Raw genomic sequence first — 72,089 nt, 5'->3', positions numbered from 1 at the left:
CTTTTGGCAAGTGGATCAGTATTTTTTTTTCTAATTTTAAAATTATTTTCCTTTAAGGCGTATGTATCTGAGTATTAATTTTGTGGTACTTCCAAAAATTCTGTGCTCCAGTGGAAAAGGCTAGCTTTAAAACTGACGTATCATGATAATCCTCAATGTCCTTTGGTGATTCCAATCAAATGGTGTATAGGGGAGATCAGAAAACCCCTCAATCCTAACCTAATCAGCAGATTAGGGGATGCAGAGGGAGTAAACTCTATCATAAGGAAGTTTAGAAACAGTCTGTAGAGTGTTTGCAAATTACGTAGTCAAAAGAAACAAAATCAGCAGGTGCCTTCAAAAGCTTTCAATGTATTTCCAGTATGTTTCCTTTAAAAATGAATCTGGCAGGACTCCTTAGGCAGTAGGTGAGACAGCATAGCTAGGTTTTATGTCCTTTTTTCCAAGACATGATTTTAATAGCATCTCTTCTTTAGTAAAGTTACCTTTCCTCTAAACATCTCTTTACTATTGAATTCCAATAATAATGCCCATTTATTCAGTTCTTAATATTCAGCAAACACTATGTCAGGCACAATGTTCGTAGTCCCATGACAACTTCACAAAATAAATTTGGTTCTCATTGCCCTTTTCCTTACGTGGAGACTGAAAATGAGAAAAGTTTAAGAGTTCCCTCAAGCTCATGCAGCCGGTGGTCAGCAGAGCTGTGGCGACTCCCTCAAGCCCTTCTTTCTCACGCTGACTTCTTTTCACCCAGCAGGGACGTGTGGGAGCCACTCTGTCTTCAGAGTGGCTCCACCAGCCTGTCACTGTGCAGGACCCTTCCTGGTCTCTGACTGCAGAACCAAATAACACTTTGACATTTAAAATTCAAAAGCAAAAATCCCTAGAAGGCAAAGAGCGTCTTTGCAATCATTTTTTTCCTCCCAAGGGAAATCCATCAACATGGGAAAGTAAGATTAAAATGTTAAAGGGGGTGTTGAATGCCCAGGCAGGGGTGGAGATAATCAGGAAACACATGGTGACTCTTCCTGGACAGCAGGAATGGGTTCCCTAATGTTGGAGAAAAACGTGCTCAAATCCCCTTTCCCCTCTGAAGTTTGGTTTCTCCACCTGTAAAATACAAGGGTTCAAACAATGATCTGTGTATTATTAGTCAGAATCCCCTGTGTTCACACAACCCACCAAATCAAACGTGAATGATGGAAGACAGACGGGTGGATGAGTGGAAGGTTGGGTGGATGAGTGGAAGGTTGGATGGATGATACATAGAGAGATACAAAGATGGATGGATGGATGGACAGATGGACGGATGAATGGAATGTTAGGTAAATAGATAGATAGATAGATGGATAAGGTAGTTGGACTGAAGATAGTACATAGACAGATAAATAGGTCCATTTAATCATTCCATGGAAAGGTAGGGTTGAAATTCACCTGGGAATCAACTAAATTCAGAAATTCGGAGTCTTCCTGCTGGTGTGCTCACTTTCTCTCCCTTTTCCCCTCCCGACTCTCTTCCGTGGAATGACCCTATTTGATCCATAGTAAGTCATGTTTCCTTCACTGGAGTGAATCGTGCCAGTTCAGGGAATGCATCTCTGAGCAGCAGTGTGACCAGCCCACCAAGCTTTCCGCTTTCACTTGAAGACTACATGCTCTTCTTCATTTTTATCTCCTTGTTTCTTATCCTCCTGGAGTGTGATGTGCAGAAATTTCTATAAAATGTGTATCATTAGAATGTGATGAATTAGAGGAAGATTAGTGGATTCCAGGTGAACAGTTAGAAACTAAGAGCTTACAAACCGGATTAGATTTCTCTTGATAAATTACTGGTGCAATTGATGCTCTGCTTTGTGGCACGTCCATGCACTAGACTGTTACCAGGCAGAATAACGGGCTCCCACAATGCCCAGAGCCTAATCCCCGGAGCCTTTGAGTATGATACATTACATGACAAAGGAATTTCCCAAAGGGAATTAAAGTTACAGAGTTTAAAACAGGGATGTGTTCCTGGATTATCCAGGTGGGCCCCATCTAATCACACGGGCTCTTTAAGTGCAAGAGGGAGGCAGAAGGGTCAGCCAAGAGAGAGGCCACATCTGAGGAGAGACGAGAGGGGTGCGAAGTGGGGGAGGGACCAGGTTGTCACTCCTACTCGCTTTGAAGCTGGAGGAAGGGAGCCATGGGCCAGGCACGTGGTTCTAGAAATTGCGACCCACGCTCCACTGACAGCCAAGAACCCGGGAGAACCGAATCTACCAGCAACCTAGAGAAGCCAGAGTTCCCCTCCAGAGCTTCCAGGAAGGCATGCGGCTCTGCAGACACCTTGGTTTTAGCCCCTGAATCCTGTGTATCCCTCCTGATCTGCAAAACTGTAAGAGAACAAATTTGTTTTGTTTTAAGCTACTAACTTCGCAGTAATTTGTTACAGCTGCAGCAGAAAAATACTACACCCGGGTGAAACTGCTGTTTTTCCTTTTATGGAAAGTATTCAGGAAGTGGATTTCTTAACTGATTAGTTCAGCCCCAGAAAGTAGACGTTTGATGGTCTTGGCAGATCAGGGTCTCCCTGGTCTAGATTCCCTTTTTAAGAATAATTGTAGGGGCTTTTTCTCATTTACAATGTAAAAAGAAATCAAAAGTCTTTTTTTTTTTTCTCCTTTTTTTCATTTTTCAGTTGTATTAGGTAAAATTGATGTAATTTGCACATATTAACTCATTGCATGTTAATACATATATACAAGTTGCTGCACATCTTTTAATTTACATATATGTACTGTTCATTGTTCCCAAGAACAGCTTAGAGCTTTAGTTTTTTAAACATAACATTATTATTTATCAAAGGAATAAAGCCAACCACAAAATAAGAGTCAACAGAATGCAGTAATCCGATCATAAAGGACAGTCAAATGTGCTTACCACACATATTCAAGAAATCAATTATCTAAGTTATAAACAATAAGTAGTTCATTTGTGTCCTTTTTTTTTTTTTAGATTCCACATATGACTGATATCATATGATATTTTTCTTTCTCTTTCTGGCTTATTTCACTAAGAATGATGATCTCCAGGTCCATCCATGTTGCTGCAAATGGTATTATTTTATTCTTTTTTAATGGCTGAGTAGTATTCCATTGTATAAATATACCACATCTTCTTTACCCAGTCATTTGTTGATGGACATTTGGGTTGTTAGCATGTCTTGGCTATTGTAAATAGTGCTGCTGTGAACGTTGTTCTTAAAAGTCTTTGTTAAGAGTAGAGTCCATGCTATATAGAAAATGAGTTTTTGGCCGGGAGAGATTATCTACGCACACAGACAGACTCCCAAACAGCAGTGTTTTACAGGTGAGACTCATTAGCCAGCATGGCCAAGAGAAGCACCTTTCCATGGCCTCACTGCACAGCTTTCTGGCCTGGACACTTCTTTCCTAAATTGCCCATAACCGCCAAGCTCCTGGCTGTTATTTTTATAGCATTCTGCTTTGCACTTCACTGACTTTCTACTAATCTCAAATGCTCCTAGTATTTGTTTATAATTCTGCTCAAGATAAAAATTCTACCGCAAAAGTTATTTCCGTAGAGACATTTCTTACTCAAAGTGACCCTATAAAATGCTGGCTGCCTGTTTTACTTGTTAACATGCAAGACAGCAATGTGAAGTTGTAATTCTGTCCCCAACCTGAATGTCACCTGTACAAATTCTCCTTGACAACTGCATTTTTTCTAACTATGTACTAAGGCAACAGAAAGCTTTTAAACCTGTTTACCTGTTTTAAGAATCCCAGTTCCAATAAGATGGCAGATAATGCAGAAAGGAAAAAAAAAAAAAAAGGAAAGAGTAAGAATCATCTTTTCTCACTAAAATCTTAAGGAAAAATAACAGAAGGATAACATATATCCTTGACTCCTTGAATTAATAAAGGCTTGAAAACTAGAAGTTGAAGCATGTGGACATGTGAGGCAGCCAACCTCGGTGGGTTTGCTAAATCCAGAAACATAGGATCTGGAGTATTAACACTCAGATGAAGCCTGGAGGTGAGATCTGGGGCCCAAATAAGCCAGGAGTTGCAAATGAAACCACCACTAATCTCCCTAGATACCGCACCAGCAGTGAAAGGTGAATCAGAAAATAAACCTCCCCTCTGCCCCATAAGCTAGCAGGAAGGCTTATCTGTCTCTCCCAGCACTTCACACGAGTTTGAATCTAAATTTATATCACCCAAGCCACCAGGCAGAACTAAATATGAATGGCTTTGGAGACACTTCAATGACACAGGCCACGTAGGATTTCCCATGGGACACAGGAGTAGGGAGCTGGGTGGGGCAGAGGCCCTCTCTTGTTGAGCTCACAATCAAAAATTACAAAGTGCGTGAGGAAACCAGTCATCCTAAGTAGAAGGAAACAGACACTCCATGAGGATCGCTAAAGCCTAATGACATTAGTCAATAAAACAAAAATCTGAAAGACAAATGACTAAAGACAAAATGAAAAAAAAATCAACTCGGTAAGAAAAGGAAAGAAAAAGAAAAGATATTTGAAAACAAAACAAAACAAAACAGATTTGACAGAGAGAAGAATAGAACTTTTGGAAATAAAAAGTATTGTCTTTGAAGTTAAAAATTCCCTGGACAGAGGAAACAGACTGGACTCATGGGAATAAGGAATTAGTGTCATGAGAAATCTATTTGATGAACATTTCCAGAAAAAAACAAGGAATAACAAGGACATGGTAAATATAAAGCGTCCTTAAATGAGGATGGAATTAGGTCCAGTGTTCATCTACAACCAGAAGGCAATGGAAAGGATGGCGGGGAAGCAATGTTTGAAGAGCTGACAGCTGGAGACGTTTTCGAAGTGATGAAATAACATGTATTCTTGGACTAAAACAGCACTCAGAAGTGGACATTGAATTAAATCCAGAAGCATGCCCGTATATATAGACACATGTACATAGACACATAGACACACTTAGACATGAGACAGACTCTCCAAATCACCAGAAAGGCAAGGTTATGTGCACTAACATGCATAAGGGCTTGGAGCCGCACCCCGCACACAGCATGGAACGTGTAACTGTTAACTATTATTATTCTTACTGCTGTAATGCTCTGCCACCACTGTTACTATTCACTTTGCTTCTCTGTATCTTAATGAATTCCGTAACAGGTAGTATCAGTGAAGGAAGTGGTTACAGTGTGGTTAAAAAATACGTGGAGTGAGATAATTTGTATGAAATTTAAACTGAGAGGGAGGCCAAGAGCCATATTATTTTCTGAAATGGATGCCTGGCAAATCTGAAGACAGTGGTTACCTGTGAGGACGAGGAAGGGAGGAGGTATGGAATGGGACAGTCAGGCTGCAGCCACACTTCTCAGGTTTGGGCACCAAAGACAAATTCTGGAGCAAACATGGCAACGCGTTAACCTCTGTCTAATTTCAGCGGCGGCCACTTCCAGCCGCAGCTGCGGATGGCGAGCTCGCTCAGCTGGCCAAGGCCGGGCACGACGTGCCAACCCCTGTCCCCTGCTGCAGGGTTGCTTCTGACTGAAAGAAAGCAAGTCTTTTTCTGCTTCACATACAGACGTAAGTTCATGATGACCCTGTGGGTAAACGGGCGCCTGTTATATTATTTTCTGTACTTTCCTATGTTTGAAATATGTCATCACTTTAAAAAGGGACCATGACGGCCTGTGCAGAGCTTCAGGTGAAAACAGAATTCCTGTTGCTCAAAATTGTCACAGTTCCTGTGTAGTGTAGTTTTATCACGTAACAGGCCAGTTTTCTGTCTTCAATCAACATAACACAGGCCAGGGTTTTGGGGTCTCCCTGTCCCTATCTGAAAAATGGTTTAAGAATTACAAGATGATTACCCCAGGAATCAGTGGCAGGAAACAGGGCTTTCAACTTCCCAAACACAACATAACATAGCTTCCAAGTGTCTTAAGAAAACACTGGGAGGACTAGAAACCACCTTTTATGTCCTGCTTTTAAAACATCAAGGAGGCTTACGTCACTCCAGAGCACTGGCTGCCAGAAGTTAGAGACTGGTGGAGGGGATGGTTGGGTGTGAACAGAAAGAGACAGGAGACAGATATTTTGGTGGCGATAGAACAGTTTTGTATCTTGATTGTTGTAATTACAAAAATCTGCATGTGTGATAAATTGGCGTAGAACAGCACCCATGCAGATCAGTTCCTACAACACTGGTGGAACCTGAAAAAGTGACGCATTGATCAACGTCAATTTCCCAACTTTCTGGCTTTGATATCGTTCTGTGTCTTACAAGATGCTGCCACGAGGAGAAACGGAGTGAAAGTCCACTCCATTGCTTTTGCAACTTCCTGTGACTCTATGATTACTTCAAAATTAAAAAGTGAAAAAAATAAGTGAAAAAAAAAAAAAGGAGGAGGGGGAGGAAGGACGAAGAGGGGGAAGAGAAGAAATTGAATTCTTTGGGGTTTTTTTGTTTTTTCTCCTGGCTCTAAGGCTTAAGTCTTTGCTCTGGCTTGGTAATTTTTCATATGAAGCATGCAGGAGAATATAAATTCAAATAGTGATGTTTGTGAAAATGTACATGGTAAATACACACGGTTACATAGATGGGCCTTTTCCTTGGAGGAACTAGGAACTTCTCTAGTGGGCGGGGGGTGTGAAGGAGGGGAGACAGGTGGGAGGGTAGTTTATAGTCTCATGTGTCTTTTGAAAACATCCCTCAGATCATTCTGGCCATCATCTCTCTCCAGCCCACTCACTCCCTCTCCCAGTTGAGAACCATGTCCACTTTATAGGAACATGGAAGATGTTGACTCTAACCTTACATTGGTCTTCAGCTGGAGGAATAATTGGATATTTTTTCCCATGATCAGTGGCTCATTAAAAACATGGGATCCACTTCGAGGTTCACCCACCTAATGACCCCAGAGCCCCCATAACTGTTATTAGGGAAAAAGCTTGAAGTTTCAAGTTGATTTCTTGGCACGACTAACATTTCAGCAGAGGAATAAGGGTCGTTGCTTGGGTCTCATTATTGCCAGCAGGGTAGCATCTAGTGATGTAGAGGCTGATTTTCCCACCCACCCCACTCAGAAAAATACCTAGCAGCCTACAGGTCTTTTAAGATAACAGGGTCAGGTAATTATTTCAAAAGAGACATTATGCTCTCTCATCTCCAGTGTTTGCTGATAAGTGGTGAGATAAATTGGAACAAGTGTAAGAGGCAGGTGCCAGATAAAAGGTCTGCGTGGTGTTCCACGATGTTCTTTCTCATTGCTGAACTGCTGCCCAAAACTGCATAAAATCAGTTCTTTCTGGAATCCAGGGGCTTTCTGAAGATGTATGTTTCCAATTCTAAACCAGAAATATGGAGCCTACTAACTTCTGAAAACTCTGACTTGCTCATTTTTTTAAAATCTGGCCAACACATACAATCAGGAATTCACTCTCTTAGGTTAGAGAAGCATCATTTAACCCCAGATAATTTGTGTTTGTCTCCTACGTTTGCCACATGCTTGCTCTGTGACCTTGGATAAGTTAACTTACTTCTTAACTTTTGTCCCTACATTTGTAAAATACAATTAATGTTCGTTCATACTTACTGTGTATATGTTTGGAGTATTAAAATACACTAATATATGCAAATTCTTGAGCACCATATCAGGGTTATAGGATAAACCTCAAGCTCAGTAAATGATAACCAGTATATCCTTATTAGTGTTTCACCCAAAAAATAAAAGGCACGAAGCCTGAGTCTGGGATTCAGTTTCACTCTGACGTGTAATATGTGATCTTGAAGATTATAACTAGCTGCTAGCTGTCTAAGTGTTTCCAACGATAAAAGGAGGGCAGATGCACGTTCTACTCAAAGACACGAGCACAGCAGGGGGAGACATACATGGAAACGTAAGGCTCTAAACAGTTGTAAGAATGACTTACTGGTCTCTTAAAATCACTCTTTTGAAATAGGAGGAAATGCCCGGGCAGTGTTGACAGTATCATCACACATAGATACAGGAGAGTGACATCACCACGCGGGTCCTCATGGCCTCTGTCCTGTCCTGCATGGTTGTTAGAAGCCCTGGACTTTCCTCCCACCAGATACTGCCTCATCCCCCAATTTAGTACACAACTGAGTCAAGTCCGTAAGAGATGATTCTAAACATATCTCTTCTGTGCTAAAAATATCCAATAGATTTCCATGGTATCAAAATAAAAGACAATATACAACGTGTAAATATTTGACACACATTCAGTTCTCATGACCATGCTTCCAAAACTCCTTTTCCAAACCTTCTTCCACTCTGTCTTCATAGACCTTGTACCTGTAAACGACTCACTGTCACCCCACCCGAGTCCTATGTTTTTCTCTCTGCTCAACCTTTGCATACGCCGTCTGCTCTCCTTTGATCACTTTGCTCCATCTTACATGCATGTGCTCCTGTACAAACGCCCCCCGTCTCCAAAGTAGGGTTCAGATGCTATTTATATATCTTGCTCATCCCCCAGCCCTCTGTATTCATGCCCTGTCGTTGCTGTAATGAATTACTACAAACTTAAAACTTCAGAAATGTATTTCATCACAGTTCTAGAGGCAAGAAGACTGAAATCAAAGTCTCAGCAGAGCTGGACTGTCTCCAGAGCATCTAGGGAAGAGTCCGTTCCTTGCCTCCTCCAGCTTCCGGTGGCTGTCAGTGTTCCCTGTCTTGTTGCCTGTATCAGTAGGGTTTTTCAGAGAAACAGCACCAGTAGGATGGAGTCTTTCAATCTCTCCATTTCTCTCTCTCTCTCTTTCTCTCTCTCTGTCTATCTATCTATATAGATCTATATCTATGTATCTCTGTGTACATATCTATTATTTATATCTGTACATACAGAGAGAAAGAGAGGGATACATGCAAATAGAGAAATTTCTTTTAAGTCATTGGCTCATGTGATTAAGGAGACTGGCAAGTCTAAAATCTGCAGGGAGATATGCAGGCTAGAGACCCGGGAGAGCTAATGTTGCAGCTTGAATCCAAAGGCCATCTGTTGGCAGAATTCCTTCTTGTTCAGGGGAAGTCAGTCCTTGTTCTGTTCAGATGTTCAACTAATTGGATGAAGCCCACCCATATTATGGAGGGCAATCTGTTTTACTTAAACTTCACTGATTTAAATGTTAATCTCATCCCCCCCCCCCAAAAAAAAAAACCACCGTCACAGAAACATCAACAATAATATTTGATCAGAATCCGGAAACTGTGGTCCAGCCAAATTGACACATGAAGTTAGCCACCACCTGGCCTCATTGCTCCAGCCTCTTCCTCTTTCTCTTCTGTGTATCTCTCCCTCTGTGTTTCTATCCTGTAAAAATACAAGTGTTTGGATTCAGAGCCCACCTGGTTAATCCACAATAAGCTCCTCCTTGGAAGATTCTTAACTTAATTACATCTGCAAAGACCCTGCTTCCAAATAAGGTAGCACTTACCCTTTTACTATAGAAGGTAATATTCACAGTGTCCAGAGACTAGAATGCATACATCATTTTGGAGGCCACCATTCAATCCACTATATTCCTCCAGCCAAAAGTAATGTGTTATTCTTCTGAAGTTTTGTATAACTTCTCCATACCCTTAGTGTCCGTGGGTAACCACTTTTTAATTACATCATTTCATAATCATTCAAAAACAGGTATCAATCACCCTGTCCCGTGGCAGACACTGTGCCAGCTGCTGGGCTCACAAAGAAGACTAAAGATGGTCTTGGCTCTCAACAGGCCTACTGCCTAGGAGAAAAGTCCCTGTAAAGAAATAGTCCAAGTCCTATATGGTATGTAAACTCAGAACATGCCAGCTGTCCCTCTGCTTTCAAATCACCCCCCATTCATCTCTGTGATGGCACTTGAAACATCAGTTAAGATCAACTGTCTACATGTCATCTCTCACCGGACTCTAAGCTCCATTTGTGTCTTTTTCTAATGTCCATGTCCTTAGTGCCTCATACGGATGCCTAGCCTAGAGGAAATCTCTGGCAAAGTGTTTTGAATTAATTAAATAATCTAACAAAATTATTAAGCTGCCGCTGAGTGTCAGGTACTCTTCCAGATGCTACAGCTATAGCAGTATACAGCCATTCAAAATGCCTACCCTCGTGAAGACCTGTTAAACTCTAGCGGGTGGAGGGACACACACATGAATTAATTAACAACTCTGTGCTTTGTAAAGACAAACAGACAACTCTTGATGGAGGAATAGAGTAAGGGCTGAGTCAGACTGCTGGAAGGAGTGTAGAGGTGAAGGGAGAGCGGAAAGAGCGCTGGACGTGCTGACCGACATGGTTACTTTTGATTGATCTGTCATAGACTTCATGATCTTTGAGGGAAAAGGATTCTCGTTCACATTTCTATCACTCTTGTGTTAAACTCAATGTCTTGAACAGAGGATATTCTCAAATCTCAGCAACTGCCTAGATTAGTGTGCTGTCTCCTATGGTAGCCACTAATCCCATGTGGCTGTTTTAATTTATCAAAATTAACTATTAAAACTTCAGTTCCTTAGTCACACGAGCTGCATTTCAACTGTTCAAGAGTTGTGTGTGGCTAGTAGCGGCTGTACTGAAGAGCACAGGTATTGAACAGAGCCACTCTTGCAGAAAGTTCTGCTGGATGATACTGGTCTAGAACGAAGAAAGGAACTGGTAACCACATCTCAAAATGTTAAACCAGAAAGATTCCTTACATCTCAGGAATCCAGCTTCCTCTTTTTACATTTGGAGACAGCGAGACCCAGAGAGGCAAACCACCTACCAAATTTCAACGCTGCATTGGTCCCAAGTGCGTTGATTTTCTATGATGGGTTGGAGTCTTTCTTCTGCACCGCATTTATACTGAATCAGACTACACCTGGCTTTTGCTTTAATGGTTTCCAAGAGGAAACATTTTATTGTGAAGTGCTCTCTTGTAGCAAAGTTCACCAAGGTCTTTCTGGTGTCACTCTGGGCAATATAGGTGAGAAGTTTACAAGACCTTTCCTGGGTAGCTGAGTCAACCTTCCCAGTTATCAGATCAATTGGGACAGTTAATCAGATCAAGAGGATGGGTTTAGCCCTGTCACCAGCTGAAAATCAACACCCAAGAGTTGCAGTGACCAATCACCAGAGATGGACACTGGGAAAATGAAGAAGAGGCAGTGAATCACAGCAGAAAGGCTTATGCTCATGCTCACGTTCTGTATTAACACTGTGGCCTTGGGTACATTCCCTTTGTACATTGAGACTGTTCCCTTTTCTACAAAATAGAAATAGTGACACCAATATCATTAAGTGGTTTTGCATATTAAATATTGATTACTGCCTTAGTTCATTCAGGCTGCTAGGACAAATTACCATGGACTGAGTAGCTTATAAACAACAGAAATTTATTGCTCACAGTTGTGGAGGCTGGAAGTCCAAGATCAAGGTGTCAGCATGGTTGCTTTCTAGTGAGGGTGGTCTTCCTGGATTGTGGTTGGTGCCTTTTGCTGGGTCTTCACACGGTGGAAGGGGCTACGGTTCTCTCTGGAACCTCTTTCATAACGTACTAGTCCCATTTGTGTGGGCTTTACCTTCATGATCTAAGCATCTCCTGACGGCCCCACCTTCTAATACCATCATCTTTGAGGGTTAGGATTCAACGTGTGCATTTTGGAGGGACCCAAATTTTCAAGCCATGACATTACATAGCAAGTGACTCAAAGGACATTCTAAAAAGTGGTAGCTTTACAATAATTATGATGTTATTTCTATACTATCATTAGGAGAAGGAGGAGGAGGAGGGAGGAAGGGAGAGGGAGGAGGAAGAGGAGGAAGAAAAAACCATTAGAAAAGCAGATACAGATATGATGATAACAAAAGCAAATCCTTACAGAGAGCTCATTACATACCAAGCATTGATCTAAATGCTTGGCATGCATTAATCCATTTAGTGCTTACAACAAGCTTATGGGAACGGAATTAATATTATTTCTGTTTTACGTGTAGAGAGACTGAGGCGCAGAGTGACGTACCTAAGACCATCACTAGTAAGTGAACAGGTGAAGTCAAACCCAAACACCGGGGCCCCAGAAAGTATGCTGTCAGCCACCCTGATTTCAAATGAGGGAGGCCGTCCCTTCTGCACGGAACACTCCTGCAGCCTCTCCACTCAGCAAGAACTAGGAATGACCCTTTGTTGAGTGAACACGCCAGAACCTAGAATGAAGCTGTGGAGGCTGGGAAAGCTGGGACCAGGAGTGCTCTGGGACCTGGGTTCCAGGCTCACGTGGTGGGATCAGAGCCCCGGGCTCCCCGCGGCTGTGTGCGGATTGCTCTCAGGAGCTGGTCTGCACGTTCCCTTTAGACCGGCCAGTGCAGCACCAATGCTTGGTTGATCTAAAATGCAAACAGCCACGGTTTTGGCTTCTTTCAGTCCCCCTGAGCTGGTTCCTGTTTTCAAAGCTTCACTGGTTGTTGAAACACAAACATCCTACCTAATAATTTTAGCTTTGCAAAAAGCATCTCCGGTGGAAAAGTGTCCATATCCAGTTTGCATTTGTCCGTTTGTGTAATAAATATTTATGGCAGGTGACATCAGTCAAGAACTGTGCACGGGGAAACATTAGAGCCCAGTCCCTTGTGAAGGAAGCTCAGAGTCACAGGAGGACACAGACGCATAAATGGAAAATCAAATCAGGTCTTTTAAATTCTGTGAGAAAAGCCTGGATGGGAAACAGAAGAAACGCAAGACAGAGTGACGCACCCTGGCTGAAAGGACAAGAAAGATTTCACTGGCTTCCCAACTCAGTTGCTTTTTGGGTGACAGCCAGTAACCTCTCTGGAATGTCTGCATAAGGTAGCATTGAGGAAGGTCTGCCGCTGGCCTTCTGAGATGTATGCACTTTTTCTCATGCCTCTGTTTTGAGAAACATTAATGAACATTTGCATTGGTTAAGGTCTGGCCATCTGCCCTCTCTGGCTTAACTGCAATTTTGAAGCAAATTCTGAGGGGTGGGTTATTTTTTCCAACTCCTTAATTAAACAGCTGGAAAGCACCATGAGATTCATTCATCTTTGTATCTTTTCAAATGACTTTCTCTGAAAGGGCCACTCTGTTGAAGTCACCACTTTTCTTTAAATAATATTTCTACTGTGTACTCTGGCTGTTTATTTTTATAGTTCTGTGTATTTGACCTAAAGCTTTTAACCTTGTGTGGGTGCCCTGAAATGACTTTATTGCAAAAGGGTTTGGCTTATAAATCTAAATAATAAATAATATTCAGTCGCAAGAGAAGGAAAAGCAGTATCAGAACTGCCTGTTCCCTCCAGAAACGTAATGGCAAAAATATAAAAATATACGGGAGAAATTGTAAATGAGCAGCCACAGGGTGCAGCACGAGACACGAAAAGCCTTGAATAGGATGGAGAAAAATAGTGCGTACGAAGCGTGTAAAATATGCCAGGACCTACGGTTGGTGCTTTAGGATGTAAATCTCAGCGGAGTAAGCATGGTAAAAGGGAAGCCAGCAGACATTCAGCTGGGAAGTTCCGGTCGGTCGGTAAGGAGACTGGGATGAGAACTGCACCATCTTACTGCGGTAGCTTTTGCTTGCTCCATTATACCTCATGGCTTCATTTTTAAAAGTCCTTTTCATCATGAATCTGGTTAAAATATCTGTTCCTAGGGAACTTGAACTTGGATTAAGGAAGTTAGAGAATGATAAACGATTAACCAGAAAGGCCATTTGAATTCATGTCATTCTTTAACATCCAGTCTGTTCACCACCAGGAATTCCCTTTTACTAGTTTTTTTTTTTTTTTTTTCCCTTTATGAGCCCCCTGTTTAGAAATATATTGTCTCCTGACCTCCACTTCTAGCAGTACTGGAAGTGACAGACCAGCACTCCTACTGTGCAGAACTACAAAAGCCAGATTATAAAATCGTCCAAGAAGAGGCTTGGCAGCTGACATCGGGGCGTGAAGGGAGGCCCCCGGTGCGCCGCGGTGGGCTAGGCATCCCCGAGCCCCGCCCGTCTGATGTTGCTGTGCATCATGGGAATCTCTGTTCCCCTGTCCGCTTAAGGTCACATGCTGTCTCCTGGCCTCTGCTCTTTCTGCATCATCACTCTTGCACAAAAGTGCCCGGCGCCATGTCCGCATCTTCCGCTGACAATCCTTACCTGGAGGGGGTGTCGCCACAGAGCTTCTCATGGATGCTGGTGCCTCCTCCCCCATGATCCTACTCTGTGCCTCCTTGGGGCAGGGCCATAGCCAGGTGCTGAGGTCTCTGGCCCTTGTCAGCTTGGATGGCCGTAACAAAATACTGCAGGCCAGGTGGCTTAAACAGGCTTTTTTTTTTTTTTTTTTTTTTTTTTTTTTTTAACACTTCTGGATGCTGGAAGTTCATGGTCTAGTTGCAAGTTGCAAGCAAATTTGGCTTCTGCTAGGAGCTCTCTTGCTGGTTTGCAAATGGTGACCTTCTCCCTGTGTCCTCTTAAGATCATTCCTCTGTGTATCCAGGAAAGAAAGAACTCCGGTGTCCCCTCCTCTACTTATAAGGACGCCAGTCCTGTTGGATTACGGCCCCATCCTTATGACCTCACTTAACTTTAATTACCTCCATAAAGGCCCTAACTCCAAATACAGTCAAACTGAGAATTCAGGTTTCGTGAATCTGGGCAAGGGGGGCACAACTCAGTCCACAACAGATACAGATGTAATAAATCCATTCCCTTAGCTTTCTTACCTCCTCCTTAATAATACTCTTCCAAGCCGGCTCTAGCATTTCTACTTTATTTAATCTAGTGATTGAATAAATGAATGAACAACTTCAGAGCTACCAAACTTTATCCCATCTGAAAAATAAAGAGGAATGCTTATGGGAAAGTAAAATAAAAATGTTGTCTCTCAAATTGTTAATTATTTTCATTCATTTTCTCAAGTTTTATTAGTCACTCATTTGCTAAAGCCAGTGATTGGCGTAAGATCACTTATTATCACATTTAACTGTTAATTTTCAAAGGGAAAGTGGTAAAAATTGATGACAGTATTATTTACGGAGGCCCTGTCAGGAGGGAGGGACCTGTGCTGTGTGGGTTGTTTCTGTTACTTTTAATTATCAAAACAACCCTAAGAAATAGATACTTGTTTTCTTATTTTACATATCGTGGACAAAGACTCTCAGGATCAGCACCGAGTCGTGTGTCTGAATTCACATAGCAGGTAAATTGCTGGCTGCTGGGATTTGAGCCCAGATCCATTTGATTCCAAAACTAAGGTACTTTCCACATAAGGGAACCTCTAGACACTGTGTAATTCCCGTTGGACTTTATAAAATGTTAAAAGTTGCTGGAAGAACTCTGTGACTATCTTACAAGTGCCCGTGGGACTTAGAGTTCCGTCACAGAAGCTCGTCATGTGCAGCCCTTTTTTTTTTTTTTTGCAAATAAGGAAACCAAGATCCAGCGAAAAGGGCTGTGTTGTGACTTTCTTAGACCCTCAGCGTCTTGATCATCACGGGCCTCTTCGCCTAAAAGAAAATATTAAACTTTATTATTTTATTCTATGTGGATATAAAGACAAAAATGTCAATATTATGTAGCAAAGTATTTGCTTTGACCTAAGAGTTCATTTTGAATTCTGACTTTTTATTAAAAGAAAGTAAAGCGTTTCTGCGGCGCCCCGGAAGCTCAGCGCTGTGCACGCTGTGCCCAGGGGACGTGTCGGCCCGGCCGGAGGGGCTTCGCCGTGTGCGCTCGTCAAATGGCTCCAAGCGAACAAGTCACAGGCGGAGCCCACACCTTCTGTCTCCCCGTCTCTGCCTCTCTGCACGGCCCTGTGCTGCTTTCTGGTCCAGATTTGAGACAGACAAAGCATTGGTTTGAAACGTACCAAAGCGTAGTTATTGGGTTATATTTTTGAACCTATATTAAAGGTACAAATTTCATTTGAAATGTAAAACGATGCGTAAACAAGCAAGGCGACGCCAACTCCATCATCCTGGGGTGGAATCCTGAATCTCGTATGGAATCGGTGAAGGACTGCAGAAGAGGTAGACTTTCACACTCCTGAAGTGGGACGTGAAGGCTTGTTCCCTACGGCTGCGGTTACTTTTACCGTAGAGGGACTTTCCTGAAACACAAGCTGCTCCTCATCCCTGAGCTGACTGCTGGATTTGGATGGATCCTTCAGGAATGGACTCTCGGGAACATTCAACAGAGCCTCATCTTCTATGGTCAGCATGGAGACAGGTGGACAGGAGTCTGACAACCCAACCATTGTATCCATTTCTGCGGCTGACTTAGACAAGGAACTGCCATGGCCAGAGCTTCCGCACCTGTGTGCCTCTGCCTGGCTCAGCCTCCCTTCCCTCCCTGCTTCACTGCACTCTCATTGAAACCCGCCCATTGCTCAAGGCCCAGCTCAGGTCCCAGCTCTTCTCTAGGGCCTTGACCCTGGGCCAGAACTGACCTTGTCTTCCCTTGAATCACTGCTTTTGAATCAAGTTTGTCAAGCTTATAGTTATGTTGATACACAGGTGCACAGCAGCTCTTCATCTTTGTGGGAAAACATCCGGCTACCATATAGGAAGGACTGTGCTGCAGACTCTGTCATAACGAGTCTTTCTGGGACCCACTTTTTATGGCTTTCACACACTCCAGGTTGCTTCTCTTAGCTATGTGTGCTTCTAGGTGTGCAGTCTTTTTCCATAAGAATTTCCGATCTCTTGTTTTGGATCTATTCCGTAGCCCCCATCACTGTTTCACCCCAGAAATTACTGCCAATCATTCTTTTCCTCCATATTTGGTGACTGTGTCCTTACCCCCACTCCCTTCAATGCCCACATAAAGTGAGGCCTACATTAACACAGATGTTTTAATTGTCTTTTTAATCATCACTTTATTCAGAGATGGCACTGTGGCTGACTACCACAGGTTGAAGTATAGTACCCAGCAGTTGGATTTAGGGTTGAGTTGAAGAAACAAAGGTAAATCCTCAAGTCCAGAGGGAGGAGAGAGGGAGTTGTGATAGTTAATTTTATATATCAACTTGGCCGGGTGGATATTTGGTTCAACATTATTCTGGATGTTTCAGTGAGGGTGGGTTTTTGAATATGATTAATATTTAAATCAGTTGACTTTGAGCAAAGCAGATTGTCCTCCACGAGGTGGGTGGGCCTCATTCAACTAGTTGACGGCCAATATAAAACAAAGATGGACCTCTCCCAAGCAAGAAGGAATTCTGCCAGCAGATGGCCTCTGGATTTGAATAAATTCTCTTTCTCTTTCTCTTTGTCAGTCTCCTTACACACACACACACACACACACACACACACACACAATCAGTTCTGTTTCTCTGGAGAACCCTGATTAGTACAAAAGTGGCAATAAAGTCCAGACCTGAGACCTGCAGACACTGAATGTGATCAGGGTGCATCTGGAGTAGACCAAGGCAAGGGGCAGTGGCTGAGAAGAGCCACAACGTCTCCGTGGATGTGCCTGTCTTGTGACTGTGTGGAGGAGGGCAGTGGGAACTGTCAGTAGGGATAAGGCCCAAACAGAGGCAAACGTTTTTCTCTGGCTTAGACATTCTCTCTCTGGACCACAACTTAAGAGCCCGTATTCGTTTCCTATGGTGGTTGTAACAAGTTAACACGTGGTGGCTTGAAACAACAGAAATTTGTTCTCTCATAGTTCTGGAAGCCATAAGTTCAAAATCAGTCTCACTGGGCTGAAATCAAGTTGTCAGTGATGCCAAGATACCTCTGGAGGCTCCAGAAATCTTTCATCCATTATTTACCTCTTCCAGCCGTGGGGGCTGCCAGTGCCCCTTGGCTCATAGCTGCATTACTCCGATTTCTGCACTCATCTCCCATGCCTCTCCTATCTGTGTGTCTGATCTCTCTCTGCCTCTCTCTGTAAAAGGACACTCACTGTAGTGTCTAGGGCCCACCCAGATAATCCAAGATAATCTCTTCATTTTAAAATCTTTAATCACATCTATAAAAGTTTACCAAATAAGATAGCATTGTCCAGTTCCATGGGTTAAGACTTGTCCTAGTTGGGGGCCACCACTGAGCCCACCACAAACCCAATCTCTTTTTTGTACAGCCATTCTCCTCCCTCTATTGGTGTATATTAGAATTAGGACTACTAAGAACATTGAATTCTCCGTCCTTTTCTGGGTTTAAGGAATCTGGACAGAGGTTCTGAGTGACTTCTGTTTCATGCAAAAAATCTAAGCACTCCTGGAAGCATGCTAATCACATGACATATAAATTGCAGGTAACTTGTCTACCCAGCCCAGCCCTCAGGTCTTGAGACAGCCAAGTCCATGCCTTGAAGTCAGCACTCACCTCCTCTCACGAGGCAGTGTATTAGTTACAAACGTGGCTTCTGGCGCAGAGTCCTGGATTTAAATCTGAAATCCGCCATTTACTGCATGAACATGGGAAATGTTTAACTTATCTGTGTTTTGAGTTTGTTTTTGTAAAATGAGGGCAACAGTAGGATCTACTCTGTAAGAGTTAACGTGTACAAAGAAAGCATCAATTCTGGTTCTAACAGTGTTGGCTCAGAAGATGATGATGGTGATGACATTTGGCTACTGCCCAGCCCTCCCCCAGGGCCCATGAGATGAATTACCAGTTGTTCAGTCACCGATGAACCACTGAATCCTTTCAAAATTACCAAACTTTTAAACATGATCTCTGAGCATTGCTTTCCAAGGCTTTTACAGTGATTTTTATTCCACAGTTTTTGACATATGGTATCGTGATTGGAAGCACAAGTGTTGGCATTGTTTAAACCTAACTCACGTGATCACTCAGCCTGGTTTATTCATCTGTAAAGTAGACAAAATACTCCCTATCACCTTGATCCCTGAGGAGGTTAAATAAAGAAAACCTGCAGGTGTGGGGAATCTAGTAAGTGATCTGAAAATGGAAGCTACGTGTATGAGGCAGGGATTTCTGGAGAAACAGAGCCAACAGGATACAGATTGACTTTGACTTTTTGATCACTTACTAGGTTCCCCACATCTATACATTTTATACTCATATATATATAAAATCTAGTTTATGAAACAAGATTTATCCTGATGGATTAGTTCACACAGTAAGTATGGAGGCTGAGAAGTCCCATGATGGGCCATCCGCAAGCTGGACACTCAGGAAACCTGGTGACACAGCTCAAAGTCCTGAGGGTGGGGAAGCCGATGGGGTAGATCCCAGTCCAGGTCTGAAGGCCTGAGAGCCAAGAGCACCGAGGGCAGGAGGAGATCAGTGTCCCAGCTCAGCAGTCAGGCAGAAAGGGGCACACCTTCCTTCACCTTTTTAATTGGACGATGCCCACTGGCACTGGGGAAGGTCTTCCTGACTAAATGCTTATCTTATCCAACAACAGCCTCACAGACACCCCAGGATAACGTCTACCCAGATAGCTGGGCATCGCGTGGCCCGGTGAAGTTGACACCCAAGTCATCCAAGGTGCTGTTACTCAGATACACTTTAGATGGCATGGAAGCCTGCAAATCAGGCAAGACATATTCTTTCTATTTCATATTTTTCTATTATATATTCTCTATATATGTTTATTCTTTTACATACAGATAAAAAAAGTGATGGAAATTAGTAGATTAATGTCTTGCTGTGTGAATCTAAATTGCTTCTTTAAAAAAAAAAAAAGACAGAAGGAAAAATACATGAAGAAGAAAAGGACAAGGACGGGGAGGGGGCAGTAGAGACGGGCGCTGTCCCGCCATGTGCATTCTGCTGTGTATACCATACACCGTCTCCCTCTTACCCTTAGATCCTTTCTCTTTAAGACACAGTTAATTAAAACCATCTGCTAGCCACTCTTGGTTAGCCAAGGCTAATCCCTGTTTACTGTAAATGTCTGAATGTGCAAGGAAAGCTAAGTGTGGAGGGTGGTTGGTGGAAAAAACAGCAAAAATACTTCAAAAAAAAAAAACAAAACTAAGGAAGCTTTATAATCACTAGTGTCCTTCTGGAAGTGAAAAATCAACGTACTTAATCCTGTTAATGCCAGAGGTGTTGATTCATACAAACGGCTGCCTTGTGTCCTACAAGACTGAGGTTGTGTTTCTGCTGTAAATGTGTTACCCGTAAGTCCAGAGAGTTCTACCTGCAACCCCACCGACCCCTTGCGAGGACGCAGGCTCCTGGACCTCTCCGGACCTGCAGGAGGAAGCCACACCCCGTCTCAGCAGGAAAGGGAGCTACTGGGCTGGATTTGCAGCAGGAACCCATCACCCCTCCTCGACCCCTTTCAACGCCAAGCACAAATGTCACCTCGTTGTGGCATTCTGTCCTTTCATTCCTTGTCACACACGTGTGGGGCCCTTTTTTTTTTTACCAGGGATGGCCTAAAACAAATGTTTAGTCAAAATACAACATAAGACTAACAGATTCTGAATCTCAGATGGGCTCAACTGTGTTTGCAGCTGTCTCGGTAAAATTCCACCCCCACCCCAACACCAATAGCTCCCTTCTGTCCCCAACCTTTAAAATTTTACATCCTCCCTTCTAGCTCGAGTAACCCTGTGGGCTGCGACCTCCCTGCCACGCCCTTCACCCCCACCCTCTCGTTAATTCTCCTTTCTTCTACGGCAAAGCTCAGGAAGGGATCAGTTTTTCAAAAGTTCTGCTGTTTCTCTTGAAACCTCCTATTCATCTCCTTTGTCAATAAAAACCTTATTGTGAAAAAAACAAACGAACAAAAAAGACTGGCAGAGGGATATCTGAGTCAGTGAAAAAAAGGCTGTGATTAGAGATCAGATGGGTCCCTGCCACTGGCTATTTATGTGACGCTGGGCACAGAATTCCGTGGAGTCGTGCAGTGCACAACCTGCACCACCCGGATGCTGTGTCTCTGGGTCACAGTTCCACATCCCCCGAAAGGAGCGAACTTACTGATACAGTTATGGTGAAAGATACACCCAGTGTGAAAATGGCCCAGTAATTGTGAAGCAAAGGAGGACATGAATGTCACTGCCAATTTTGTTAGAAAGGTTCATGAAAATTGCAATGAAATAGGTAGCTTTCCTTTGAGAGCGTGCTCTCTTTGGGGTGTTTATATAAAGACGTGAACATGTCATATGGTGCAAAAATGCAAGGATACCGTTCAGTCCAATATCCTAATTGATTATTGGCCCTGGACTAGATTGTTCAGTAAAGGAACTTGATGACTTCCTGAGTACCTTGGTTCAGTGTTTATTTTGTTTGCAATTAATTGGTTGTCTAGGTCCAATCATAATCTCTCCTTCTAGTACCCAAGGCTTGGTTCAGATGCTAAGAGCTGGACTTTATTTGAATGCAGGGAGCCCCTCCCACCCCACTGCTGGCTAACGAGAGTGACGGAAGTCAGGACATGCAAGTGGTGGGGCAGCTGTGCCCTCTGAGCATCCTCTGCAGGACTCCAGGCTCTGCGACACATCTCTAAGGTCGCAGTTGACATGAAGAAATCTGAGTCCCTGAGGACAAGAGGTTGGAAGAAGCAGTGGGCAACATGCAGCTGACACACAGGTGGTTAGGGCTTGAGACACACAGAGACTGACGTCAAGATGCAGCTGCTCTGGGGGTGGGGGAGCGGGGCTGCTCTCTCACCAATCAGATTCGGGGCTGTGATATCAGAATATGGTTGGCCTCTGCCACTGGGCTTTCTGCCGTGGGCACCACCATGTTGGTTGTGATGGGGAAGCATTTCTATGCTTCTCCCTTCTTTCCTCTCCCAGCTGCTGGCTTGTCAATCTGCTTTGCAGACACCAAGGGTTTAGTTTTCCTAATGGTTTCACCCTCCCACTTGTCCTGGCTTGTCTCTTCCTCTGGTCAACTTGGGGTGGGTGTGTTTGGGATGCTCTGCTCTGCCTGGGTGCAGCTCACACACTTCCTGCACAGTGTGAAAAAAGCTCTAAGAATGTTAACTCTTAGTATTAAACATCATCAAGTGGCCCCTGAAGTTAAGGAGGAGCCACAGTGCCTTGAATGGCCTGGCTTCGGAAGTCGCACGCTGACACCTCCACTGGATACTCTTGGTCACACGCCAGTTCGTGAGGAGACAGGACATCACCGAGTCCAAGCCTTTCCTGCTCTCCCCACGACAGGCCAATGCATCGAAAGACGAGGTGTTGGGATGAGGAATAGCGACTTCATTTGGAAAGCCAGCAGACCGAGAAGACGATGGACTAAAGTCTCAGAGAACCATCTTGCCTGAGTTAGACTTCCTGTTTCTTTTATGCTAAAAGGGGCGGGAGTAAAGCCAAACGTTTCCTGTTCCATCAGCCCGGTCAGCCTCCGGAGGGGAGGTGTTCACGTCTTCCTTCCTGCAGTCATTCACAGGTGGGCCTGGCAGGGATGTTGCCTGTGAGCTAAACAAAGGTATTTTAGCGTAAGGCTCATTACCTGGGAGGCAGGGTTCCCAGAGATGGGCCATTGTGTGTAACAGCCTATAGGCAACATCCCTTTAGGGATTCGCTTGAATACAAAGGCTAAAGTAAAAGAAGCAGATCTGACGGGAGGTGAGCCTAGTTCTGCCCCTGTACACACACGAGTGTGAGCCCCCGGAGGCGGGGTCTGGGGGCTGGGCTTCCGATGTTGTCACACTATACTTATTAAAATTGGCTCCTAAAATATTGTTACAAGTTCAGACAGTGGTGCTCTCCTTACTTGTGTATTACATAGTATTCAAACAGAAAGTTGCATTACTATATATTGTGGGACTATAAATACATTTTAGACGAAAACGTTGGATCTGTGGGTTTAACTCCCTCACTATATGGAAGATGTTCACCATAAAAATCGATACATTTAAAGTTGAAGTAAAAATGTTAAGAGGCAGTGCTGTCAGAACATAATTTTCACTCTAACAAAATGTAAGAGAGAGATAAAGAGAGTGAGAGAAAGAGAGAGGGGGACATCAAGCCCTTCCTGGGAGCCTGTTGCCTGGATTCAGTCAGGCTCTGTTTCGGTATTTCTTGCGGGCGCTCCCTTTGGTTTGCACTAAAGGGAGGCTCCCTTCAGAGAGATGCATGTACAAGTCACCCCTTGTTTTAAGTCTGGAATACTTCTACACTTTGGGACAATGCGCCATAAAAAGATTCAGAATGGGTAAATCCGATGCAGGAGAAGAGCAATTAGGGAAGGGTGGTGGGCGAGGAGACTGGGGTGGACCCCAGAACCCCTTAAGCAGATCAGTGTTAGAAAAGAGGACCTGTGGATACTGTGAATCCAAACGCTGTTTAGCTGAAAGCTATCCTCACCCCGAATACCTTGGAAGGCGCCCGTGGCACACACGCCCCAGTCTGAAAGCGCAGCTTCACCTCGCTCCGCAGAGTTCTGAGACAATCTCTGATTACTCAGAACTAAAAGCTGATAAACATCTCAGCGTCACCTTCACTGCCGTCTGTTGGCCAGAGCAAGTCATAGAGGCAGAGCCACTTCAAGGGCACAGCTGGAGCCTGCAGGGTAGACGTTGTGGCTTCGAGTGGGTGCAGGGGACTAGGTCTGGGTCCAGATGGAGCGGCAGGGCGAGGATGGACTGGGATGCTCTGTGCATCAGGGGCAGCTCAGAGGACCTCGCATCAGGCCGAGATGCTGCTGCTGTAACCACTCCGCCCAGAGAAAGCCAGATCTTGTGGGAATCTCAGGAATCCCATGGGACCCGGTAGGCGAGACCTGGGGTGAGAAACACCTGGGTGTCCCGCGGGCAGGAGGAAGACGGTCATGGGGCTGGAAGATACAAACACACCAGAAAATCGCTTTAAAGGAGATGCTGCAAAGTCACCTTGCAAGGGACATGGATACAGGGGCGCGAGGGTTGCAGCCAGGTTCTGCGGTGTCCGCTTGCTTTCTGCACAAGTCGGCGTCTTACTCCCTGCGCTCCGCAGCCGGGCTGGACCCTGCAGTGATGACTGCCGGAGGGAAATATGCGTGTCAGGCCCCGAGGTGAGTGCTGGGGACGTGCCGCTGAATCATCCCAACCCCCGACCTCACAGAGCTCACAGCGTAAATAAGCAAAGGACGCGGTTCCCAGTGCATTAGGCGGCTCCTGCTCTGGGACGGAGGCGCTGCCGGGCAGTAGGGAGGCAGGATGAGTGTGGCCCCGCCCGTCACCTGGAGAGACAGAGCAGGAGCGCTTTGCTCTTCTGCAACAGTCAGTGCCGGGAGCACTCGGCGTTTCTCGATGCTGCGCCTTCCTCGTTGGTCCAGTGTCGTCCTTAAGGAAGCGAGCAAAGTGCGGGGTTTGGAAGAAACACCATAAAGAGAGAAGGAGGAAGTGCAGACGCGAGTGTCTGTTGGCGGACTGCTGTCCTCGGTTGGTGTATCTGCGAAATGGGCCTTCTGTATTGAGCCTGGTTTGCCCTCATCCCAGCCTCTCGTGCAAATGGGGGTGTCTGGCCTGAGTGCAGCCTCGGGAGAAGGACGTGTCTGTAACCCGAGATGCTGGGGGGCCTCAGAGAAATTCAGCAGAACCACCCTGCTACCAGCATTGACTGTCAGACTCTTTTCAGGATCTACACGTGGCGTTAATACAGCTGTTATTAAATTATAAGCACCCATTTCATTTGCTGTATGTGCTATAGACGTGGATGACACGTAGCACGTCATTGTTGTAAGTTAGGCAGTCTTCACTCTGCAAAGAAGGAACGTTTCTTGAGTCGAGCTGTGCACACGGTACATCCATCCCCAGGGTCCGGGTGCACTGTGACCTGGCCAGCGGCTCACCTGTCAGGGACAGGAAGGGGGTGTCCCCAAGCTTCAGTTTTCTCATCTGTAAAGCAAGGGATGTGAGATCACACTGGCGTCCCCAGCATCTCTTGTCTTTCCCCCAACTTCAGACTCTTTTATACTCAACATTACAGTGAAAATTCCCAAGGTCCCCTCTCAGTGGGATTGCTGCCAGCTCTTTTAAAGCTTTTGAGGGCATATATTAAACGCATAATGAGCCAGGAGCTCACGCGCCTGGCCTGGGGCGGAGCACACATTCGGTGTGAGATAGATAGTTGCCGAGTGGATGAGCAGGTCCCTGAAGGTGAGCCGGGCAGCCTGAGAACAGGACACAGTGCGGGGGCGGGAGCTGGGGGCCCCCTGGGCTGACAGTGAACCCCGCAGGCGGTGCTTCTTGCCAGCCACATCCCAGTCCTCAACAGAAGACAAATGCAAGCAGGGACATGACTCCTGTGACGCAGTCCTTCTGGAAACATCAGCCAGGCCACTTCCTCAAGTCACGTGGGCTGGGCCCCGGGACCGGGCTCCTCTCACACCCGTAGGAATGCAAGCTGTCGTCTTCCCAGGGACCCTCGGATGCACGCCACATCGCTGCTGTCCTCTCGGGAGCGGCTGTGGGAACAACCTCGGACCTTGCAGGAAGGAAGGAGGTTCAGGGAAGGCCGTGACCCGCAGTTATTTTAAGCCCAAGTCCTCTCAGTTCAAGCAGAGGCCACCCTTCTATCTTCAAGGCCGAGGAATCTCAGACCTGGGATGGGTTTAAGTGAAAGAAGACAGGCTTGGGGTCTGAGGAAGGTAGCCTTCCTCCTGTCTTAACTCCATTTCGGCCCTAAGGCTAGTCCCTTGCTTCTCCTGGGCCTCGGTCTTTCCATCTTTAAAATTCATCTATTTGCAAACAACAGAGAACCTCCTATGGAGCAGGAACAGTTCCACGGGCTGAAGACTAGGTTATTTTTAAAAAGTCCTTACTCTCATGAAACCTTTATTCTAGTGGTAAGAGACAAGTGCTAAACAGGTGGAAACGGAATATGACAAGGGATGGCATACAGGGAAAAATAATAAAGCAGAGTAGAAAAAAGTGTACTGGTAAGGGGAAGGTTCGCTGTTTTGCACAGCCTGGCCAGGGAAGGTGACGGGCACCGTGATGGGAGGAATGTGATGGAGACAGCGAGGGAGATCCCCGCAGGGATGAGCTGGGAGGTACCCAGGGGGCGTATTCCAGGAGTGCAGGCTCCCGAGGCAGGAGCACGGCTGTGTGTTCCTTCAAGGAACAGAAAGCAGATCAGCAGGGCTGGGAGGAACCCCCCAACAGAGGCGTCGCTGTGAGTCATGGTCCATCAGAACCTGGTGTTTCCTTCAGGGCGAGGTGGGAAGAAAGTCACGGGCGGCTTTGGACAATGGGGGAAGAATAGACTCCGAGATCGAAGCCGAGAGAACAACTAGGAGACACAGTCAGATTCCGCGTATTTTGACAGAAGGGTCATTGATTCAACATGGAGTTTGAGGAAAAGAACAGAGTTAAATTTAACCACAAGGTTTTGGAGTCTGAGAAATTGGAAAAAAAAAATCTGAGATTTATTGGAACACTGCAGATTGTGAAAAAAAAAAAAGTTACTGACAAACAAGGGGGAGTTCAGTTTTGGAGTATTACTTTTAAGATGCCTATGACAAATCCAAACGGACATGTTGAACAGATAGTCAGATATCTGAGTTTGGAGAACAGGAAAGAGTCTTCGGGGAATCATGTCATCTTTCAGAAGCAGGATGTCTCATCTGAACCGTGGAACACACACACACAAAAATGATTTGAGTGGCTCTTTTCTCAATTCTCCCAAGGGGTATTCACGAATATGGTACCTAATGCTTATTTACAGAGGAAGTTAGTTCTTTACATGCAATGCATGCTTTATAGCTGTGGTCTTCAAAGTGTGACCTGAAAACTTAATAAAAATGCAGCTTGATGGAATGCCATCCCAGGCTTGGTGAATCAGAAACTGGAGGCGGTGGGGAGGAGCATATAATCGGGCCCCCAGTGATCTGAACCCCTGGCTTAATGCCTTAGGAAACTGGCGTATCATTTCTTTGGGACCCTCAATGAGGAGTGCATGAAACTATATGATGAGGGGACTGGACTCACTGATACTCTGGAGGAGTAAAGTCTTTCTTCTCCTCTACCTTCTAACAGGGCAAGAGACTCAGATAAGCCATTGGTTTTCACGTACTTGTGTATTTCTAATCAGTTCACGTTTCCAAATTCGCGTTCTGCCTCGCCCAGCTCAGCGGTGAGGAAGGGCTCACTGTGTCTGACTTTAGCACAAGAGGAGGTGGCTGGAGACACAATCTTAAAGATGATAGAAATAAATTCTCTCTTTTCTTTTTGTTTCTGAATAATAGTCTCTTTGTATAAATAATCGCATTTGAGCTGTCTTTTTTTTTTTTCCTCGCTGATGTAGGATTTTATTTTGGTTTTCTGTTTTTGCGTTTACTCTGATATGTCAAGGTGTGGGTTTCTTTTTATTTTATATAAGATGCACTCAGCTTCTGTCTGTAGGTTCATGTTCCCCATTGGTCCTGAAAAATGATCAGTCAATTTCTCTTCAAATAGTGTCCCTTCTCCATTCTGTCTCTTTTCTAGAATTCTGCTCAAGCATATATTAAGCCCTCTTAACTCTACATGTCTTATCGCCTCTGTATTCTGCACATTTTATCCTTACGCATTTCATTCGGTAACACTTCTGTTCTCTCAGTTCAGAATTTTTCCTGCTATGTCAGATCTGCATTTGATTTTTAAGTTCCGCTTGTTGTGTTCTTCATTTCAAGGTATTCTAATTGGTGCTTTTACAAAGCTGCAGTGCTATGTTTTGTAGTTTTCCCTTTCCAGTAGGTATTTCAAAGTGTATCTCTTACCTTTTTTCAAAATGTTGTGATAGTTGCTACTGTTGTCTGGTGAGTCCAGTATTTGATGTCTCTGCAGCTGTTTTTCTATTATGTACCAGATAAAACACATTCATGCAGTTTTGCCTTCCAAACAAGCATCTCTAATCATCCTCTAATTATCAGCAACAAGAGCTACAGGAAAAAAAAAAGTTGGCTTCAACCAAATCTTCTCCCTACCTCTGATCCAGGGGATTCATCTAGCAAAGTAGCTCCTTTGAAGTTAACCCAAAATTACACAGGCTGAATGTCAGGAAAGACGAAACTTGGAATGAATGAATGCACGTTCGCAAGAATGAGAGAGACAAAAAGCTGTCTTCAAATGAACCAGGGTGATGACCCTAAATCAAAAACTCTCTTAATAGCAAGGAAGAATGCTCTTCAAAGTAGAAGAGTTAGTCACTTTAGAAATCAATTTAAATCATTCATCATCTATCTTAAAGTAGGGCATGTCTCCAGGTTATGAATAACAGGGCGAAGGCTCCACTCATTTAGATGATTTGCCCGGGGTTCTGAAGTGACTAAGTGGCAGATCTGAGTTTAGAACCCAAATCTCAAAACAAAATTTCCTGTTTACTACTCCAAAGCAAACGGTCACCATCCCAGAAGGAGAGGTAGGATAGGGTGAAACCCAGATTATGAATCACTTCAACCAGAATGGAGAGATTGGAAGAGAAAAGTGTGTTACATAAATTACGCGATCTCCTTGTTTGGGAAACTCTTCACTTTGTTTCCAAGGAAAATGCAGTCCTTTGCCTCTGGCCGATCGTGGCAAGCCTTAGCAAGCTCCTGGGGCCTCCCACCCTCCCCTTGTATCGGGATTGGAAGGACGCTGTAACCCGAAAAAGCCTTAAGAGTGAGACTCATAAAGCATTCTGACACATTCCTCACGTGGTCCCTCCTAAGGATTAATATTTCAAAGTGAACCATCTAGCTTTCTGACCCTTTGAGCCACTACATAGTAAATTTCATAAACGTGCAATTTCAGAATGATAAAATGCTCGAGAAGGTGCTTTCTATTTCACTGAAGAAGCTGCAGACCTGAGAAGGTTTAATCACTTGTGTAGATCACGCAGGTGGACAGCAGTGTCCTGGGACTCTCTCCTTTGCTTGTTTGTCTGTCTAAACATGTGTTTCTTTGGAGAGGATCATGCATAGTCATTGCAAAAGCAAAACATCCCCTGCTTCTCTGTGTTGAATCCTTTGCTTTATTTGTGAATATTTCAGAAGTTAGCGCCGTCTTCAGCTGAACCTCCAGGTGAATATTAGTTCCCACCTGGGGCCAGATGATGCCTGTTGTCTATTTAGTTCCAGGGCTTGGAACTAAAAACAAACTGCATTGTTCTCTCATTTCATGCCTTCCACTGAACTGCTATGAAAACTTGACCTCTGTTTCCTTGTTTGTAAAATGCAGCCTGTATAAACGATTTGATTTCCAATGTTGCTTACTCTATGATTACATAAGTTTGATTAAATTTTAAAAGCATGTATGTCACTGTATGTTTTGTACAAGATTTTGTGATAAGCAAAGATAATACAGAAATGAATTATGCTTATTTCTTGCCCTCGAGGGTCTTGAATTCAAGAGAAGAAGGCAGATCTGAAAACGTCATTTTCACATAGTAAATGCAATGTCCTTGGGTAATAAAAACAGATATAATGTGTCTAATTTTCCCCTTTGACTATTCCCATCTATGATAAAAGTTTCAGACTAAACCCTTACAAAGCATGTTGGAAGCCAGAGCATCCTGTTTCAGCACGGACCAGTCATAAAATGAAGTCTCCCTATAAACTCACTCCTCTCAGTGGGCTAAGGCTTGCCAGCTGGGTGCAGGGCATGCATTTCAAATTGTAACAGGATGTTGCAAGTGCTTTGTACCCAATGCCTTTAAGATCCCAGCAGAGTGATGGCTCCCCCTTGAGAAGCTTCTGTCAACCACCTGGCCGTTCAATGGCCAACTCCTCCACCAGCACCTCACAGTTAAGGCAGACTAACTGCTTACAGAAACTGCCTGTCTGCAAAGGGTGAGCTCACGCCCGCATGACTGAGATGATTTCCAGGCAGCCCCCAACCCCACAAACAACAGCACTTCTCTGGAAGGGACTGCACCTGTCCTCACACTGTGGCTGGATCTAGGGCTGGAGACCCGTGTTAGTCCTGTGTGTTTATAATTCAACTCTGAGTGAGAGCCAGGGTAACAACATTCCATAGCTAGAGTGAACCCATGATATCCCTGACCCATGCTCTCTCATTTACTATGGGAAACTGAGGCCCTGGGAAGAGATGGAACTTCTAAAGTCACTCCACAAGGCGGGACAGAGCCAAAACTAGAAGTCCTGTTGTCTGGCCCGAATTTGAGTTATTTCCAAAACTCCACACTGACGCAGCTTCTAGAATGACCTCTGTCCTTGGATTTCCCTGGAATTCACAATTTTTTTTTTTTTAAAGGAGGCCATTATTAGCTGAAGCTTTTCTCAATCCTTCCTTTTCCTGCTTCTAAACTTTTGCCTTAAACTCCAAGGTAGCTCTGCACAGCTCTGTCACTAATCCTGACTTCTGTTCATTACGGATTTTTACATTGATTTTTATATTTTAAAATATGGCACTCCAATATTTTTGTCATGACCATTAAGGGGGTTTTGGTGCCTGCTTAACTGCTGGATCCAAGATGAGTGCCTTGTGGCTTCGTCCTAGACCCAGCCCAGTTTCTAGTTTCCAAGCACCTTCTTGGAGAGGAATAGGGGACAGCTGGCAAAGTGCCTAACTGGAGCAGAGGGTCCAGGAGAGACAGCTCATGGGAAGAGCTGATAGAGAAGCTTCTGAAGAAGAAACAGGAGGTGCTCGTGGGGCTGGTCTCCTCCAGGGCCACAGATACAAAGAAGGAGTCCATGAGGATGAGCTGTTCTGGTTGTAAGGTCACCTGTTGGAAAATCTCTAAAAGCCACTTCCAAACCAGAACCGTGGTGCCATGGATGACAGGCAGCCCCAAAAGTCTGCAACCAGATTCAAAAGTAGGGAGCTTACATCTGCAAGAAAGTGAGGATGGTCCTCGCTGGCTATACCCTCTAGATATTGGCTCTAAAACATGCCAGGTAGCTTGGAAAATCACCGGCCTCTATGATGAAGTTAGACATCATGTCTAGAAGAAGACATGCTGGGGACCAGCCAGTCAGAGAAAGGCATTTGCCCTCGGGCAGTTGGGCGGGTGCGCAGGTGGGCAGGTGGGCTGCCACACTGGCCATAGGTTGACCTCACCTTGTCTGACTTGGGATTGTAGCCCCCACAAACCTGCTCCTGCCTTCATCCTGTCCCAGCCAGGGTGGGGTCCTTTAGTGATCTGGCTATGTATCTTATTTTTGCCAGTGAAAGTGAACTTCTTGAGAGCTTTCAATCAGCAGGACTGAATGAAGGGAAGAAATGAATTTAACCAGCTCGGCATACTTTTTCTGTAAAGGATCAGAAAATAAATATTTTATTTCTGAGCGCCATACGATAGCTGTCACAACTACTCAGTTTTGTCCCTGCAGCCGCTGTAGACAATACATGTACGTGAGTGGGTGGGGCCTTGTTACAGTAGATGATTTATGGTCACTGAAATTTGAATTTCATGAAATGGTCATGTTTCATAAAATGTTATTTTTTAGATTCTTTTTCAATCATTTAAAAATATGAAAACCTTCTTAGCTCCTGGGCCACTTTGCCAATCCCTGGGTTAAACCAACAATCCTTGGACACTCCACTCCCATCAAAAGCTGTTCTTATATTTCAGGCTGAATTCAAGCCAAATGCTACCTTTCCCAGAAATACTGGCAGTTTAATAAAATAAGAATCCCTAGAAAACATAAATAATTCTGAAGTAAATGGTGTTTATCTGCTAAAGATATTATAAACAGGATACAAAGAGTAGGAAGAGAGACAGTCATTATGGCAGATTTTGGGGTGACTAGATTATTTTGTCCTGACGTTTGTTTTTTAGGGGAGATAAATTTAGGGGGTTTTGTTTGTTTGTTTTCATTATTGCTACTGTTGTGTTTGGGTTTTTTGTTTGTTTTTTGTTTTCTTTTGCAAGGAGGACTTGTCAGAGCTAAGGAATTTCATTAATTCACTGTGTTTCTCAACTAATATAATCATTTAGTACATGAGGCATTGTAGTTTATTAAGTAATTATTTTTCATTTTTAGAATGTGTTCAGAAGTTCTGTGGAGCAGACAGAACCAATGCTATTACCAGTAGAGCTAAGTTATGGATGAAGATTGGAAAGGCTTGGGTACTGACTAACACTCAGAGACAGCACATAATTGAGTCAGTATTTGACCCCCAGTCCTGTGGTCCAGTTTGCTGCCATTGCCTCTACCAAACTGCCTCCTGCTGTGGCAACACCCTGGAATAGGTACCATGGAAGATCCAGAAGTGAGGAGGCTAGGATGCCAGAGAGAGAGACACCAACAGTTACAGAGCAGAGTGAAAGGTGTGATGGCCAGCAACCCTGCCCGCCCTGGGGTCTCTAAGGGCATTGGCCTCCGTGATTATGGGGTGGGGAGCTACCCTTGGAAGGAAAGCTGGTGGCCTTTAGTCCATAGGAGATCTATGGATAGAGTCCATAGGAGTGTTATTTCCTGCAGCGAGGTGTTCATCGTCTTTTGTTCAAAAGACGATGAACACCTCGCTGCAGGAAATAACAGACACAGAGCACGCAGAGATCCTAGAACTCGCCGTCCCTCCTTATTCCAGCAGACCGAAGGGGCCAACAAGGAACTGGGCCAGGCTAACTCACCGTGAGCGGTCCCCACACAGCTCCGACACAGCCAAGGGGAAGCCTCCTCCCAGAGCAGCCAGACGCGGGGCAGCCCGGCCTTCAGGCGTGCGGGCCTGTGCGGAGCGAGCGTCGCTCAGTGCAGGGCTGCCGCTGTCACAGCTCCCAAGTGTTCCTCTCCCGAGGTCTCTAAACCCTGGGAAATGAGAAGGCTGAAGCCATAACTGTCTTGACTCACACTGGCCGAGAGGAGGTTCTTCCCTCACTCCTTCCATCTGACCCAGCAACTCCTGATCGGTGTAAACTAACATCAAGTCACATTAAATATTTACTGTGCCAGCTTAGCTGCCTTTCTGAAAAGCAAGCAGGGGAACCCAAGGTTGGAATCCTTGTCCTGCCGCTCGGAGGCTACGGTATTTCTCCAGCTTCAAAGCCCTGTTCTCTCGTGATCCAGAGTCTGAATTTAACGGGGGGACAGGCATCTGTCATCAGAAATTGCGGTGATTGGAGGATTCACCGAATTAAGCAAGGACATCGGCTGTCTGAACTCGGCCAGAAATTCCACCATGCATTTGAACACTGCACGTCAAATGAGCAGCATCGCAAGTCTAACGGGTAAGAGACGTACTAATAATCGTGAAAGGTACGTTTTTGAGCCACACTGTGCGTCAGACTCAAAGTGTGGCGCCTTGTGTACCTCAGTGCTCGCCCTCACAGAGGGTCTGTAACGTGGCCAACTTTGTAAAAGCCCGTCTTCAGGGGCGCCAGGGACAGGTGGCCTGTTTGGATCTTGGCTGTATGATCTTGGAGAAGCAGGACTAATAATAATAATCGTTTTACTCACTGTGGCAGGTTGAATGTCACTACCCCCCCACCACCACAAAAAAATAAGATGTGTCCACATCAAGTCCTTGGAACCTGTGAGTGTGACCTTATTTGGAAAAAGTGTCTTTGCCAATGTAATTAGGTTAAGGATCTTGAGATGAAATCATCTTGGAATGTCTGGCAGGGCTCTAAATCCAATGACAAGTGTCCTTATAAGAAAAAGGCAGAGAGAGATCTGAGACAGACAAGAGAACACAGAGGAGGAGGCGGCGGGACCACAGAGGCAGAGATGGGGGTAAGGCAGACCTAGAGCCACCAGGAGCTGCATAAGGCAAAGCCGGATTGTGCCCTGGAGATTCTGGAAGGAGTGCAGCCCTGCTGACACCTTGGCTCCAGACTTCTCCAGAACTCTGAGAGAACGGATGTCCAGTGTCTTAAGCCGCCCAGCGTGTCCTGCTTTGTTACGGTTGCCGCAGAAGGATAACGTGGTCACAAAGTCACTGTGAATGTGAAGTGTGTGAATACCCGGATGCACTTAGGGCAGAAACCGACCCATAGGAAGTGCTGAATCAAATTTAGCTATTATTACAATCACCCCCATTTTAATGAGAGAAAATAGATATTCAAGCTGAGCGCTTTCACAGGTGGGAAGTGGGGAAAGACGTATTTAAAACTGTTATAGTATACATGACTGTAAACCCAGGCTGGGAGGACTGTCCAAGTGACGTGCCTCGCCCAGCTTGCGCATGAAAGCAGCCGGCCCGCCGAGCACCACCGGGAGGCTCCTGAGTCCCCAACAGCCAGGGTGCAGGGACCTTTAGACCCTTTAGTGATGATCACCAAAGGGTTGTAACTCAGTACTGGGGAAAAGTACTGAGTCGGAGTGAAGAAAATATCTTAGTCAAACCCTGCTGATAAAGACGTCTCAGCTGGAAAGTGTCTCAGCTAGGCGCCCTCCCGGTTAGGTGAGCTCCGGTGGAGGTCCCGGGGTGGGGCCCGCAGCTGTGGGTTTGAGCGTGGACCCCCCACAGGGGTTGAATCCTTGACTGCAACTCCCCCCGGAGACAGCCATGCACGCTGTGCACCACATGTGTGCGGGGCTTCCACTTCCCCCGTGGGACCTGCTGGTAAAAACCTTTGTAAATTAGCCTACATCCTGGCCTGGGAGACCACACTTCTGATGTCAGCCTGGAGCTGGACTTTCTCACGATGCTTAGGGGGAAATGAAAGGGTCTCTCACAGGGTTACGATCCAGGTGTCCCTGTGACCACTGAGCTGTCTCAGAGCTCACTGAGGGAGAATCGGCTTCTGTTATGGACTGAATGTGTCCCCCCCAAATCCACGTTGACGTCCTAACCCCCACTGCCTTACAAAATGAGGGTGTTTGGAGAAAGAGCTTTTAGGGGCTAATGAAGTTTAAATGAGGCCGTAAAGGTGAGGCCCAACCCTCCCCCCCAACGGTAGGTGCCCTTATAAGAAGAGGGAGACACATCAAACACACACACACACACACACAGAAAAGGCCACGTGAGGACCCAGCGGGACACACCATCTATCTACAAGGCAAGGAGAGAGGCTTCAGGACAAACCAAACTTGCTGATACCCTGACCCTGGACTTCCAGCTTCCAGAACTGTGAGAAGATAAATTTCTGTTGTTTAACCCAGCAAGTCTTCAGTTGTGTTGTGGCAGCCCCAGCAGGTAAGTACCATTTCCAAGCTCCCTGGTGGGGTCGGGGGGTGTCCTCAAACCCCAGCCGGCTGTGGTGAGCGGAGACATCAGTTCTTTGTCAGGTGTGCCTTTCCATAGGGGAGCTCACAACGCGGCACCCGGCTTCCCTCCGAGGGTCCCTGCACAGGTGTGAGAGAGAGAGATGGAGAGAAAAACAGAGGGAGGGACATAAAAGCCACAGTCTTTTTATAACCTAATATCAGAAGTGGAATCCCCTTCCTTTGCTGGATTCAGTGCATTAGAAGTGAGCACGGCGTTCAGCCCTCACTCAGGAGGAGAGCATTCAGCAGGAGCTGCCCCCACACCGTCCACTCCTCACCAAGAGAACAAAGGAAACGCTTCGAAGATGAAAATCCTGTAACTCGCAAGTTGGAAACTGAATCATGGCTTTCCACGGTCCTCCAGTGAAATTCCATCCTTTCACTGTGGCTTCAGGGTCCTTGACGACTGGACGCTAGCTTCCCTCTTTCTCTTACTAACCACAGTCCATTGATTTGTCCTCCTCAAACACATGGAGTTCTTTCAGAGCTCAGAGAGCTTGCCTCTGCTTCCCCTTCTGTCTCGGGGGAGGTCGTCCCCAGATGTTCCCAGAGGTTCTATTCTGCTGATCAGTCTGCCCTCAGCATCACCTCCTGGGAATGAATGACCTTCCCCCAATTTCCCAAGGTTTTTGGCCAGCTCCCCCGCCGTGGCACTTCTTACCATGCTACCTAATCTTACTTTCTTCATCACATCTGTTTAGCTGTGTATCTACAGGCACTCGCACTGCAATAGACACTGGTCAGAGTCAGCGTGGTAACCTGGTAAGTTACCAAAACAGTAGCAAACCCAGGCAGGTCTTCCTTCAAACATGCTTTAACATTGTATGGAGAAATTGGGGTGATTGAGAAGAGTCCAAACGGCAGGCAGAGGGGCCAGGATATTGTCTGAGAATATGGACAATAGTAGGTTCCAAAGAAAGATCTAAAGGGATCTGGAAGCAGGTGGGGGAGGCATCCGTGGGGTGGAACCTGGAGAGGGCCGGAAGGCAGCGTGGGACAGTGACCCCGGGAAGGACCAGGCCTGTGCATTTTTTCATAAAAATCGTTTTATGGGAATATTCCTGCATGTCTGAGCCTGAGTAAACCTGGCAAGAATCCAAATAAATCTTCGCTTTCCATTATGAGTATCACAGGCTTCATGCAGTTCTGCTTCTAACCCACTCTGACTCTTTCAAAAGAGAATGTCTGCATAGACGTCGTCATAAAAATAGAAGGGGCTTCTGCTGCAGAGAGTAAGTCACCGTGGTCCCTTTGCTTTAAAATGCTTCCATGTCCCTGTGGTCCCCGTGGGTCTGATACATAGTGTTTGCACGTTTTGAATTCCCAGCAACATGGACCGCGTCTCTTCACTACGGAGTGAGCCATCAATTGTGCTCTTCCTCAAACACATCAAAGAAACAGGAAAAAAAAAAAAATCTGAATCCGTTTTCCAGCACCCTGGCCCTGTCTCTCACTTCTCTTTGTTTTCTATTTTTCCAAAGAGAAAGGGGAGAGGGAACAGAGAGAGACAAAGGCGGAGTGATTTTTGATTCTCTCTCTCTGGAGTGGCCACTGGCACTGGAGACAAGAAATTTGTCCAGGCGTGGCACTTAAAACAGGAAGCTTAAGCTACATAGCTGTGGTTTCCTAGGCTAGAATTGGCCAACCTTCCCTTCCTTTTTGGTGGCTCAGATCATATATTCTGAGAGCTAGAAAGAAACCCACTTCAGTCTCAGTTTCCTGATCTGAATAAGGAAGTGGTTGAAATAGATAAGCTTTAAAAAACCAGGACCTTAAAAGCCTGTGATTCTAAACACACACACACACACACACACACACACACTCACACACACTCACACACATACAAATCAGGTAAGATTCTGCTCGGGGACCTCTGTGCGTTGTACACACTCAATACCCATTTGTTGGGTTGATGTTGTTTGATCTTATCTAATCCAACCTCATCTGCTTTCCATTTTCAAAACGATGTGGGTTGTGCAGCTTCATATCCTTGCTAATTAATTCGATTCCTGCTTTTCATGTACAAAATATTATGCCTGCACAGAGGAGGGAGGTGTGAGTTTAGGAAAGGCAGTGAAAAGGGGAACTCCACAGAAGGAGGTGATACCTGGGTCCTGAGGCATAAGTAGAAGTTTGCCAAAGAAAAGGAGACGAGGAGAGGCATCTAAGGATAAAAGAGCTATGCGTGCAAAAACTCAGAGGTACAAGAGTACCTGGTGCACTGGAGAACCCTGGGATGTACGAAAACTGAAGAGACAAACCAGGAAGTTAGACTGCAAAGAAAGGGGGCGTGTGCTGGTTCTTGCCTGTCCACTCTCTGTTCCCACATACGGTAGCATCGCTTCGATTGTTCTTTGGGAGCCCCTTTTATCCTTCTCAGTGCCCATGGTGTTAGTCCCAGAGCCCCCGGGCCCAAGAACCAGGAGCTCCAATGTCCAAGGGATGGAAGAGATGGATGTCTGAGCCCAAGGAGAGAGAGGCGGAACTTGTCCTTCCTTCACCTCTTTGTTCCTAGCAGGCCCCGAGCAGATGGGATGATGCCACCGACATTGGTGAGGGTGGCTCTCTCTCCTCAGTCTACTGAATCAGCAGCTAATCTCTTCCAGAGACACCTTCACAGATATACCCAGAGATAATGTTTTCTCAGCTACCTGGGCATCTCAGATCAGTCAAGTTGACACGTTAAAATTAACCATCACAGAACCCCATCAATGAGAACTGATGCCAGTGAGTAAGAAACAGCTGAGCATCCTTCCTGTATCCAGGGGTCTCAGCGTTCTCTCTAAGCCTTAATCGTTGTGTCATAGTATCTTTGCCTGCCACTCACTAGTCTTCATAATAATCTCCACTGGAATATTTTTTTCCTTAAACAACCAGTCTTTTCCAGTTTGGTACCAATGGCATGGGTCCCAAGTTCCAAGCCAGTCTGATGGCAAATGTACTTTCATCTTTTCTCACTGACTTTGCATGTGGATTTTTCTCTCTCTGTGTAGTCTGCTTGCACGGATAGCTTGATCAAGAAACTGAGAATGAGGAGAGTAAGTTTGATGATAACTTATGTATAAATATAGTTTATAAAGTTTCTCTCACTCTTGTTTTATCTTCTGTTTTTCCTTTCTTGTCCCTTCATTCTTATAAAGAAAAACACAAAGACATTTCTTTGCTTGGAAAGCACTAAACCCTGTAATCTCTTGTTTCCCCTCATTTAAAAATGTGTCTTACTACTTTCTCAAATGGGAAAAAAATAACTATGTTTCTGGTTCCCTTCAGTTAGTTGCTTCCCCCTAAAATAATCCATTCACACAAAAGATCTCATGAGCAATATATAATTTACTGGAGGTTGCATTGAGCCAACAGAGGGTTTATGTTGGCCTAGCCAACAGCAAATTGAAATCTCCCTTAGACAGCTCCTTGGTGTCAAAAATTTTCCGTGGCGGAGGCTGGGTGGTGATTCTGTTCATCCTTCGAGCTTTCTCCCTGCCTCCCCAGATCTTTCTGGTGTAGCTGGATGTGACCATCCAGACTCTTCTCCTGTGTGAGGTAATGCAGTTATGTCTTGCTGTATTTTATCTTGAAACTTGCCCACCCACCCACCACCTTACCTGCCCAAACAAAAGGCCCCTGCACTTGCTGGGAGACCTACGCTACTTAGAAACGAGAGGCTGAAAGTAACAAAACACACTGTCTTCTCTTCTGCCGGAGATCCCAGAAGGTCTGAATATTAGTTCAATAATGATGTTCAAAATTAGTACGAACAACATTCCACTAAACAGAGACGTTAAACTCTGCTTTTGAGCAGAACCCTCTGCTGAAAGATGAGTCAAACCACTGCCGTGACCGCGCTCTACAACGTGATGTGTGTGATGCACCTGCTTCCTGGCTTTAATGTGCTGCCGACACTTCACCCCAGTTTTGAAGCCAACCTCTTGACTCCCCCGCTTACAGCCTCCCACCAAATACAACTGCTTTTCGGTGCATGGAGAGAAATGAGGAATTCCATTTTAAAAGTAGAAACACAATGAGATTTCCTGTTTGTTTCCCACAGGCAGTGACCTTCTGAGACCGGGAGTCATACGTCTACTATCCTGGTAATAAATCGTAGGTTATATAATGAAACGAAGTATTTGGGTTAAAGGGGAATGACTGGTTCCCGGATTTCCTTCTGTCACCTGGCTTTCTAGAGCGTTTCATCTTACCATTTATTCATTTTTCTCACTAATTTAAAAATATATGGTGAGTATCTGTGCGATTCTAGACCTTGTGTTAGGTGTCAGAGATGCTAAACTGAATGTCCTGACCTCTGCCCTGAGGAAGGTTCAATCTAGCCATGTAGGAGAAAAGATGAGCAAAGAGTCTTGATTAAAATTATGGATAATAACCAATTAGATGATGATGGTGGTGGTCGTGGTGATGATGGCTGACATCCATTGTACCAGCTACCATGCGACACAGTTGACCTATTTTGTCTTATCTAATCTTCACCACAATCCCTGGAAGTATGCACTATTCATATTTATTTTATCAGTGAGGTAGCAGGAGTTAAAGGAGACCCAGTAACTTGCCCTGAGTCAGAAAGCCACCACGGGGTAAAGCCAGGATCGAATCCAGGTGTGTCTGAGACTAAGTCTACACTACTGACACTTCTGTACAAAACATAGGCAGATGCTGGAAAAAGGGACAAGGGGCTAGATCAGAACAGAGAGAATAATGGCTGCCCTTGCCTGCGAGCAGTCAGGGAAGACTTCACGGAGGAGGTGGGATTTTTGCTGGCTCTGAAGGCAGAGCATCTTGTGGCAGAGCTGTGTAAGCAGGGAGAGAAGAGCACGTCCACGGGCCATACTAAGGAAATGTGCAAAAACAGACTTTGTTTTGGTGAAGAGGAGTAAGTGAATGTCCAAGATCCTGGGATAATTAATAGGAGTTGTCCGGAAAACTGGCCTGAAGGTAGTTTGGAATCAGGTCATAGAAGACTCCTGACTAGCAGATTCAACTGTACGAGACGTTACCTATGAGTATGTGTTTGCTAATACTACCAGCACGGGGCTACGATGCGGAGAAAGTGACAAGTACTCTGACACTCATGAAATATCCAGCCATTCCCCACTTCACACCACCACCAAGGCTCAGCGTTTCTAGCTCCAAAGCCCGTCTCAGATACAGCCAGTTCCCCTCCACTCTATGCGCGCCCCCTAGACAAAGCCCCTCTCGGCCCTCACCTGGACCACCAGGACCACCTCCTGAGCGGTGATCTGCTCCCAGCCCTGCCCTCCTCCAGCACAAGGTCCACCCACACCCCCGCATCAGGGAAAACCCTCTTCAAACAGCAATGTGATTGTACCACTCCTCTGATTCAAAACTTTGCATCTAAGATAAAATTCAAAAGCATTCACAGGGTCTTCCTCAGATTACTGTCACCCAGCGTGCCCCCTCGCTCCTCCGGGGCGCTGAGCAGAGCAAGGCCCTCTCCGTCCCTGGCTTTCAGCCACACTGTTCCCTCGATGCAGGGCTGCAGGGCTGCTCCCAGACTGGTCCGTGGCCCAAGTCCCATGCAGCCTTGCTGGATGCATCACCCTTGGTCGGAGCAGCTCTCTTCCCCCTCATCTAGATTCTGGTCTCCCCCATAGTACCCTTCACATCGCTTACATGATTTGAACCTCCGTGTTCATTTGAGTTACTCGTACTCCCTCCTCTCATGTAATCAGGGCAGAAACCTTGTTGGCTTTGAGTCCCCAGCGTGTCCTCAGGACCTCAGTGCCGCCTGGCACAGCCCCTGCCACATGGAGGGACACCGTAACTGCATTTGAATGCATGGACCAGCGGACAAGTAAATCAGCGCATACCAGCTGGAATTCTTGTTTGAAAAACACATCTCAAACCCTGAAACCATCTTGCTTCTCCCTTCAGAGGAAATCACCACCCATCCTCGTCCCCTGACGTGGATTTGGCTTTTGCAGAAAGCTTCAGAGTTATCAGGAGGCAGGACTGTCAGGAAAAGCGGTTGGCCAGAGCAGAGGAGACCCTGGGCACTGCCGCGTGAACGGAGGGCAAGTTTCCCCTGTGGGGGTCCCGGCAGGGCACTGAGGGGGTGTGGGCAGAGGAGGCGTGTGCAAATGTTCCAGCCACGGTTTCCCTGGAAAATCATTTCAAAGGCAACGCCTCCATCTGTATGTGTGGCAACCTGGCACATTTAATAAGCACCAGGCTCAAAATCTTTATCATTAAATTGCCTTTTGCTTAAACTGCGATTCTGTGACTTCCGATCCCATATTGTATCAACTGCAGTAGGCTACTGCGCCCCCATCTGTCCCTCCACCCAAATAAATGTGTTGCACAAGGTGTTCATTTGCAAGAACTGTCTAAAAGCCTGCATCTGGTTATAGAGGGAGGAACTACAAAGAGCGATTTGCTGCAACGTTCCTGGCGTTGTCTGTGCGGGGACCCGCTCACGGGAGCTGCATCAGGAATTTCCCGACATGCTGTTCCCGATGCTTTTGCCATCGGCAGCTGTCGCGATGCCAACTGGCGGCTCCCGGAAGCCTTGCTCCTACCCGGAGACAGAACAATCTCTGTCGCACTGGCCAGCTACGGGCCCACCATCCCCGTCTGCTGCTTGATCACAGCAGCTGAGAAACAAAAGCCTCCCTGTCAGAGGGCATGCCTGCCACACGGAAAGACGCTCCTCCCTTTGATTCTTTCTGCTCTCGAAAGGCACCTCCAGTTTGCAGAGCAGAGGGCCATACACAAAGCAAAGCAGTGCCCACTTCAGGATGGAAAGAGCTTCATTCCTCCAGTTTACAAGGGAGGTCAGGAAGGAACCTCATAGTATGTTGGGTCTGTTTTTAGGAGCCCTGGGCTCCCTAACAGGCTCTGCTGTCAATGGCCCGTGTTGTCTGGGGCAAGCATCCTGGCCCGGCTCTGCACAGACACCGTTTGGCGTTGGAGGGGTGTTGCTGTGATTCCTCTCATTTGCAATATCCAACCCAAGTCAGGAACAGGAGAGCCCAGTCATTTAGATTTTAAGTTATGTTCTATCAAAATAACAAGCTGCATCATTTGTTCATCTCTGGAGCCCTTCACTTCCAAAACCATGGGCTCAGAATAGCAAAAACAGAGGAGAAATACAAGTGGAAGCCACACAGAAAACAAGGGAACGCATGTCAGTAGATGAAGCTCAGCCAGCCCCTTGGCTTCTGGGATCTCCCCTCGCAGCCCGTGGGGACCTAACCCGCCCTGCCGCCCACCGCCGGCCTGCCCGGGGCGCGCGCTCTGTGGGCCCCGGCCCTGCCACTGCTCGGACCACGTGCTCTGCAGGGGCCGCCGGGGTGAGCCTTGTCAGTTTTGCTTCTTCGCTCATCTTGCTTCTGCTTCTCCTCGGAAAGTCCCTCCCCCGATGACCCAGCCACCTTGTACCTCAAACCTGGTCCAGTGTCTTCAAAGCCAGAGCTGTCCTGGTCCCTTTCCCAACCGTCTTCTCCATCCAGCCGGGATGGCTGTCGTTTACTGAGTCTTGCAGCACTCTGTCAAACCCTCCGCTGAAGAAGCGTGGTTCAGGATGTGGGAGTCAGAAGACCTTCCCTCAGGCTGAGACCTGGTGGGTCCTGACTGTGCGACGTTGGACAAGTCACTTTGCTTCTCGGAACTGCACGTCCTCTTTGCGAAGTGTGACTAGCACTGCGTACTTCCGTGGATGCCGTGTGGTTTAAATGGAACAACCTATATAAAGTCCCTAAAACATCAAAGCTCTTAATACACGGTGGTTTCCTTTCCCCTCCACCTCTTCTGGCATCCTCGCTTTTAAGTAACTTTATTTATGGATTTAGGTATGTATGTATGTGTTTATTTTTGCATCAGAGTCTTTGAGCTTATCTTCTTTTTCTCCACTTCTAAATTGTAAGCTCCGTGAGGACAGGAAAGATGTTCTGCTCAACTTAATGACCACCTCCCAGGACTTTAGAGCTAGAAAGAGATGAGTAAGTTTGGATACATTAAATGCAACAAACACAACACATATTGCCTTTGCCAGATAGGGACACTGAGACTAAAAGGGGACAAAAACCCAAAGTTCTCAGGCAAACCAGCCTCCCCCAGTGACAGTGGTGGATTGGTACGCGAAAGGAAAAGGCCCATGCTTCTCTCACCCACGTGCAACGCAAACACTCCCCCCTTTTTAATCAGGGCCTTCGCTCATGCATTATATGCATTGCTTTCATTCCTGGCCTCCTTCGAAGCAGGCACAATAGCCCACTATAATGCACCATTCACACGGCCCACTCGGCCCTTCTCGTCCTCGTGCCGCACAAGCACATGCACGCCCAAGTGCCCACCCCTGCAGGACGCCACACGGCGGCCTTCGCTCCTTAGTGGCAAGGCGTCTCCACACACTCTCACTGAGTCTTTGAGCTGCGTGCTGCGTCCTCGGGCACAGAACTAGGGGACTCTCCAACACACCCGGTGCCCCTCCTCTGTTCCTTTAGTGTCGTATTTGTCTGCGCAGGAAGGTGTGCCCACACTCCCCCGTAGGGAGGACTATGAACCTGGCGCAGCAAAGAGCCCATACTTTCGTAGGTCTGGGGGCCTTTACACACTTGGCCCAGGGTCCGCGGTCCGGCCAGAGTGGAGACGGCAGTGATGCTAACAGCAATCAGCCAGGCCTGGGCTAATTTATCTTCATTTCTTTGAATCGGATTTTTTAACACCTACTCCCTCAATCATGGATAGAGGAGAAAATAGTGAGGTTAGGTTAATGCCACCAGGGGAGGAGGGAGGAGGGAGGAAATAATTGGACTCAAGAATGCGCTTCCGCAGCCTCGATTCTGCTTGTGTTCATTTACGCCTTTTAGGGTGAACCATTCTTGTGATGACTTTAGGAAATTAAAAGAAAAACAAAAACAAGCATTCACTTTCTGATTAGGCAAAAGCTACCAGTGTTATAAAACCAGCACAGAACCTGATGGCAGGTGAAACAGAGATTGACTGTCTACTTTGCCACTGAAGACCTATTTGAGCTTGGAAAAGCGACTTGATGGCTCTGAGTACGGTTTGCTATATAATGGGTATTTTTCACTTTTATAAAAATGGGTATTTTTATATAATGGGTGTGTTGCTGTGTTGTTAGATGTATTTGAGATAACGAATACAAAACAGCTGGCCGGGCACTTGGCACGGGCCCTCAGGTAGTGGCAGCAGCTCCAATCTTGTTTAAATGGATTGTTTTTGATCTGAATCTACAAGACGTGAAGACTGACAGAGACACTTAGAGTCTTTCTCTAAGTCACTGGCTGATGATTTGTGGGCGGTCTGAAGGGTCCCTACGCTCCCCTCCGCACTGCAGAGGGCACTACCCCTAGACACCTGGCCCAGCTGGTTTTCCTGTAGCTCCTGCCAGTGGGGGGCACTGTGGGAAGACCGGAAGGCAGAGGGCAGGCAGCCGGTTCCCCACCCACCCACCCCAGGCGGCGTCTTTGCTGGTGGAGGCACCGGCAGTGGCTGCAGTCAGAGCAGCCAGTGAATGAACGCCTCAGCGACCGTGGGCTCTGGGTAAAGTATTCTGCCTCCTCCTATATTTCGCTTTTACAGCCCCAAGGATGGTAGCATCTTCCTAAAATTATTAACCCTGGGTAAGCTCTCCCCTCTTTTTTTTTTTTTTAATTAAAAGAGACATTTTTAAGGCAGTTCTAGGTTCACAGGAAAATTGAGCAGAAAGTACAGAGATATTCCTTGTACCTGCTGACCCCACACAGGCGCCCCAGCTTCAACAACCCGCACCACAGTGGTACCTTTGTTACAATCCATAATCTACGCTGACACATCACTACTGCTCAAAACCTATAGCTCACACTGCAGTTCACTCTTGGTGTTGTGCGTTCTGTGAGTTTCCCAGCTGTATAAGGCACGCATCCGATTTACAGTGCCCTACAGCACAAGAAGTTTTACTGCCCAAAAAATCCTGGGGTCCACCTGCCATTCCCCCTCCACCCCAAACCCTGGCGACCACTGATCTTCTTATGGTCATCCTTGTTTTGCTTTTCCTCAGTTGGAATCCTATACCACCCTGTAGCCTCTTCAGGTTGGTTTCTTTTGCGTAGTAATATACATTTAAGGTTCCTTTGTGTCTCTTGGTGGCTTGGATAGCTCATTTCTTTTTAGCACTGAGTAATATTCCAATGTCTGAATGTACCACGGTTTATTTATCCACCTACCTGCTGAAGCACATCTTTATCACTTCCAAGTTTTGGCAATTATGAATAACGCTGCTCTAAACAATCGTGTGCAGGTTTTTGTGTTGACTAACGTTTTCAGCTCCTTTGGGTAAATGCCAAGGAGTGGGGTTGCTTGATCTTAAGATGAAACTATATTTAGTTTTGTGAGAAACTGACAAACGGTCTTCCAAAGTGGCTGGGCCACTTGCATCCCCAGCAACAAGGAGTGAGCTTTCATGTTTCTCAACATCCTCGCCAGAATTGGTATCACCAGTGATCCAGATTTTGGCCATTCTAATAAGTGTATGGTGATATCTTGCTGTTGTTTTAATTTGCATTTTCCTGGTAACATAAGATCTTGAGCATCTTTCCATATGCTTATTTTCCATCGATCTATCTTCCCCAGCGAGGTAACCGCTCATACTTTTCACCACTTTTTGTTTTTTTTAATTTTTCCAGCTTTATTAATTCACACATAGCATTGGGTAAAGGGCACAATATGTTGATATAATACACTTATATATTGCAAAATGATGCCCACCCAAGTATTAGCTAATGCTCCGTCATGTCACATAATTACCATCTACTTTTGTGGCGAGAAAACGTCAGATCTATTCTCTTAGCAGCTTTCAAGTGTAAAATACAGTGTTATTGACGCTAGTCACCATGCTGCACATTGGATCCCCGATCTACCATCCTACCAGTAGACCACAACCTTGCCAATGCTGGTCATTTTTGGTGATCTTTTGATGGAGTGAGATGGTATCTCCTCATGGTTTTCATTTGCATTTTCCTGATGATCAGCGGTGCTGAGCACAGAGGGAGCTGGGAAGGACCCAGGCAGCTGGCGTCAGAGAATGCCGACACCTGTGGCGTGAAGGCTGGTGAAACCTGCAGGGGGTCTGCAGTGGCTTTGCTGGCCGCTGGTTTCCTCGGTGGCAAAATCTGCTGGGTCTGTGGCAGAGCAGGTCACTGCGAATCTTGATCGCTCCCACGGCGTGGCTGCTGCTGGAAGTGGGACCTTTGTGTGGAGCCCCACATCCTACACTTGCCTTCCTGGTGGGGGGAATTCTTTCTATCGGGAAGTTCCCTCTTGGTGCTGAGACGTTTCGGCGTCAGGGATGGGATGAGGCAGGCAAAATGAGACTGCCCTCCTTCTGTTTTCGTGTGCTTATTCTTAACGTTTTGTTTTACTGTGTTGCTGAAGGTAGTTAACTGGGTTCCAGGACTCTCCCAGGGCTGCTGTTCCCAGACAGCTGTCTAATGGTTCACCTTTGCGGGAGGACAGAGGCTGGGGTCGCCTACATTGCCATTTTGGTGACATAACTCCCGCCCACTTGGCAAAAGGCTTTTTTGTTGGTTTGTTTTCTTACTGTTTAGTTTTAAAAGTTCTTTCTCTAACCTTCCCAAATTGTGTCTCTTTAGTTCTATTACTTTTGTAACTAATTCTCTATATTAAATTCCCTCTTTTTGAAATAACTAGAATGCTGTTTATTTTTCTAGTTAGACAATGATTGAGGCCTTTCCCACGTCTTGATTTTTGTGATTTTTTTAAACAATTATTCTAAGGAACCTTGAAATGTCAAGAAAGAGAGTTGTAACGTGTTTCCCAGCTGGACACGTTCTATACACTATGAAATTTGATATAATTTAAAAAAATGAATGAAGAAAAAAATCAAGACTTTTGGGGGGGATTTTTATGAGTAATTAAGTTGCAACGATGGTTAATAGCTTGGAATTCACTCATTTACTCATTTATTCATTTAAATGGGACTGAAGGTGTTTCCGTCCTCTCTAGGCAGGAGTGATAGTTTTATTTATATAAACATCTCTTCTTTTTCTCTCATTCTAGAGATATTTAGGGATTGAACTGGTGTATTATGAATTGTAGTAGCCAAAGAGAACCTTCTGGGTAAGTGGGCCACCCTTCTCTGCTATGTCCTATTCGCTGATCCAGATCACTTGCCGTGAAAGGTGGAGTGCCAGGAAGGCCCGGCCCGCCCATCCACCTCCCCGGGAGTTCACAGAGCTGCTGTCACACATGGGGGTCTGACTTGACCTGACCTGATGTGCCATTGCTTTTCCTGTTTTTATTCACCTGCTTTGATGCAATTTTTAGATATCCCGTCTTGGTCTCCAACTTGGCTGTAAAAACACCCGTGAAGCGATCATGTTCAGATACTATGTGTTTCTGTCCAAACTGAAGTTCACTCTGACCTCAAGAGCAAGTTCCTGGTGCTGGTGGTGCAAGAAACTCCTTTCAGTGGAGACATCTGAGCTAATTTGCAATCCACACCTATTGTCTCGGGTCCCTAGTGCTTTCAGTTACTGCATTCGCTTCTGTTGGCTCAGAGAAACTCAGGTGAAACAGGCTGGGCTTTTGTTTGTCTGTTTGTTTGTACAAGAGACAGACAGAGTTGGCTTATTTCCATCACCAAGCGGTTTCGATTAGCTGAGCTGCTTTCAGCAAAGACAACCGCTGTTTCCCCCGGCATCTTTATTTTGTGTCACCGAACAACACGCTTAATTGTATTTTCCCCCTGAAAATGTCATAGTTTGCTGGTGATTTTCAACTACATGTCTAGAGTCTTCATACCACATCTCTTTTAAAGGCTACCCACTCCTTTTCAGCCTGGTAGCCACCACCCAGCTTTCAGCTTCTGTTCTGCCCTTAGAATGACAGTAGCTGCCAGAAGGCTCTCATGCCCGACTCTGGCTCCCCTTACATCCTCCCTGTAGGGCCAGTCAGATCAGACCATCTCAATGCCAACGTGTAGAATGGCCTCATTGATCCCATATCACCCTCCTCAGCGTGAAATCCCTTAGCACACCGGCCATTCATATCTTGTTTTCTGTTTCTCCACCCTCATCTTCTACCACTTCCCTGTGTCCACCCTAACGCCTCAGAGAGCAAGCCCATCTCTTCCCTGGATCCCACCTTCGCATCCTTTAAGATGATGCTTGAACTTTGCTTCTGCTGCAAACCCTTGACATCCCTCCTCCCCGCGGAAGGTACCAGTTCTTTCCTCTTTGTGCTGCTCGTACTCCGCATATTCACCCATTATAATGTTTCTCACATTGTGTTGCAAAGTTTTGTTTGTACATCTCTACCACCATTAACCTGTGCGTGCCTTGAGGGTGGAAAACATAGATCTGATTCGTTAATGCCTCCCTAGAAACTAGCAAAGCCTCAGGCATGTACTAGGGGAACTAGATGACTGAGTTTGCAAAGCCTTCAATCTTTATACAAATTGTCTTGCATTTATTAAAAGGCCAGATTCTAGGCTCTTGCAGAAATATGAATATGTGGGAGATTCACTTTCTGCTACCAAGCAACATAGGATGTAGAAGAAGGGGTAAACCACATACACAAATACTTTCATCAGAAGACAGCATGGGAGAAGCCAAGGCAGAGGGGAGGCAGCTCTAAAGTAGACAGAAGTACTAGTCAATGGCATTGTTTCAACGCAGTAACGGACGACTATTTATCCAGAAAGACAACATGTCTTGGGTTCCTTAAATCCCACTGCCAGTGAAGCAGGGGTGGACTCTTCATTGAAAAATGATGGTCTAGCCATCATATAATTGATTGCACCAGCTGCAGATCCCCAAACTGAAAATTGCTTTGAGCCGAAAAGTGCTAGAAAATGAAATTTCTTGGGGAATTCACTGGAGATTCTCCATGAAAATTAACATGTCCAATTTTCTTCAGGTAGCATGCATTAGGCATCTTATTAGCCCTCCTCAGTAATTGCAGCCTTTGGGTTTTTTGAGCTAAAATTACATAATGGTAAAATGGAATCTTAGAATTATATTACTGGGAGAAAATTAGAAAAGATTCTGTGGATGTCTCATTGGCTGCATTTTAATGCAGAAAAGTGGAGACATTTATATATGTATATCCACGACTCAACTCAAATCTCAAACTGTATGCATTAATTTTCTATTGCTGCCATAACAAATTACTCAAATTTAGCAGCTTAAAACAATACCCATCTATTAACTCGCAGCTCTGTGAGAACTGTCAGAAGTCGAGATACAAGGTGGTTTCTCTTCTCCGCGTAGAGTCTCACAAGGCCAAAATCAAGGTGTTCAGGCTCCGTTTTCTGGGGAAAAACACTGCTTCCGAGGTCACTCTGGTTATTGACTGAACTGGGCTATTGCAATTGTAGGGCTGGGATTCCCAGCTTCTTCCTCCTAGAGGTCACATGCCTTTCTGCTCATACGTTCCATGTGGTCCACCTCCAACAATGGTGAATCAAGTCCATCTCATGCTTTGAATCCCTCTGACTTCTGCAGCTGCATCTCTTTGACTCCAACATGAGAAAGTTATCTGTTTTAAGGTATACTATAATTTGATCGGGTCTACCCAGATAATCCAGGATCATCTGCCTCTCTTGAATTCAAAAACCTTAATCATATCTGCAAAGTCTCTTTTACCATGGAATGCAACATCTTCACAGACTCCAAGGGTTAGACTGTGGACACTTTGGGAGCCATTAGTCTGCCCAAGACACTATGTATGTAAAGTTTGCCAAGGCATAAATGCGTGAAGATTAGCCAGTCAGTTAATTTGATTTTTACATACGCATAGAGATCAATCAGATAGGTGTTAAAATCAAATAAAATGGTGACGACTTGAGGATTCCCTTGAGCAGATAAAACTAGTCAAGCCACATAAGCAAAATTTAATCTAGGTCATTTCATGGATGTAAACAATATTTTACTTAGGTTATGTCTTCTAAATGCCTCTAATAATTGTAAATGAAACCTACGCTGTCTCCTAAAATGGCATAAAATAATCTTTTAGCCAGTCCTCTACCATCTGGAAATCCCCATGTCATGGTAAAATCATAGAAAAGGCTAACTTCCTCATTCCCCCTTTATAAGCCATCCTATAATGATACACTTCTGAGCTTCATGCCACTTTGGGGTTTGAAGTCTCCTCGTTTTGGAAGAGTTTCTCACTTGACAAAATATTCATATCAAGTAAATCTCTTTGAAATTCCATCTGATACAAGCCTATGAATGAATGCAGTAGATTCAAGCACATAATAGATGTTCAATAAATGCAGTTCTTAAAGATACTGATGCGTTTGTTCATATACCTCCATAGCTGGCCAGTGAACCTAGTTGAGCACATGTTCAGACACCAAGACAGACCTAATGATTGACTTTGTCTTCACGATTCCTGATGTTTCCCAAGGAATATTTTTATGAAGTTTGCAGGTCAAAGGATGAGATTTCTGCTTTCCCAGGCCAGGAAAGAAGGCAAAGGAAACAGCATCCAAGACAGGGATACTATTGTCCCTGTGTCCTAGACCCTCAGTACTTCCTGCATCTCTGGATGACTCAGCTCACTTCCAATATCTATAAATATAAATCATGCGTGGGAACACTGCAGCTCACTGATTTTCACCTTGTCTCTTTGTGGTGGCTTCCAATTGTCCCCAGCGACCCCAAATACTAGCATAGAAAGGAATATCACCACAGAATCAGTTTAATAGTGGTAGGTAAAGAGTACTTCACAGCACAACACATGGTGCAGAATGAAATGAAAGTTGAGTAAATCAGGTTCAAAGAGAACATATCAAACATCCAAACTGAGTTAGGGTTCCTGCTTTTCTCCCATTGATGCCTCACAAAAATATCCAATAGTTGCAATTTTTAAAGTGTTTTTAAAATATTTTGCCAATCTTTATTATCAGATGATTCTTCTCTACCCTTGATAATATGCATTATTAAGCACTCTAATTTCTAAATTCATGGCAGAGGTCAGATGAGCACATGCTATCGAGCAAGTCAAAACTGATGTGCTAAAACATTGCCACTGACCTCGCTGGAGATCCCTGTTGGAAACTGAGATTTTTCACAAAACGACTACCGAGTTTGCAGTGGGTGACGAGCACCATGTGACAATAACCAAGGGTGATGGACTCTATTCTATCTTAACAATAATTGGCTTTGTTACATTTTTGGGGGTTATTAAAAATGCAAGACTTCAAGTCCTGCAACTTGCTAAGCAGCCCCTCTATTCGCCTGGGCTTCTTTCTTTCCTTGAACCAAGAACGAGTTGCCGCCCACGTGCATGGCAGAGACGCGCTCACACTGATTTAGAGGCTGGGTGGGCGGAGGCATAGAAGGAAAGTGGGCCATCCCTTCTCTGTGTTCATAGACCAAACCACGCCAGTTTCAAAAGCCACTTATTTAAAATAAATAGAAAAAAAAAATGAAGCATGTCCCCCCTCAGGTTTCAGAAAAATTATATAAAATTATACCTGCACAGATTTGTTTTGTTTTACCGAACACAACCCAAAGTCATCCCAAACCTCACATTTCTATTCTTCCAATTTGACTAGCTCAGGAATTTGGTGAATCACACTGCAGGGAAAACAAGCCCACTCCATTCACACAAACAAATTGTGTTTGTTTCCACTCATCACTTGCATGAACAAGTGCGTCAGATGCGTTAGCTGACGTTAGCTGACTGCTCAGTTATCTTCAAGGCACTCTGAAGTTTTTAAACTGGCTCCTTGAGAGATCATTCTTAATGAGATTTTTGAAAAAGTGGGTTGGAAGGATGGATTAAACCCCCTCCCCTTAGCTATTTATGTAGTGCTAAGCCATGGGAGAGACTGGTTTATTACAAGAGTTTGCAACCTAAGCAGTCTCTATCCTGTACAGCAATACTAACTGAGATACTCATTCTGCACCGTTTATACAAAGTGCCAGAGCTCACGGTTGTAGGCTTATTGAGAACCATTCATGGACAACCCTTTATGATTTATAAAACACTTTCACATGTATGAATCATCACAATACACGATGTGACATGTTTTATTACACCAATTTTCCAGATGAGAACATGGAGGCCCAGAGGTAACTTGGCTTTTGTCAGGCAGGATCCAAACTAAGCTTTGCTCCATACAAAGCTAGACTTCTTGATCACAAGGCTGTACCAATTTCCAAGAGGCGTTTTCTCTTCTTCCCGTTGTGCCTTCTTGCTTGCTCTTGTCCCTCCCGTTTGCTGGGAGGGGAAAGTACCCCTTTTCCTTGCAGAACAACCAGGGACTCCCTACCTTCTCCAAGTCCATGCTCCTCTCCCTTTCTCACCCCCATTCCTGCCTCTGCAACCTGCTCATTCTTCCTTGCTGGCAACTTAAAGAGTCAGGAGAAGATCTTCAGGAATGAGTTGGACATCCTTCTGCCAAAAAGATTTTCCTTAAAGTGACCTTCCCTCAGTTATTCTAAATATAATTAATGTTCTAGTCACTTTGGCCATGTAACAGATTATCCCAAACTGCAATGGTCTCAAAAAAAAAAAATCATTTTGTGATGTTCCTGGAGTCTGTGAGTCAGCTCATACAGGGCGGAGTTGGGAGGATTTATCTCTGTTCTACAAAATCTGGGGGTTTAGCTGGAAAAAGTTGAATGGTAGTGGGAGGGGAACAGAGAGTGTGACTCCATGCCTGGGGAACTGGAGTCACCTTGAGGTTTCTCTACCCATATGTCCACTGGTTGAGGCTGGGGTTGGCTGGAACCAGCGTGGGTATCAACTGGGGCTGTTCCATGTGGCCGCTCCACATTGTGTCTCCATATGGACAAGATTAGGCTTCCTTTTATATGACAGCTGGGTTCCAAGAGCAAAAATCCCAGAAGAGCCACGTGGAAGCTGAATGGTATTTTGTGATCCCACTGCAGAGGTCACTGGGCATCATTCCACCATGGTTGGAAACCTGCTTTGATTCAAGAGTAGGAAACAGACTCTACCTCTCAGACGGGAAGAGGGTCATAGTCACACTGTAAGAAGGGCATGCAGAATGGGAGACGTGGTTACAACCATCTTTGAAGAATATAATCTGCCCCATTTTTGCTTGAAAAGGCAATTTAAGTTCATCTCTTGCATCCCTAAAAATCGTTCCTTTACCCCATGTCATCTGACTTCCAGCTTTACCATTCCACTTTAATGAAGTGTAATTGAAAGAAGAATTAGACCTCTTCTATCCAAGTTTGAGTGGACACCCCGATTTTCTGGTCTGTGTTCTCCATCTTTCTGCTGTGCGGCCCATGGGCTGTGTGTTCACTCCGGGCCCCTCTAGGGCCACTCCTCACCCCTCTCCATCAGGCTCTGTAGCCCAGGAAGCTGGATTCTAGGGACTGCAGTGACCAGAACCCCTTACTTCTGGACCCCCTATTTGATTTGGCCAAGGTAGAGAAGTAACAAGAGGCTACGGAGTAGAAAGAGAGACAGAGAGTGGGGTGCCCTTGCCTTCAGCTCCCTCCCTGTTTAATCTTTCTGCCACAGGCCATAGCTCACTTCAGGCAGCCCTCTCCCACAGCTAAACAGCAGACAAAGCCTTGACTGGATACTCCTCTTTGGCTTAGTAGGTAAAGCCTTAATTTCAAGGACCTGGCCCAAAGCTCTTGTCTACCTTTTTCCCTGTCTACAGACATCATTACACCCTTTGGCCCAGCCCTACTGAGATACGTGCACTTCCTCCCTACACACTGTGCTGTTCGACACCTCCTTGCCTTGGGTGACATGCTGTTGACTCTGGCTGCAGAGTCAAAGCAAAATCAACTCAGTCATCAGCACTCCTTAGGGATGAACGGACTGGTACATAGTCCCTAGACATGTGACAGCTTCAATCTAAGTTAATTAAAATTAAACACAATTCAGATTTAGTTCCTCATTTATACTAGCCAGATTTCAAGTGTTTCATAGCCACGTGTGGCTGGTGGTGATTATTTAGACAGGATAGAAGATTTCCATCATCACAGAAGGTTTTGTTGAACAGTGTTGTCTAAAATCCATTTAGGGTGGTGATTTTTAAATCTCCTGCTCAATGAAACTGTAGGTGGGAGCCTCTTCTATGGAACAGATATAAATGGAGCCCTTCTGGTTGAGCCGAGAGTGGGGGGACTTGGAGACTCTGCCATATGTCACCTCTTAGATACCCCTTTGAAATTTAGAGCTCCACAGAGAAAAAGGGAGAAAACCAAGAGAGACCCACCCAGCCCTTGTAACTCAGAACTCAGCCATGCCCAGAAGCATGCAGATCAGATGCAATCAGCAAAGAAAAATGACTCATATCAAATTAAGATCCTGCTCATGTTTAACTCAACTTATCTCTGACATATCTGATTGTATTCACTCCAAAAACAGCAATATAGAAACATTACAAGTCATATTTGCCTAGGACAAAAATCCCTTTTTAACTCAATCTTGTCCACATTTAATTTGCAACAACTTCCTTTGCAAATTGTTAGTCCCAGAACAGCATAAATGTTCCTTTTCCTTAAGTCCAGTGGACCTCTTGTTTTCCCTTTGTTCTTTTCTATAACTCCGTAAATCAACTTGATTTGTTTTCAGAGACTTCTGTCCCTTTTAGGTGACTGCAGGGCACAATGGACTACATTTTCCAGAATATTCTCAGGCTTAGTCCCATTCCCACCATGAACCACATCTTCCCATCCCTAAAATTCATGTTCCCAGCAGAAAAGCAATGCCTAGTTCCTACTAGGACAGTTTACTAAAACAGTCCCTTCCATCATGTTCTTCTCTGACAGAAAAGGCTGGGCAGGTCACTGGGGAAGAAAGGCATTACCAAATATTAGGAAAGGAAGTGGTCTGACCTGTGAGCGATGACCACCTTGAAGAAGAGGTATAAAATAACACTTTATTCAAATTATAAGCACACTGGAGAGTGACTTTTGACTAAAACTTTTTCACCCTCTTATCCCTTTTCTTCATCTCCCTTGCTTTGCTCCTTTGGCATCCAAGATGTCTTCCATCCTCTCCGGTGTTGGCATCTTTGGTCTTTAATCATGGCACAGCTGCCTTGCCTTACTACATGGGTTCGCAGCTCACAGCCAGTCTCTTCCATAGGGCTCCAGGCATCCCAGACTCACGTTTCAGAATCTGAGCTCCAGCTCAGGCTCTCCCAAGTGACAGTCTGGGCTAGCCTCCTTCCAGCCCCAGAAGTCCTGCGGAGGCTGAAGGTGGAAGTTTACAGAGGGAAGGGTTGAAATCATGTAGGGAGATGGGATCCTGAGGATTATTACCATATAAAAATCCCTAAAGACTCACTCTATTTCTCAGTGTGCCCTAATATTCATCGAGCCACATTTTGTCTAGAGCTTCACGTAAGTTAACTTTAAATCATGCAAGAGAGATATCTGTAATTCTACTATACATATATGTAAACTGAGTCTCAGAAAAGCCCATGGACCTACCCCAAGGTTACACAGCTAGCAAGGGGGCAAGCCAGGAGAGCAACACCCATTTGACTGCAAACCCCTCGTTTTCCCCAGTCTACCACGATCACCTTCATAATGCAAGACACACTTCTCAAGCTGGATCTGCCCGTTAACCTTCATCATATCTTGCACGTGACCAATCATCTTGGCAAACGTCTTACCGAATGAAGGAGGTGATTTCCAGGACGAGGTCATTCCTTTTCTTTGAAGAGTGCTTGTGTTGTTTCACCAGCCCCTTTAAAAATTGTCTTTGATGTGAGATGATCCCCAGGTTTTGACTTTCAGGAAACCGGCTTATGATGAGGATTACAGCACCTCGAGGCGGGTGGCTGTGATGGGTGACAACCAGCGCCGGAGCAGGGACAGCCCCGGCTCTCAGAGGGTGTTCCTCCTCCTCCTCCTTTGCTCTTACTCTTTGAAACTAAAGACACCTGGAGCCTTGACATGTTTGCTTTGGCAGCTGGATACTCTTGAAGGATGAGCTAACTAACATCCTCACCTTAGGGCTAGAAGAGATCTTGAAAGTCATCTAGTTCAACCTCCTACCTTTACAGAAGAGGAGAGGGAAATTCAGTGGCTTCCCAAGGTCACCACCACATTTGCAGCAGAGCTGGGTCTGAGAGTGAAGTCTGTGGCTCCTAGAGGAGGGCGTCCACCCCATGTCAGCCCACCTCCACACAAAGCATGATAGGGCTCTTCCAAAGAGTGAAGTCTTTGCTGACAGTAACGCTCTGTCATACAAAGAGCGTGTGCTCTCGAGTCAGACAGAAGCAATTAGACTCAAACACAGTCGGAATCCTGAAGATGCAGCCGCTAGATGTGTGACTGGAAAGCTTGATCTCTTCATCTGTAACTTCATGACGTTAATGGAAGGACTGAGCGAGACAGCATATTACGGAGTGGTGGTGGTGTCCAGGAAATAAGAGCCCAACCATCCCCCTGCTGTCAGTACTTACAGGCTGTGAACAGCCAAGTTCAAGCCAATCTAAATACACTAATTTCAGATTCAACAACGCATGTCTGTATTACCTTCTGAGAATCAACGTTAAACCATAAAATACATGACGAGTGATGCTCAGATTTTGAAGGGGCCATTATGGAAACTATAATACTAAGGACCAGTTTTTGAGTATCTACTTTGTGTTTATCATGCTAGGCAGTTTTTTATGCATTTTTCTTTCCCCAAAACAATCTTGTAAGGGAGGTATGTTTATCTCTCTGCTATCAAAGGAGAAATTGAAACTCAGAAGAGCAAGTAAAAGATTCAAGGACACATGATGTCATCTGTTCCATTTGTGGAATATACACCCGCCAACACTGACTCCTGTCACTGCGGCCCCGGCCCCGGCACACTTAGAGACTTCAAGTGGAATTTTAATGCACAATAAGAATAAGAGGAAGGGAGGGAGAAAAGAAACTTAACTACTCCTCAGAAAGTTGAGAAAAGTATAGAAACAGGAAATGAATCACTGTTAGGATTCCCCCCCCCCCGTTATTTTTATAGGAAACCCAATTTGTCAGATAAGAAATGGTAGAGAAGCATTTAGCTGTCTCCCTCCACCCAACCAAGTCTGAGGAATTGCTTCTAGGAGTGCACATTTGGCTTAAAAGCCTGTGGGCTGACAAAAAAAAAAAAAAAGAAAAGCTATTTAGACTCCAGGAGAAAGCTTTGTCACCTATTGTGCTGGCGTGAAAGTAAAATTAAGGGGAGATACTTGGGGTTCACGTCTGTTGACTCTGCATACCCTGAACAATTAAAAGGCAGTTGAAAGACTCAAGAAGAGCCCTGGCTTGTCCCCTGCTCCTAAAAGTTAAGCTCCAGGGTCCACCCGGGAACCTAGGAGGTGGCTGTGCTCAGTATTTGCACAAAGAACATTTTTATAGAGTTTCGAACATGGCAGTGCTAGTTTATAACAGTTAAACCCGAGTTCAGCCTTCTCTCTACCAATTAACTAGTGGAATGATCTGCTATACAAGCCACTTCAGAGCCTCAGTTTTCTCGCCTGTTACATGAGGGCTATAAGGCTCACCCAGCGATACTGTTGTTGGAATTGGAAAGTGGCGTCCATTGGGGTCCTCACAGGAACATAGGATGCAAGTGTTATTCCATTATTATCATAATTTTCTTCCTTTTCCTTTGTCCTGAAATACCTTTACCACCAAATACCCTTTTAGGAAGTTTTTCAAGACAACAACTGTTATAGACCGAATGTTCCCAAATTCAAATGTTAAAGGTCCCACCCTCAATGTGACTATATTTGGAAATAAGGTTTTTATGGAGGTAATTAAGGTTCAGTGAGGTTGTAAGGATGGGGCCCTGATCTGATAAGGTTAGTGTCCTTATAAGAGGAGACACCTGAGAGCTTGTTCAAACTCTTTCTACCAGGTGAGACCACAGCAAGCAGGTGGCCACCTACAAGCCCATGAACGGGGTCCTCACCAGGAACTGAATCAGCCAGCACCTTGATCTTGGACTTCCGGCCTCCAGAACTGTAAGAGGTAACTTTCTGTTGTGTAAGTCACGCAGTCTGCAGTGCTCTGTCACGGCGGCCCGAGCAGACAGATGCGCCGTCCCCCACAGCCTCAGCGTAGACATGTCTGTAAAATGGTGTTCCTCCGCTGCTGAACTCCACAGCACGTTTTGCTTCTGCTCCACGATATTAACAGTTTCTAACTGATACTAAAAGGATTTGGGTGCATATCTTCTCTCCTAACAGAAGGTGAAGTCACCTCAGGGTCACCAGCCTACAGCACAGAAATGGACGTTCCCAGCAAACGCCTAGTCAGTGAATACTGGACACATCAATGCGCTCACTAATGCATGTTGCTCCCGGAGGTTAATATTTGTTTGCTTTAGACAGATAGCCCTTTATTTGTGTTAATCTCTCTGATTGTACTTAAAGTAACATGTCAGGTCGATATTAGTTATGCAAAGTCTGTCTCCATCCATAGGGATTAAGGGTAGTGCCATATCTGTTGTCCCATGGGAAGGGTCTGGAACTTTGTTCAGGTTAATACATGACTGTGAAAAGACCATCCTGGTGATTTGGTATAAATGGCTGGGGGCTGGACAGATTTCATTTGCTGGAATTACTAGATTGTTCAGGGAGATACAAGAACCTGGCAAAGAAGTGAACACTTCCCGGTGAACTAGACACAGCCAGAAAATTGAAGGCTGAAACACTGGAGTTGGGAGTCTTTCCAGCAGAAAACGTGGTGTCTTTAAGAATTTCCAAAGTTATGCGGGCAAGAGGAGGCTACCTAAATCTTCAGAAACATTTACTGGCTCCATGGTAGCCTCAGCTCTAGTGATTTTCACTTTTTAACGGGGATTAGTTAAGGGGTAGAATTTTGGACTCAGTTTGGGGCATGTAGCACCAAGACAGTAGATGAAACACCAGAGAAGAAACAGGGGTAAGCAGTAGGAAGAAAGGCCAGAATTCTCAGATTTATCTGCAGGAGTCCGGACTGTTCCAAGTCATGAGACTGGGTGTTTGAGCCAAATTTACCTGAATTCTGGAGAAATGAGGTGATCCCAGAGGGTAACTGGGCTGTGCATTCCCAGGGCTTAGCAGAGAGGTCTGGGCCCCTTCTCTGACCCAGGCCCTTGGCTAGGTGCTGACAATTCAGGGATAAGACGCCATCACCAGCCTTCCTGTGAAGACTCTTCCCAGACAGATCGGGCAAGTGATGTCATTGCTTGTAGACTCCCGTTCCTCTGAACGTGAGCTCCCCAGGTGTGTGTGTAACCACAGCACGGGCCAGAAAGTGGATCAGAGGCCGAGGAGAAGAGCTCAGAGCAGGAGGACGGTACTGTCTCCACTGTCTTCACAAAAGCCTGGGCGGCACTAAGAACAGTGTCACTGGCTCTACTGCAAAGGTGAGCAAACAAAGGCCCAGGGCATGGAACTGAGTTGCCCCCAGCCACACGCCTTCATGGCGGCAACATGCGGACCAGAAGCCACATCTTTGACTTCCAGGCAGTAGGCTCTGGGGGAGACAGCGCAGGGACAGGGATTCTGTTACCAGTGTCACCACTAAGTCACTCCTTTCAAATCCTGAGATCACATGGAACCAAGAGGTGAAGGAAGTACGTTGACAGAACGTCTACCTGATGTCCGAGGGGGTCCATTACTCATCCTTGTTCTGAGTGACGCAGCACAACCACAGATACGCTCACGGACGCATAAACACCATCCCGTTGCTAATGCAGCTTGTTTTTTCCTCTTTCCTTTAACCCTGCCCCTTCGTACCTCTCACCTCATGTTATTCCTCCCATACTTTCCTCCATTTTCATACGTATTCATTTACTCAACTCATGTAGTTGCCCGATTTACATACATTTACAGGCACCGATTGTGTACCAAGTATTATGCTAATGCTGAGGATGCAGGAATGGATAAAAGAAGACACAAACCAACAACAACAAAAACAAAGCCCCACGAAGATTCCACACCTCATGCAACTTCTATATTCTGATGGGAGGACGTTGGCAATAAACACAGAAGTCGGTGAACAGTGTGTCCAAAGACACGTGGTGGGAGGACTAATAAAGCGGAGCAGTGGGGTGGGAACACTCGGGCGGAGTGGGAAGGGTGGAGAGGCCTGGTGTGCAGTTCTAAGTAGGGTGGACTGTGAACAGGTACACACGTGCATTTGGAACACATGGCACCGTTTTGCAAAGACTGCATAATACTATGCACACTCAGTCTACTCCTCTCCTTCTCCAGTCAATAATACTTTGTGGAAATCCCTGCCAAGTCAATCCATTCCGTTCTCACTTCTTTGAATGGCTGGATACTATTTTAAAGTATGACAGTATCAAACATCATCCATTCAGTATCGACGCCTTGCATGATCTCATTTCATCCTTACAAAAGTCCAGGGTGATGGAGGAGAAAGCAGTGGGACTTTCGTGGTCAATGTTCACATTTTCTTAGAACACTAATCAGTGTTTTTAATACAACCACACTGTTGATGAGACTCACAGTGATGGAAAAAGGGGTCTCTCTGCCTTTTGTTTCCCTTAATGTGTTCCCACCTTAATGTGTTTCACCCCCTAAGCTTGAGGCTTGCTTTGGTCTTTGCTCTTGAGTGGAGTTCTTGGATGGACTAGAAGCAGAAAGAATCCATAATCAAATCAAACAAGTAACAACATCAGAAAAGATCTTGGAAGGTAGCTGGCCCAGCTCCCTCCATTTCTAAGTGGGCAACCAGAGACCTAGAAATAAGAAAGGATGCCCTAAGGTCACACAGGCAATTTGTAACAAACTCAAAAGAATACACTCGAGTCCCGAATTCCAATCTAGCGCTCTGTCCCCTGCACCCTCCGTACTCAAAGTGTGGTCCACAGACCACTGACACCAGCATCAGCTGGGAGTTTGTAAGAAACTTAGAATCCCTGTCCTTACCCTGGATCTAGTGATCAGACAAGATCCCCAGGTGATACACACAGACACTACAGCAGGAGAACTCCTCCCAGAGGAAAGAGGAGAGCAGGTGGCACGCGCTTACCTGGGAGGTGAGCCAGGAGTGTGCGTGTGGGTGTGCGCGTGCGCGTGCGCAGGTGTGGAGCACAGAGGCACGATGGAGGAATCTCAGGCTGGTGTTGCCTGAGAAGATGGAAGGATGCAAGAACAATAACTAGCTTTGCCTCTTCCCTCTTTTTCAAAAAGCAAAATTTCTAAAGCCAAGAGGCCTAAGCATCCCAGGCAGATCTCTGGGATGAGGTTTAAATATGAGCAGGAGATCAGGCACATTCGTACATGCTCTTAACAGAATCACAGACCCATGGGAGGACGGAAGAAAGGAAAGAAAGGAAAGGAATGAAAAAAGGAACAACTTACATTTCTGCTTAATAAAACTGTCCTTCAGGCGTTTGCTCTTGGCGTATTCACGTGGACAAGGGGTTGTAAGAAAACGCAGAGAGGGAGGCAGGTCTATATTTTCAGAATAAATGTAGCATATTTCCTGAAGAAAATGAGTTCCTAGTTTCCTCAGAAGGAAGACACTCCATTGTTGGGAAGCAAAAGTGAACATATTTTTCTACTTTTTCAAATGGCCTGTCATTTCCCTTACAGTGGTAAACGTCCCCAGGGAGATTTTTCACCCCAGAGATAAAAACCTATATTCTCTCTACGTGATAAAAACTCACTCATTCTTCATGATCTGTGTCCTGCAGCAAAGTACACTCCTAAAAAGCTCTCCATTAACCCTAACTGGATGAGTTGTGTGTAGCTAAAAGTATCTCGTCAGATCTCCTCTTAACAAAAGTTATTTTTAGCAAACTTGCACTAAATTATAACTCTCGTGTCTTTTAAGCATTCCTTTTGGGCTCCCATAGGAATGTAGGCTGAAAAACTGTTAGCAGGGGAAAAAAAAATCAAAACAAAACAAAAAACAGAAAGCAAGCAACAAAAATTAAAATATATACAAACACATATATTTTAATTTGGATTTACTTGTTTACCTACTTTATGCCAGCTATTTTAGGTTGAATCAAAAAAAAATTCTCACAGAAGTTCTTATACTGATCTTGGAGATGAAGAATTAGTGCTGGAAGAGGTCAATTAACTTGACCTACAAGAATAAACTAGAAACGAGGCTCAGGGTCTCCCCACCTCACCCCGCCGCTGGGACCAAGCAAAGCATTTTGGAAGCAGCCCACATTCACGCTGGTCCTGGGCACCTGACTTCCGCCAGCAACTGTGGAAAACAATCAAGGAAATGAAATCCCCTCGGGAGGCAGCAGACACTCAGGGGAGGGAACATGGGCGGTTTCCTGGATGGGCCCCTTGGGGTTCTGGGAAACCATGACCACACATCAGAGGGCCTGCCCAGCATTGTGTAACTTCAGTTCAGAAAAAGAAAGCTCTCCTCTCCCCAGCAGGCCTCCAGCCGGCCTCTCATGACAAACCACTTTCCTGGACGCTTACTTCTTGAGCTCAAGTTGCAAGGAAGAAACGAAGTTGGAGATTCCAGCTGGCTGGAGGCAGGGATGGCCAGCAAGTTTTGGATAAAGCAGTCCTATTTCTTCTCTTTCGCATCAGTTTGAACTAGACAAAAAGGCTCATCTTGCCAGAGATGACTCGCTAGTCTGAGCTGGCCCTTTGGAAAAGCCCTCTCAGACAGCAGCTGTAAATCACGCAGCAACCTCTCTCTGTAAGTCCCGCGGCAGCCAAGACGCGAAGAGTGATTTATCAGGCTGCTTCCAACAAGCTTAGTTTTTGAAGGCAGGCAAAAGATGCCAAAAGGCTTTAAAAGCTGAACGAGGATTTCCCCAAAGAGGGAAGCGGAAGACACTTCTTGGAGGAAGGGACCCAACCAACGACTGGACCATCTGGGTCCTCCAGGGAGCGGGGGTTGTAGGCATGCTTTCTGCACCCCCTCCTGTTTCTGTATTCAGAAATGGAAATCATGGAGAGAGAGATCCAATCAGTAGACAAGAATGCATCCTCCCTCTCCTCTCCCTGACCAAGCCCTCCAACCTCCCCCCGCTCCCCCCGGCAAAACATGCTTCCTTAGACAGGAAACTTTAAATTGCTGGGATGGGCCACCCTAATTGCTACTCTTTTAATAACTCGGTTCACTCCTTGAAGTCTCTGTAAACATCTTGGAAGTGGTGTAACATGGCAAGGAAGGGAAGGAACGTGACTCACCTCTCCTGCAGGGGACTGGCTTCTGAGGAACCAGAGAAGAGCCAGTTCATCAAGCCCCCTCCCCCCTTAGTCCACCTCTCCACAGTCTCGCGAGAGTTCCCAGAAACCGTGCTCACAGGTGTCTACCTGGTTTCGCCCACTGCCTCCACCTGGAAGACTGTTTGTTGCCCACGCTTTCTGTCTGCACTAGCAGAGAGCTGTGAACGCAGCCCGGCATTCGACCTTTTCCTTCACATCATAATCCTGGAAAGGACCTGTAGGCATTTTGTAAATAAGAATGCTGACAGAACCCAGGACAACTCAGGAAGGCAGTATCAGAGCGAAGATGCCAGCACCAGCCTCCTGCTTGCACAGCCGGCTCTCTGCTCTTCCAGAGAACCCTGGGCCTTCCCTTGACAGTCATCAGCTTTGAGATCTGGGACTTTCGGAGCCAGCCTTTTTCTGCAACATCACAGACGGTTTTTATATCTTTCGTAGCATCTCCATATGGAGTAAACAAGTGGAAAGTATTATTTGAAAACCAACAGAGTGAAAAAAGGGATTGGGAAATACACATAACTTCATCTGGGCACATCAATTTCTTTCAACTTTTTTCCTTTTTGTACAATCGCTTTAATTTATGGTGGTTTGGGAAGTCAGATGCCTGTGGTTTGCCGGAACCTCAGGTATTTGATTCAAGGGTGAGAGGGTCCAAGAGGTGTTTGCTAGTTGGTGGCAGAAATAAGAAATTTTCTATTTTTTCTGTCATCCAAAAATGAACTGTCTGAATACCCCTCTCCAGAAAGAGACTGGGCTGGGGCAAAGCAGGCCATCTGAGCAACAAAATGAGCAGTTGCAGGGCACAGAGTTCTTTCCCGGCGCTACGCGAGGCACAGAGCGAGAGGGAGAGACGGCACGGCCCATCCCCAAGTGCAGGATTGGAGTCCAGGGGGATCAGTAGCGGTTGTAAATCAGATCACGGAATCAGGTGGGACAGAGTTCGGAAGGAAAGCACCCCAGGAACCAGAGAAGGGACGGTCTGTCTGTCCTGGGCTCCATGGCTTACCTGCAGGTGCTGTCCAGGGCGCATGGGTAAGTCCGCCTTTAGTGGATGAGCTCTCTAATGTGCCAGTGGCAGGCGGATCAACTCAAGAAGGTACCACAAACCTTCTTGTTATGAGGCAAGAGGTGTATTTCAGAAGGCACGGCTAGCATTGTCTTAATATAGAGAATGACTCCTGAGGCTTTTTTAACTCGAGATGTTGGGGCACAGGTTATTCTGGGACTTCAGCTACAAGTGGCTGCTAAGGAGGGGGAAGGAAGGATTAGAAATCCCACATGGAGTAGGATGAGGAGTGAGGAGCCTGAGAGGGCCACGACAGGCAGCCCCAGGGGTCTGCGGGGGAAGTCCAGCATCCAGGTAACCAAAGATGTAGTTAGAGAGATGTGAGTGCTAGGTGGGTGGAGGGGCTGATGGTGAGAGGGGCCAAATCTCGAACGCAGGCCATGGCAAGAGGCTGGTGGGGCCTGTAGGGTTAAAAAAAAAAAATCTAGTGTTTAGGTAATGATTAAGGCTTGGGACTTGGCAGGTAGGCAGGCCCAGGTTGGAATTTTGTCCATATCATTTATGAGCCTGGTGATCTCGGGCAAGTAATTGAAACCCTCTAAGTCACAGTTTTCTCATCGGGAAAGATCATTCTTTCTGTCTCATAGGGTTGGTTTGAAGATTGGTCCTGGTGATGTTGGGGATGGAGATATTGGTGACAAAGTGATAGAAGCAGGAAGAGGAAGAAGAGGAGGAAGGTGGACGATGATGGTGGTGGTGACGTGTGTCGCTGAAGCTGCCTGATGCCAAGGTGCATCCTGGGTACAGAAACAGCACAGACAGAATCAGCCTGTTTCATTTGCACAAACTCCCACCCTCACCCCCAGAGTTGGACTTCTAAAATCTTTTCTGTTGTAGCTCAGAATTGGCTGAGGATCTCAGTACAATAAAGAATGGTTCCAGCTGGAAGAATCTGGGGCAACGTAGGGGTTGACAGTGTTTATCATGTAGATATTTTACTGATAAAATTAAAAAGCGCAATCAGGTGTGAGCAAACATCATAGAGTTTCCAGGACATCTACGCGCTGGTGTGATGTTATAAGAACACATTGACAAAACAGAAGTCTTACTGCAAGTGTTCAGCGCTAACCATATTCAAGCAGCATGCTGTCACATTTTATTATACCTTTTAAAATACTGTGTCTCTGTTTTAAGCCTTTATTTGATAGTTTTCATGGGAGGTATGTTTTCTGGAAGGAAAACTCTGGAATTTGAACAGAGTAGTTTTAACGTCTTAATAGGAATCCTAGCATCTAGGTTAATTACGTTGTGATGATGTAAAAACCACCCTGCATTTCTCTAATGCACAGCTTTATAGAAGGCACGGGAGAAAGAGTTTTATTACCAAAATGAGGAAAAGGTCTTGCTTTCATCTGTACCTGGGAGAGTTCCTGGCACACAGTGCAGAGAGTATAGGAAACAGGAAAAAGGAGTAGGAGGCAGACAGACCAGAATTTCAACCCTGACCTATCGACTCACTAACACAGCACGTAGAGCCAGGTGATCAACCTCTCTGAACGTGGCTGTCATTTTAAAAATAACACCATAAAGCTTCATAAAAATTTGTGAGATGTGAGTTAATTTCCTCCAAATGCCTACCGTTGAGCCTGGCGTGTCGCACATACTCAGCTAGTGGGTCATCGCTCCGTGTGAATTTTTTGAGTGAACTAGATATGTCCTCTAGATAATTAATGCTGACCTCGTTAAGCTCCCGAAAAAGGTTTTCATGAGAATTTTAATTCAATTTAAACCAGCCTCTCAGTGCCGTTGCATATTCTGCTGTCTTCTTAAATAACGTAACTTTTCTTATGGTGCAAAGTTATCTTGGAAAATAATAAATACTTATTGAAGGGCTTTCTATAAATATAAATGCTGTCAGGTTCTGCACACATTTATGTTTGGTGACCCCGTAATTTTTCAGCTGCCACATTACATTTTTTATATCCACAGAAAAAGTTCTTATTTAACAGGAAGAGAGGAAGTACAATGGATTAGTGGAAAATTAGACCAGGAGTTGGGGGTGTTGACGTCGGTTGCCAGCCATTTTCATGGGCAGCTGTGTCAGTGGGGACTGGTGACCTTACCACCCTGATTTCACCATTCTCTTTTAAAATGTGTGTTTTTTTTTTAATTTATTTAAAAAATGTTAAAAAAAATCTATAAGAGCGCTTTCTGTTCTTCCTCTGTTTTGTTTAAATGAATCACTTTTCTCTCTGAAAGCATTTTACTGGCCATTCCGAGAAGTTCAGAGCCAGTAGCATCTCAAAGGAGACCGAACATAAGCCCTGCTTTCCTTTGTGAGCAGTTGTGGGAAGTGCAGTTGTCGGGATGTGATGTGGGTCTTTGCGGAGGAAAAGTAGGTACATAGTTGTTTGGTTGTTTGTTTCTCAAAAAGATCTACCAGCTTGTTGTGTGTTAAAGAGGAGAGTCCTTTCCACTTAGTCTGTCGTCTCCAAGATCCCCTCCACGCAAGACCCTCACAGAGAGTTTTTATCAGCATCTTCTTTTATGGGAAATGGATCGAGACCCTTTTCCTCAAACACCAAATCGGTCAGAAGATTGGAACGGAAAACAAGGATGAAAGTGTAAATAAAAACAAAACAAAACAAAAGGGACTAGAGGGACAAAAAAATTCAGAAACACAAAGCGACAGGAAAACAGAGACAGAAAGGCAGAAAAGAGAATGAGAAAGAAAGACAGACAGAAAGAAAGAAAGACAGAAAGAAACCCAGAGCACAAACTAAAAGAGACCTTGACTGTTTTCACATTAAGCATATCTTTTTCCCATAATCACAGTTACTTCACATCCTCCCCAAATTGGCATGTTTCCCTTGGGAAGATAAACCCTCTTTGGCAAGCTCACCACATGTGAGTCGAAGCAGGAAGGCCGAGTCATCCCTGTATTATGCAATCCTGCGTCCGGCCAATAATTGCCTATCTGACATGCTAGCCTCCCACATTCCAGGGATTCATCTGGAACAGCCAGGAGATTAGATGAGTGTGTATTTTCAGCTGGCCACCCTCACTCTTAGCTGGTGTGTCCCCTTCTGTCAGCGGAGGCACTCCTGTCTGTCACTGTCCTCCCAGAGATGTCTGTCCCTAGGGCAACACATTCTTTCTGTGGAAAGAAGGAGGGACACAGCTCCAGAGATCTATTTAATCCCAAGCCCTTATTGTCAACAAGTGTCGTGCGGTGGAACTCCATGTAGCGACCGAAAACAGTAAGAAAAATTCAGGCGAACAAATCATTTTTCCACCTTCAGCATATATGCACAGTATTATGAAATACAGAGAACACAAGTGAGGGTTTAGGAAAATGGAGATCCAGCCCTCTGACTGCCACCCGTTAGCTGTGCGATTAGAGAAGGTCTCACTCACTTTTCTAAGCCTCAGTCTCTTCATCTTAAAATTAGGCACGCCAGTGATGACTTCATCAGGTTATTGTGAGCATTAAATGAGATTCTAGGTACAAAAAAATCCCTTGGACCACATTTGCTTGTCAATAAATACTAGTATCCTGCGTGTTTGTCAAGCATGGCCTCGCTGTATGCATTTTGATTTCTGTGTCCCCAGGGCATTGATCACAGCACTCAGCACAGTGGGCGGTCATTGTGTGCGACTGTGTATGTTCCTCTGAGACTGTAACAACCCAGAGCCCATCGGAGGAGGGCTCGGTGCGCAGGCCATCAGTGCATTTGTGTTGGATGTTGAAGGAAGAAAAGAAAAAGAGAGGAAGGATGAATGAAACCAGAAGAGGGAGAGGAAGAAAGGGAGGAAGGGGGAGAGGGAGGGGGAGAGAGAAGGAGGAAAGAAGACTTAAGATTTAATAGCCAGGCTAGGGATAGAGGACACGTCTTAATCTTCAACACGCAGTTTTCGCCTACTCCCTACGACCCATCTCTCTAACCACAGCCACATCTGCCATTCTGTTTCTACTTCCGTGCTTATATTCATGTGGTCCCCATGCCTGGAATATTCTCCACCCTTGTTGGTAGCTCTCCAAAATCTCCTCATCTGTCCATATTTGGCTTCTTAATTCTTTTGGAGAGCTCTTCCTGGCGACTCCAGGCTACACTACACGGCTATGAGTGACTCTCCTTCTCTGCCTATTCCGTGGCCAAATCACCTCTGCCCGGGATGCTTGCTTCTCTGCGAGTCCCTCAGCTAGGATCCTTAAAGAACGCTCCGGCGCGTCCTGTACTCTGCAGTCTCGCGAACAGCTGTCCGTGCTTACCAGTAGTTCCCTGATACTGCCAAGCACTCTAGAGGTTTGCTCATCAGAGGTAGATTTTTCTGTCAATATAGTTAAGACCTGCGCCAAGACACAGTGTTGCAGGGTGCACCTCGGTAAAGACGGAAAGTTGTAAATGCTCCCTGATCTTTGGACTTGCTTGCCAGCACTGTTGCCGCCTCTGCCCTAGCCTTAGAAAAGAGCACTTCTTGCACAGCCCCGTGTGTCTGTATGCCGCGGCTGCTGTAACAAAGCATCACAGACTGCGTGCGTGAAACAACATAAATGCATTGTCTTGCAATTCCTGAGGCTGGACGTCTGAAATCAGGGTGCTGACGGGGCCACACTCTCTCTGAAGCCCATAGGAAAGCACTTCCTTGCCTCTTCCTAGGTTATGGGGGTTTTCTGGACATCTTTGGCAATCCTTGGCCTGTAGAACCCTCATGCCAATCTTCCACCTTCATGAGGCGTTTTTCCTGTGTCTCTTTATCTCCACACGTATGTTTTCTGATAAGAACACCAGTCCTTTATTAGATAGTATTAGACGAGGAGCCCGTCCTACGCCAGTGTGGCTTAATGTTAGCCCATTACGTCAGCAACCACCTCATTTCCAAGTCAAGTCACATTCTGAGGTATTGGGAGTTAAGACTTCAACACATCCTTTTTGGGGAACACAGTTCAGCCCATGAGAGACCACACTGTACAGCAAAGCCAAGAAGGCCAGGAGGTAGGGAAATAAACATCAGAGCATCCTTGGGTGGGTGAAGGGCGTGGGTGAAGTCAGTGGGACCAAGAAATCACGGTGAATGGTTTGTAGGTCTCGTTGTCATTGGCTCCAGCTGAGGGTGAGGCCAGGTTCAAAAGCACAGAGTGAAGGTCCACAGAATGAAGTGTCTTGCCTGGGACCATGGCAACCGGGCAGTGTAAGGTTCAAGGCCCCCAGAAGAGGGTGAGGGCAGAACAGTGCAGGGAGGGCTGGCCAGGAACTCTCTTGAGCCCTGAGGGTGGAAAGAATTAAAAGGATTGTCCGCTGTGTACAATAAAATTGAAAAATCAAACAGAATCAACCTCTCTTGAAAAAATAATGTATTCAGTACCCTGCCTATAGAGTGCCACCTTACTGAGTCCTGCAATTTGCCGATTAACTATTGGCCCAACTCAGTCTGTTGAAGGGCTAATGGGTATTAAAGAGGACCTGGTCTCTGAAGTTGGCTTATGAATCATGATGATTATGAAAGACTCATGCCCTTTGCATCTTCAAAGGGCGAGGATTCAATCCCGAGCTCTCTCTAAGTGGAGCTTGGCCACGTAGGGTGGTGGGGCTCCAGTCGGACCACCGAGGGAGAGGGTCTTGAGGGACATGGGTGGAGGTGCGCACTGTCCCCAGCTTCACCTCCCTGCTTGCAGAGTCACTTAGGCACAACCTGAGGAAGGGTGTCCCAGCCATGCTCTTCTGGCACCAAGAAGAGACCCAGTGGGGGGCCTCTACAGTGCGGGCCTTTAACTTCCTAGCCTGAGGCCAGCAGCTGTGCCAGCATCTAGCAGCACTTTGATGGCACTGATGTGTTCACAGCACTTAGGGACATCAAGTTTCTTCCAAAATGAGATATTCCGTGGACATTCCACTGACTAACTAGGTCACCGACAATGAGCCATTGAGGCCCTGAGAACTGCAGCCAGTGAAGGAACACATTACCCAAAATGCCTTTTCCTCCCTCTAATAAAGACGGGGGGTGGGATGGGGGGAGATTGGGGATTCCCCAGAAGCAAAAGGAGAGACTATCCTAACAAAATAGTATAACTAACCAATGCACCTCAAATCCACATCAATGGGTGTAACCATTCAAGTACAGGTTTTCTGGTATCCCGTGGACGTCATTTGGTGACAAAATAACAAGAGCTACCATTCGCTGAGCACCTAAGCTGTGTTAGTTTCTTACTAGATATTTTATAGACGTAACTCTGAAAAGCTGGTATCATTACCTTCGATCTTTACTTGCTCTAAACATGATGATCCTGGGGCTCACGCTGGTGACATAACTTTCCCAGAGCCACACTCAGTAAAGCACCAGAGCCGGGGTTTGGACCCACCACTATGTTACCCCCACGCCTTGTGGCATCATGGAAGCAGAAGGGCTTTGAGCTCCACTAGGTATGGACTGGAATAGGGCTTCCCACTCAGCAAGCTGTCAGCATTTGCTCACTGCAAATTGAATGACCCAACTTGTAGAAAGGGAGCATTCCTGGGCCATTTCTAACAGGGTGGCTGAGGACAGCCTCGCCCACCTACTTCCTCGCCCCTTATGCCTCAGAACCCCTGGGCAAAGCTGCTCTTCAAAACTTCTGCTGGGCTTTGCAGCACTGCCCTGCTGGGAATCTGCAAATGGGTTGCTCTGTCCAATTACAATTGCTGAATTTGGAGCTCAAATTTATATAATGATCTTCATTAATGGGCTTTGCACCCCCACAGCGTTTCCATCATCAAAGTGCTCTGTGAACATTAACTAATTAATCTGGGCTACAAATTGTGCCAAGGCCCGGAGGGCTTCAACTGCTCAGATCCTGGAAGGTCTCTGTTGATGGTGGTGATTACAGACAGCACTGAGTTTCCTTCCACTCTCTGCCCAGCGGTGGAACGTGTCCCCTCAGGGTCATCAGCTCGACTGCAGACACTGCTGAGTCCAGTTCTTCTGGGCTAGGCCTGCACTTGGGGCTGCAAAGAAGAGGAAGCAGAGGCCTTTTAGAAGCCAGCAACACACTGGCAGTCAGCAAACACCGTGCTTTGCAATAAAAAATACAGCTGTACACGAATTTGTTCAAATGGATCACATTCAAACTTCCATTTCACAAATGGAGGAATGGGGTCAGAGGAACAGAGTGACCAATTCAGGCTGCATTTATGGTATAGGACAGAGCCTGACTGCCTAAATCCCCACGCAGTACTCTTTGCCAAGCAGAATAATTGTAATTATGTGTAGAACCCACAACTCGACATACAAGTGAGGAATGAAAAGTAGAAAGACAAATTCAAAGGCAAGAGATAAAGTTTTCTTCCCGTAGGTGCGGAAGAGCTCCTTGGAGATCAAATTTGTGTTGGGTCTTAATTATTTATTTTTACAACTTTGTTAAGTTTTTACTGGGAATGAATGTTGGATTTTGTCAAATGTCTCTTCTGTATCTACTGAGCTATGAATTTTTTTTTTAAGTCTTAATAAGGTGTGGTCTGTTAATAATGGACTGAATGTGTGTCCCTAAAATTCATGGGTTGAAATCCTAATTCTCAGGGTGATGTTGTTCGGAGGTAGGGCCTTTAGGAAGTAATTAGGTCACGAGGGTGGAGCCCTCCTGGGTGGGATTGGTGCCCTTACGGCAGAGACCTCAGAGAGCTTGCTTCCTCCCTCTCTGCTCTCCACTGTGAAGAGATGATGACACGTGTTGAGGATACATCACTGAGGAACAAGGAGAAGGTCTGCAAACCAGGAAGAGGGCTCTCAACAGACACTGCTGTCACCTTGATCTTAGACATTCCAGAGCCCAGAACTGTGAGAAGTGAATTTCTGTTGTTTAAGCCATCCAGTCTGTGGTGTTTTTGTTACAGCAGCCCAAACTGACTAAGCGAGTAAGTTACGTTGCTTTTTA

General features: G+C 45.6%; 1 long non-coding RNA gene across 2 annotated transcripts; it reads right to left on the bottom strand.

Annotated features, from left to right (window-relative positions):
* Positions 1-40,308: 40,308 nt before the first annotated feature.
* LOC123614628 (uncharacterized) lies at positions 40,309-64,287 on the bottom strand. Of its 2 annotated transcripts, none has more exons than XR_012499222.1 (4): positions 64,181-64,287; positions 63,136-63,389; positions 61,324-62,872; positions 40,309-42,974 (listed from the first exon to the last, which is right to left on the bottom strand). It is a non-coding gene; the product is annotated as an uncharacterized LOC123614628 (long non-coding RNA). The 2 variants fall into 2 exon arrangements; XR_012499221.1 differs by lacking the exon at positions 40,309-42,974 and adding an exon at positions 51,971-60,589.
* Positions 64,288-72,089: the final 7,802 nt, after the last annotated feature.

Source organism: Camelus bactrianus, chromosome 15 (genome assembly GCF_048773025.1).
Source record: "Camelus bactrianus isolate YW-2024 breed Bactrian camel chromosome 15, ASM4877302v1, whole genome shotgun sequence".
NCBI classification, from domain to species: domain Eukaryota; kingdom Metazoa; phylum Chordata; class Mammalia; order Artiodactyla; family Camelidae; genus Camelus; species Camelus bactrianus.
The sequence above is the reverse complement of the archived record's forward strand: the minus strand, read 5'-3'. Positions and strand labels throughout refer to the sequence as shown.